Source organism: Pelecanus crispus, chromosome 5 (assembly GCF_030463565.1).
Source record: "Pelecanus crispus isolate bPelCri1 chromosome 5, bPelCri1.pri, whole genome shotgun sequence".
NCBI classification, from domain to species: Eukaryota; Metazoa; Chordata; class Aves; order Pelecaniformes; family Pelecanidae; genus Pelecanus; species Pelecanus crispus.
The window spans coordinates 36,232,524-36,304,612 of NC_134647.1; the positions used below are offsets into that span (position 1 = coordinate 36,232,524).

General features: G+C 39.3%; 1 protein-coding gene across 2 annotated transcripts; it reads right to left on the reverse strand.

Moving 5' to 3' along the window:
• Positions 1-32,898: 32,898 nt before the first annotated feature.
• Positions 32,899-51,048, reverse strand: WDR75 (WD repeat domain 75). Of its 2 annotated transcripts, XM_075710155.1 has the most exons (21): positions 50,963-51,048; positions 50,647-50,776; positions 49,674-49,739; positions 48,923-49,016; positions 48,062-48,186; positions 47,659-47,729; positions 46,977-47,093; positions 46,302-46,390; positions 45,315-45,473; positions 44,909-44,968; positions 44,704-44,819; positions 44,046-44,218; positions 43,049-43,212; positions 40,662-40,845; positions 38,672-38,766; positions 38,157-38,252; positions 37,393-37,562; positions 36,752-36,811; positions 35,470-35,613; positions 35,299-35,390; positions 32,899-33,320 (listed from the first exon to the last, which is right to left on the reverse strand). In XM_075710155.1, exons 1-21 carry the CDS (start codon positions 51,046-51,048, stop codon positions 33,113-33,115), a joined length of 2,499 nt encoding a protein of 832 aa, XP_075566270.1. In that variant the 3' UTR covers positions 32,899-33,112. The 2 variants fall into 2 exon arrangements, with proteins under 2 accessions (XP_075566270.1, XP_075566271.1); XM_075710156.1 differs by lacking the exons at positions 44,909-44,968; positions 50,963-51,048 and having other exon boundaries at positions 50,647-50,766.
• Between the last annotated feature and the right edge of the window lie 21,041 nt (positions 51,049-72,089).

Consider the following 72,089-nt stretch of genomic DNA (forward strand, 5'->3'; position numbering starts at 1 on the left):
ATAGCACAACAAGGGCGAAAGATAAGTAACATAAAAAATAAATGGAAACAGGTCTATAGCATGTAAGATTCATGAATTGAATCGTACAGGCTGCTGTTCTCTTTGGAATTGGGAAAAACTGAGTACTGCATCCCATTTTTCCTTCATGTCTGTCTTTGAACAGCAGTGCTAACTGGAGAGAAACCAGAAGAGCGCAACAGTTGTAATCAGAGCTCTAGGAAATGAGGCAAGAGTGAAAGAATTAGGGTCATTTAGAGACTGGGAGGTGATGTGTTAACTTACCTGACTGTGTAAAAGGGGATGGGAATAATGTGTAATCTTGCTTGAGAAGATAAGCATTAACAAAGTTGGATTACAGCATACTTGAAATCCTTAAAGTTGTGGAGGTTCTAATCCTGAATATCTTCAAAGGCAGGTACCATTTTTTCCAGCTCTGTTTTTCTCCAGTTGCATGTAATGTATTTCTGCAGTTCCTCCAGTTCAGTATTTCCTCTGGAACCACTGCTGAGCTAGTAGACTAGTTCACACTGACTTTTCACACCAGCTAACCACTAGTTAATTGCCCTCCAGAGATCTGTCCCATGGGTAGCTTGCCCATCAATAAATATCAATATCTTTATTGATATCAATATTGCCCATCAATATCTTTTCATGTGATGTCTTAACATTTGCTTTCAGTTCATAAGCAACTGAATTCACTATTACAAGCTGTTCAGCATGATTATTAAAGTGTTCAGCCATCTTCTATAAGAGTGAAAGCTTTTTTCCTGACTGCTGTCAAAACTCCACAATTACCACAGATTTCCTAGAGCGATGATACAGCAGATCTTCAAAGGGGCGCTGCTGAAGACAGAAAGCTGAAATATGTGGTTGAAAGAACAAAATGCTTAGTGTGAAAATCCTCTTTATGCTTAGAAAGTACAAGTAAAGCAGATTCAGCAACTTTTCATCTAAGGATCCTTTTTAAGCAGGACACCTAAAGCGAAGAAAATGTTCGTCACGTTAACATTTTCAATACTGTTCAAACCATTTCAGATATTTTATCTTGAACTAAAAGACTCAAACTGATGCCTCTTGATTAATGTTCATATCATTTCAGCAGAGAATCTTCTTTAACTAAACAAGGTCTTCTGAATTATTTAGCGTGACAGGAATATTAGATTTTCCCTCAAGTTATTTCGGTACAACAGTACAAATATTCCTGTTTTCCTTAAGCAGACTTGCCAAAACTGTTTTCCGAAATGCTCACATGTAATATTCCTGTGCAGAGCCTGCCTGCATTGTATGTATACATATCCTATATACTCTGCTTCTTTGAGCTCCTTTAGCTGTCTGCGGCCTGCTGATTTAACTAAGAGCTGCAGACCTTAACTTGGAGAATTTGGACTGTGTGTTTTCTGGGGCTGCTCCTAGAAAGGCACATTTGGTTCTAAGACTGCTGAAAAGGTAAATGGAATGTTTGAATCCTTCATTTCTGGGAGCTTCCTTCCCCTGGCTGACCACATTAGATGTGAAGAACTGACAGGGAGTTATAAAAATAATGTGGTCTGTCCAGCTGAGAAAGAGAGAGGGGGAGTTGTGCATGTTAGAAATATTTGTTCAGCTGCTACTGGAGTAAGGCCAAAGTTACTGTTTACAGTATGAAGTGTGCTGCAGTCCATTTACCTTCTAAAGATAACAAAACAAGATAAAGAATCCATTATTTGGGACAGTTTTGACAAAACTTTCAGAGGAATAAAAATTACTTACTTGAAACTTTAGGAGCTTTTTTTTATTTATTTATTTGCTTGGCTGCAATGTACTATTCCATGTCATCCTGTACTGACCTTGGCATTGTTCAGCTGTGCCCGAAGGGAGCAAACTGTGACACAGCCGGGAACCAAAGAAGCACTGAGCAGCCCACCTGAGCTGCAGAGCTTCCTTGGTGGATGTCTGAGCACAGGCAACTTCATCCATGCAACATTTTCTTTCAAGAGGTTTTGAATGAGCAGACAGAGCTGCAAATTTCAGTAGCGTAATCTCAAGGTATTAGTGGACTGAGTGGATGGCATCAGGAATAAACTCCCCTGCACACCGTGGGGCATTTGGAATACAACCAGTTCCTGGAAAGAAATACACAAAATAGCACTAGAAGTAGCATATGCCCATGGAAGGAATGTATAAAACAATTAAATGTTTCTCCCAGGAGAAGAGTTTTGCACAAGAAAGTCTTGTGAATGTCTTTTCAAAAGTTTCTTCCCCATCTGAAATACCAAGTGACTTTACATGTGTTGGGAAGCCTTTATTTACTGATTTTTAAGACAGAATGTTTCTCTTATATGTCTTAAAAATGGCTGTTGCTTTATAATGTCATGCACACTTCAAGGACATTTAACTTGACAGCCTTTTTACTGCCTTCACTGTCCCAGGATAGCCTTTCCAGGGATTTTCAGTTGTGAAAGAAGTAGAGTCATGCTTTGGATCTTTTGTTTTCTGCTATCTTGCTTGCTCTAATTAGTGCCTGAAGCTGGTAGATACCACTAGCCTCAGTGCAAAATCCATAATATCTACAGAATAATAAAATACATCTCATCACCTTTAATTCCTTCCCCTGAATCTGTGTCATTAGGCCATACTTAGCCAAAAAAGGGAAAAGAAACTGTTCTCCCACTGTTTATTTCCTCTATTTCTTCAATTTTGTGTGACTATGTGGACACAGAGAGGAATAGATTTTCTGAATAGAGGAATTCAGTGAACAGAGGAATTGGACCTGAATTTTTGGATTCACAGCAAAAGCAGCCTGATTAGACAATAACAGAGATTTTTTTTTTAATTGAGATGAACGCTTAGGTATGTCCTCCCTCCACAAATAATGAATTCTCTTCCAGTTCTGCTTTGCTAACTGAGACTAGATTTTCAGTAACAAAACGGTAACTTATTTACTTGGGTTATTAACATAGGTTACCAGTTCAAGTTCAGGGCTATAGAGGAACATACAGTTTTGTTTCATCCGCTTTGCTGTGGTAAAATCTAAATGTTGTCTTATCTAAATGGAACAGAGCAAACAGAAGAGACCAAGGCTGATAGCTGGATGTTCAGCAGAAAGCTGTAACTTCAGACCGATTTTGTGCTTCTTTCCCATGTTGCATCTGCTGTCTAGCTGGCATTCCCCACTCGGCCATAGAGGACAGAGCTTAGATGAGTATCAGAGCATGGAAACAGAAGTGCTAGAAGATCATATTAATAACCTCAGCGCTTTCTAGCAATTGTAAGTTCTCTTAAATGAGATAAAGGAATTGAAGTACAGATCAGCATTCTCCTCAACCCTAGCCACGTACCTCCACATCCACAGAGCTCTAAACCACGGAAGTTGCACTTGTGTGTTTGGGATAGGTGCTGATTTCTGGGTCTGTACATTTCCCATGCACCACCTATTTGCTGAAGATAAATTTGACACCAGAAAAGAGGGATCTAGAGGACCTAACCAGTCAGTGGCACTTCAGCAGGGTTATCAGTGGTTTTCATGGACTAAGCTTCAGGGTGCAAGCCTTTCTTGTAGCCTGGTGCCAAGCAAGATGACCAAGGCAGCAGCAACTTTCATTTTTGTAGTTTACTGAATGTGTGCAGCATTACTTGGGATCATACTTAAGCATTACTTGAGGTCATTTTGTGCGGACTCCGTGCACTGCTATTAGAAGTTCCAAGAACCTTCACCTTTGGAAAGGACAACAAGCAAATACTCTACTGAATTATTAAAGATACATATTCAGAGAATGATTTCCTGATGACCATGTTGGTCTTCTAATTCTCTTCATTAACAGACAGAATCATTAACAAAAAATTGCAGTTCTAATCCTCCTTGTTAACACTTCAAAATAAAAGGCTGTCAGTGTGTTATCCTGCTTCTTATTAGATAAATTAAAACCAATTTAATCATTCTGTATCGTTGCCTGTGAAAACTGTTACTGAGTAAAAGCTTAAGCAATAAAATAGGTAGGAATAGCTCACCTCAGTAGTATTGATTGCAATTCTTACAATGCATTTTTATTCCGCTAACTTTGCTTACATCCATGAATAACACTGTTTAAAAAAAAGGGAAAGACCAGTTTCGCAAGACCATCCTGAGGAAGTGATACAAGGCATTGTTAGATGTACTTGAAGATGAGTCAGCAATTCTTATCTTACTTCACGCTAAATAAATTGTACCAGAAGTTGGGCTATGATCACAAAACAATAGGACAGTGAAAGTAAACCAATTCTGGAAGCCTTAAGTACAAACGTTGGTTAGAAATGAAAAAAGACAGTTCTGACTGGGTTTCACAGAGCAGCAAAGTGTGTCTCATAGCAAGAGAGGCATGGGAGATAGCAGTTTCTTGTAAAGGAATATTTGTCCAGCACGTGTAGAAGAGCATATTGGAGAGCTTAGACTGGGATGATAGAAGTGTATAAAACGTGAAGGAAGCGGGAAGGATGGCAGCCCACCAGGAGTGTGTGACAGAGAGACACACAGATACTGCAGAATGAGATTCATTGCTTTCATGTCATTACCTCACTTCTAGACATTATTAAATCCCTGCACCCTTCAGATCTTTAATTTTTTCAGTGGACATTTCCATCTTGCCCTGCTCCCTTACCCTGAAACATCGCTTGTCACACTAAACTGCCTCTAGATCTTACTCCTGCCTCTGGAGTCGTCTGGGGTGAGACGGTTCTGTGCCATCCTAATGATACTGCCTGAAGGTTAATTAATACAGGTCATTTGTGTCTTGGGCTTGATGAATGCAAAGGACCACCGTTTCTGGGCTCTACTAGTCTCAGTCATTTGCTGTTGAAACCTAAGAAAGTAGGACTGAGAAGCAAAATGTGTTTGTGGATTTGAGGAAAAAGAGTAACCTATCAGGCAGAGACCAAGAGGAATTACCTAGTTACAGCTGCGCTGAAGAGTTCAGTAAATTACTCGTGAACTTGTGAGAAATACATAGCACAAAGGTAACAGTAATTATCATGAGTTGAGGGTCCATTCTGTATAGCAGAAATATATAGCATGAAGTACCTATAACCCCCTATGCAGTGTGGATACGGCAGATGGCCTGTGCCAGGCAGCTTTGCTAAAGCAGCAAATTAACTCAGCATGTCTCTTCAACAGACCTCATGTGTCCAACCTACCACAATTTAAAGTTCCGTAAAGGAAACTCTGGAAATATCATCCTCTGCTTTCTGAGTAAACTGCCCTTCACAGAGACTGGAGAGACAGCTGCCCACGCTTCCTGCCTAGAGATTATTTTGCTCTTCAAAGATGGATTTTATTTGCAAGGAAAATTACATGACTATATGTAAGTTACAGACAAAATGCAAGAGCTGCAACTTCCAGTGGCTGTGTCACCACAGACATTACCCCTCCTGTAATAAAAAGTGCATGAGAATGTTTCATTTGATACCCAAACTCTTGTATAATGGTTACAGGGTAGATGGTTAAAGGGTAATATCCCTTCTGTTCTTTTAAAAAACACCAACATGTTTTAAATATATTTTATAGATATTTGTATTATATAGAGAGATATTACATGGATGGCAGTCAGCCACTGCAGAGAGGTCAAGTCAACCAGAGGGGCGGGAAGTAACACTGCCAGATTGAACAGAGAAAACTGCAGTAGTATTTCTTCCCTTCTTACAGTTTCCCAGTGCCTGTCCCCTGGCAGCTCTGCTGAAGGGGCTGCTCTGCACGGCCTCTCCCTCCTGCAGGGCTAATGCTCCCAGGGGCAGGCCAGCGGCAGCCGTGCCGCACTCAGGCCAAAGCAAGAGGCCCTGCACACTGGCAAAGGGGGTGGAAAGAGGATGAAACTCGTGCTGCTGGAAGAGGGTGCCCAGCCACCTTAGACGGACTTTGCCAAGTCCGTACCAGCAGCCTGTGCTGCACCCTTCCTGCTGATAAAGCCAGGACTTCAGTCTAGGGCTCCATCACACCAGGGCAGAAGGAATAAGGGAAGAGGTAATGAGGCACCCAGAGAAACTCAGAGGGCAGCTCTTGTCTCTCCTTCTGCCTATGGGATGCCAAAGGCTGGGAAACACAGTCATTACAAAGCCTATTAGAGAACATAATTAACTCCAGCTGGAGCTTTTGAACTCAACTTTTTAAAACCTCTCCCTCCTTGTTAAGGGCATTAAGCAGTCACCTTTTCCAAGGCCTCAGAGAGAACCACTTTCCTCATATTAATTCAATCATTAAATGATCAAGAAAGGCTCTTTTCTTCCCTTAGGTCTAAGAAGTAACTTATAGACCATGTACTGAGAACGCGGCAGTCTCACCAGAGAGGACTGCAAGTGAGAGATGAGTGGTATCTACTACCCATCAATGCTATGTGTGTAAAAAGGCAAGTAATGTTTCTTCTAAGGTGTCTCAAACTGAGAAAGCTCATAGAATGCCTTGAAAATGTTTTGGGGCCTTTCTTGTTCTGTTAAAAGCTAATGTTCTGAAAGGGAGAACTACTGTTAGGAGAAAACATACTTGCTATTCTCTTAAGGAAGCAGAAAAGTTAGGAGAATGCTTCTTCATCCTTCGTGATCAGTAGCTATTCAGCAGGCTTTCAACAATAGGGAATGTAATAACTTGTATGTGCTTTGCCAAATGAAACACTATTTTCAGTATAAGCCTAAGGGCATGATTCAGCACTTTTCTAGCCAGCAAGTAGTTCAAACCTATCCCAGGGTATTTTAAGACTTGCTATCATGTGTTTCTTAGTAACAGTTTCCCTCTCTTACTTTATCTGTGATTATATTGTAAATCTATTAATGCATCACCCATTAATAAGTATGGGAGCAGATTAGGTTATACAATACACTGAGAGGACTCAATCAAATGGATATAGTGATCACTAAAGATATTTCCATTGAATACAATTATCTATGGCACTCTTTAAGATACTTTAATTCTTGTGAGAGAATTAAGTTTGAACTAAAGAGACCTGAAACCCATGAAATATAACCATGGCAGGGTCAACTTGTTTGTATTGTACCATACTATTGAGTCACTTTCCACACAGGTAGGAGGATTAGTAATCTTCTCAAGGCTACTAATACAGAGGAAGCAACTTATATGTATTTCGTGGATTCGGGTTCTGGTTGCAGTTACTGCCTTGACATTGACAACAACAAAATATACAATGATCAGAGGTCAGCTGTAAGGCTGGAAATTTGATCTAACAGTGTATGTGCGAACATAAGCATAATGAAAAACGTAGGTATCTTAAAGTATGGGATGTGTGTGTGAGATGATCTTGTTTAATCTGCAGTAAGGTGTACATTACTGTAACTGGCATATGTTGAGGGTTCGTTCTGTGTAGCAGAAATACAGCATCATGAGCAGCAAGCAATGTTCTTGCTGCCTTTGCCGTTGTCCTGGTTTCGGCTGGGATAGAGTGAATTTTCTTCCTAGTAGCAGGCATAGTGCTGTGTTTTGGATTTAGTAGGAGAATGTTGATAACATACTGATGTTTTCAGTTGTTGCTAAGTACTGCTTATGCCAGTCAAGGACTTTTCAGCTTCCCATGCTCTGCCAGGTACACAAGAAACTGGGAGGGAGCACAGCCAGAATAGTTGATTGAAACTGCCCAAAGGGCTATTCCATACCATATGATGTCATGCTCAGTGTATAAACTGGGGGGGGTTGGCTGGGGAGCAGCGATCGCTGCTCGGGAACTGTCTGGGTATCGGTCCGGCAGGTGGTGAGCAATTGCATTGTGCATCACTTGCTTTGTATATTGTTATTATTATTATCATTATTATCTTGTTATTATTATCATTACTATTTTACTTTATTTCAATTATTAAACTGTTCTTATCTCAACCCAGGAGTGTTTCTCACTCTTACTCCTCCGATTCTCTCCCCCATCCCATTGGGGTAGGGGGAGTGAACGAGCGGCTGCGTGGTGCTGAGTTGCTGGCTGGGGCTAAACCACAACAGCCATAAAAATCTTGATTAGAACTAAAAAGGAAACAAAGCTCACGTGATGGACATTTCAGCAGTTTATAAATCACCTTTCTTTATTCACACAGGAAAACACATCCCCTCTCCCGGCTGCCCTGCCATCTCGCTGGGTAGCTGCCTAATAGCATGTGCAGGAGCACCTCCTCCTTCAGCTTCCCTGGGAAGAATGCTAATATAGTGCTTTACTGTGGGAAAGCACCTTGGCCTCCTTGCTGCAGTAGCCCACTTGTCCCATAAACTCAGCTTTCACGGCTCCCCCTCAATTTTCAGGCAGAAAATAGGATACAACACATCTGATGCCCCTTGACACGTCCGCCCCCCTTTTTGCATGGAGAGGAAAAGCCTGTGTGTAAGATGTTGCCTCTGGGAGCCACTACAATCTACAGAGTTGTGAGGTGGCCTGGGTCTAACAAGTGTCCTCCCAGCTCCTCACAGAAGTGACCCAGCCAGGGACTGCCCAGCCCATTTGTCTTCTGTGGGGCATGAAGATTAGTGGGATTGTAAAGGGCAGCTTCTAGTATCTGTGAAATCAGACATGTTCCTCTGGAGAAAAATTTCATGGTATTTCCTTTGCAGGGAGGGGCAGGGAAGGAGAGGTGGAAAGAATCTGACCTGATAGCACAGTGCCCACTGAGGAAGTGAAGAATAATCAGCACAGTTCTTAATGGAATTTAGTGATTCCTGTTGTTCCTATGGGAGTTCGGCACCTAAACACCTTTGCAGATTCAGTCCATGATCTGGAACTAAAGTGAAGCTTCCACCTAGGCAATAAAACTAGATATTGGTTCACTGACTGAATTGAGGAAAAAGACCTTTCTTGAAGGGGAGGAAAAAAGAAAAACCACCAGCCCCACAACATGGGTCTTGCTCAACCTCAAACACTTGAATGTTCTTGGCAAAACCAACAAAAAATTAACAACAAAAGAACACACACTCCAAAATATATTTTGGGAAAGCCAAAATACTGAGCTTTATTCAAAGCATGACTTAAAAAGCAACATTCTCTAAACAAAAGTAACTCTGCAGTGTAGAACATTAAAATGTTTTTAAATGTCAAACCCCAGACAACTTATTTGTTTTTTTACGCAAGTGAAGAGGAAAATCTATTTATTTTGGTTGAAGTTGTTCTGTGATTTAAACCAAATTCACAACAAAACTTCCTTAATGCTATAGTCCTGGCCTGCTGATTTGTATTTTGGGGTGTACAAGATATATGAAAATGAAATGGTAAGAATGAACGCTGTGTCACCTCAAGACACCAGAATAGCAACAAACCAAAGAATTAAGAAAATAAAATCCCTCTAAGAATAAATCAGTTGTTCTTTGGCAAAGAAAATGGCCGTTGAACATTTTGGGGCTCCCATGTTCACTCAGCTGTTCATGGGCAAGATTAAACACTTTGGTAGTGAAATGCAAATGTGAGGCGTGTCACATGAGGTTTTTCTCTTGGCTGTTTTTGGCAAAGCAGGACCCTTTAGGTCAAGAGATGAATGAAGCCACCCTATCAGTCAATATAGGGGGGGAAAAAAGTGTTTATGAGAAGGTATGTTAAAAGAAATCCGCAGTAGCTGGATACCATAGCGAAAGCTGACCTGTAAATACTGGCTTAACACAGTATGATTAGCGAAATGAAAGCTTTTTTTTTTTTTTTTTCTTTTTTTTTTTTCTGGATTCCCACAGAGTTTACATTTTTGTAAGCAAGTAAAGCCAAATGAAAATATGAAAGCCTTACAGACCTCTGGGCTTGTCAGCCACTTATGTAAGGCAAAGTTCAGCGCTTTGCTCCCCGTCACTGAGATTCTTGGCAGGCGCAACAAAGCTTTCCTCCTACCACTGCTGGAGCCTTGCCACAGCTGTTTTGAATGTCTCCCTATTTTAGTCTCTGAGAAGCTGACGGAGGACATTTGATGTTATACCTGTATGTTTTTTTGTGGGGAAAAAACTAAAATTGACTCTTGAAACCGCTGTTTTCATTCCTTGAGAAATTCCTATAGTATTGAAATTTGATTGGAAGTTCCGAAAACTTCAAACAGATGCTTCTATTAAACAGAAATCAGTGGCAAACCACAGTGCTAGTAAAGATAACACTTTTACAGTATCTTGCACTTATTTTAGATTCTTTTAGCAAAGGTGCTTGTGAAATTCCTAGGTGGTGACGGCCTTTTCATTCTGTTTTTTTTTTCTTCCATGTAAGAAAGTCCCTTACCAACACACGTTGTGCTTCTGGATGGAGATATGATTTGCTTTTACCTACTTGAGCTTTATTCTTCTATGTAAAACATCATGCTACTCAAACTGTACATGCAGGTGGTTCTGTATGCCTGGAAAACCAAACACCCTTTGAAAATAGGCTCTGAAATCTCTTCACCTGGATAACACTGTTTAATGAAAACAAAGAGAAATCTGTACAAGACCTTCCATCATCTAAAAGCTAAAACAATATTGCCTTTACCACTCATATTTCATTTCAGATTCTGAAATTGTTTATTATTGGAATGAGATGGATATAAACATAAAGGTTGGATGCCATGAATCTGATAAGGCTATTGATTTGAAGCCTAAACCTTTATTTTTCAATTAAACTTTCATTTTAAACTATTGCAGCAAGCACTTGACACAAATAGATTCCCTGCATGGACTATTGCCTTTAGGAATGAGAAGGAACTAAAAGCATTGCTTGCCTTACTAGTAAAGTGTTAATCAGAATGACAATTACAGCTGATCACAGAATAACGGTCCCTTTTTCTGACTGCACACTTTGATTCTTTACTGACATGAGTAGATGTTCTACTCACAGGGTCAGGAAATGTGTGTTGTCTACTATAAGACAGGTTTATTACTACTCATATATATTTTGAGTTAATAAAATTAAATCACAAACCTGAATTCTGATTATCAAGTCCCAGAACAGCTGTTGCAGAACACAGTAATGTATCTCCTTAAGTAGGAAACAATTTGTTGCTTTGAGGTAAAATAGTCATAATCCAGCTGTTAGGATTTTTAATTTTTTTGCAAGTTCAAGTTTCTCTTTTAAGTTAGGCTTCACATATAAAGAATGATAGGGAGCAAGCACTAGAATGATTTAAGCTTTATGAACCTAATGGCGCTCCAACTCAACTATTTCCTTCCCTCTAATAGTGCTCATTATTGGTTCTGTTTCCTGAATTAAACAGAAGCCAGGAAAACTATGCAGTTTAAGTTGAGAGACTATAAGTGAAAAACAGGCATAGAAGAAGGTTTTCAACACAGCCTAGGTTCTGTTGACTGGCTGAGATGTAGGGAGGGGACACAAGAAAAAAATTATCTGTAATAACCAGCACTCTAAAAGAAGCTCTGATGTTTTGAGAACAGATTCTTGTTCATCACCCATTGCAGAAAAGCAACAAAAAAATTTTCAGATTCTGGAAAACTTCTGCTTAACAACTACCAACAAGGTGGAAATTTCAGCTGTCCTGCTAACAGAGTGAATACAAAGCTTCTCTATGAACTAGCAGTCAACCAACTTTAAAGGTTACTTTAACGTTCAGACCTGCTGATCATCTTTAGCTTGATATCCTAGCTTGAGCTTGCTCCTCCCTTGAGCTTCCACCTAAATGGTAGCACTTTAAAAGGATTCATTAAGAAATGGCTCGGAGCTCCTGTCCACACCTTCACCATTTTCCCCTCCATCCTCCCTGGAGCACTGCATCTCTAAACGCAGTGTGACACAGGGCTCAGTTCTTATGCCACAGTCCTGTCATGGTTTATCTACTACTGGAAAATTTTAAGCTACTTCTCATGGAAAATTAGTAGTCTTCATTATATTTTGTTAGGCTTCAAATACTAGTTTATTGACAAAATAGTGGACATACTTCCTTAAAGAGAGATGCAGGGTACAGTAAAACACTTCTATGCACACTAAAAAGATGTATGAAACACCATCTGTTGTGTACCAAGTCTATGCTTAATTCAATACAATGAACTTCACCTCAGCCAGGAAATAGATGTCTTCCACACAGCCACTGACATAGAAGAAACATTGTGCTGGGGAGCAGATTGATCTGCTTGTTCAGAGGCTGTGAATAGCAAGGATGGGTTAGCCATTGAAGAGCCTGCTCCAGTGCCTAATAAATGTCAGGAAGGCTTACTGTGACTTTTAATACGAGGATCTGTCAACTCCAAAACATCACGTGAACCAGAAAATTCACGTGGCATGCCTTACCTCAGGATCACTTGTGAGAATATTTGCTAGTATTTCTAGAAAGAAAAGTCATGTTTCTCAGCACAGATACAGCAAATGTAATCATGCTGATACTTGACATTGGGGAGTTTCATTTCCTTGAAGCTCTTCTCTTTGTCCTTGGAAAAACAGAAATGCAATTAGGAAGTCAAATCGCTGTCTATTGGTTATCTATGGAAAGTTGGCACATTCCTCATATGATCTTTATTTTTGCCTTTAAAAAAGCTAATGTGCTCTTTTGCCTTGCATACAGTTTGAAATGAACCTCTAGCTCCTGTTTACACGCTTTCAGAGAAGTTACTTTTTTTTTTCTAACGTGGGCTAGAAATTAAAAAAAACCCCAAGCTTAAAATTGAAGGTAAATATTTTATGAGTTATAAATATGTCTAATATTAGTTTCAAGTCATTTCAGATGCTAGGATAAGAAGGGATTTTCAAACAACATTTTAATTAGAAAGTGGTTTTGTAGAATTGGTATTATGGGCCAAATGTTACTTGTCGCATCATAGAGACACTTGCCAGAAATGCAGGGATGACAGGCAGCAGCTGTGAAATGGCTGTGTATTGCTAAGAGGCACTGAGCAGGAAGGTGTTGCAAAGTTACTTAGATACTTTGAGAGGTACTTGATGAAAACTTAACTAGAACAGGATAAAATCCAGTGAGGTATGTAAAAGCATATAGTCTGTATGCCTATAAAGCTGTAAGAATGCATTTTCTTACATGTCATCTGCTGAAGTTAATCAGTCATGTGTTGGTTCTACCTTTTGGTGAATGAAAGTTATTTTTCATTCAATTTATTTACTACAGCATCATAAATGCAATTTTTTATAAGTTCTGAAAATACTCGGGCCTCTACAAATGGGGAAAGTGGGTTTCTAAGCTAAGTTTTGGTGGTTCTCTCTGCTGAAGAACTAGATATTCAAGGGAAAACAGGTTATACTATATCAGCTTTTGCTATTTAGTACCAAAACTGTAATATGTGCACCATGCATAACAGCACATCCTCATGTAAGCAGACATGTACTATCAAACTCTGAATGTGCAAAAAAAAAAAGAGATTTCAGAAGGGGAAGTTTCTTCAAAAAGGAAACCTTAGCTGTAAATAGTCTATTTTAATAGATCAAAACCTGAGTTTGGTGCATTCTGATTCTAGCAATAAGCACGCTCTCTGATTTGCCCCTGGGAGCAATTGCATTCATTGTGCTCATGACATGTAAAAATATACAAGAAATAATACTTCTGAGGTTTCACATCCTTTCACAACGTAATCAGAAGACCCAGGAGTAGATGTCTGAGCAATGATAGGAGTACTGTAGAGTCATTTGTTTCCCATGGAAATCATTTGTGACTTCCCGCTCTTTACTGCCACGCATCTTCAAAGCACAAAACCAGCTTGTGTTTTGAGCAGAACAATTATTTGCTTTACATCAAAGTTTTATGTAGTTCTTGATTCAAACTAGGTTTCAAAGGAGTAAAATTAACACAGGTCTGTATAACACAAGTGGTGATGTGTTTTCCGCTCCTAGTACACTTTCTATTGATAGATCTCAGTATACTTCACAAACATTAATAGTTCAGCTGTTTGCCAGAAACAAAATAGGGTTTGCTGTTTCAGAATAAGGACCGCTGCTAATTATTGCTAATTTCTTCTACTTTTGCAAACAATTATAAAAGCAGTCATCTCCACACCTTACCTTTTTTGTGATTGTAGTATGATTGTAGTCTGATATATCTTCAGTATTTCAGTTTTAAGTAGCTGGGTGGTCTAGTTCTATATAGTATAATTTTGCCTCTCAGGATCATACCCTTGTTGCTGCTTGCATTGTTCCTATGGGTAAGAGTTTAAAAAACCCCAGGCCTGTTGCCTTATGCTTAATGGATTAAACTGCTGTCTGAGCAGGTTGTTTAATATCACACTTGTGATACTTGGGAAAAAAATGAATTAAACCCAGAAATGGGATTGCTCATATTATAAAAATGATTGCATATTGCATGATTTTATAATCATTATAAAATGATTATAGAAATGTTCTGCATATTGTCCTGTAAGAGTCTATCGATAGAGACAACCGTTAGACAACGTTCCATGATAATCCCAATTTTTTGATCCAAGTATTAGTCAATTTATTTCATCCTTAAAATAAGAGTTCAGTGTTAACTAGTAAAAAATGTGGACAGTAATATTACTACCTTCATGCTGACTGAATCAAAGAATAGCTCAAAGCCTTGTCTGTGATCACTTGTGTAGCTGCGTACAGCATTTGCCACCGTGGTGACGTGACCGCCCTGTACTGTGGGACTCTTAATTCTGTCGGTGAAAATTGCTGTTTCTGCAGATTATTTGCAGAAAACCAGTTGTGAACATTTTGCTTTTGAAATTCACACTCAGTCAGAAACTTTTGTGAACTGAATGTTGTTTCTGTTTCCTGAAAAGGTTAAAATTACTTCAATTTTGTAATGCATTCACACTAAACTGTCCATTCAAGCTGTTATGTTTGTAGTTCTTTCAAGAAGCTATATGACTCCGTAGAGAAAAGAGATGAGTGTAGTTGTTTTTCAGTATTATATTTACCTCTCTTATAACCCTTTATGAAAATGTTCTTTAGACTTGATGTTTTTTAAATGGGGTAGGTCCTGGTTAGGTTCAAGAACAAAACTAAGACAAAAATTGTTTCCTTTTGTGCTCTAGTTCTTTGTGGTCAGGAGCTGAGGTAGCAAAAGCATTTTGCTTTCCAGGCTGCTGTTACACTGGTAACAGCAACAGCAGAGACGTACGCTATTGCAGATAAATAACTTTGTCTTTCCGACTGTGTGACTTAGGCAGGCAAAGGCTCCTCTCAGAACAGGGAAACCTCACCCCTCTGAGCCAAACCTCCACCTCAGGCAGAATGCCAGTCGGGTGTAACAACTAAATATCTCTTCTTAGTGTCTACCTACTTGTTACATAGTGCTGTTAACATTTCTATTTTATATTTTTACTTAAAACCTCCATGTTTTCTTTTTCTACTTATGGACCCTCCATTCTTCAGCAAGATGCGTTTCTTTCCAGGCCAGCCCAAGAGAGGAGTCTTAGCAAGAGAAATAAAAATGAAGTGTTTAAGGAGTCCAATTTAGACATCGTGCTTTATTCATACCTCTTCAGTTGCCTTTAGACATCTCTGCCTGCTTTCAGACAGGCTTATGTGTTCCGACAGCTGGACTTGCTGGAGTCAAATCCAAGGGGAATAACATGAACTCCATTAACCCTGATGCATAGCCTGATTCTCCCACGTGTCAAACTCCTTAGTGGCTCTATCTGTCTGAGGGGCTGATTTGCATAGTAAGAGTCAGAAAAACTTGAGAAGTAAAATTGCTTCAGGCAACCAGAGCCTGATGGAAGTCATCACTCCCTCGTTCTTCTTCAGCAGTGGACAGGGTGAATTTGCATGTTCTGCTCCCCCCGCCCCCCCCCCCTTTTTTTTTTCCCTCTTCTACTATGTGTTTTCTGTCAGGACAGCTACTTGGTGTGGCCAAGGGCAGGAGAGCTATTTCTATGCCCAGCCATATGAAATGTATCTCATCTCATGAAGGAAGTCAGCTCTCAGGAACTGGAGGAAGGAAATACTTTTCCTGTTTCATATTAGCCCCAAAGACTCTAACACTACTTACGTGATTAATCTAACCAAGTTGCAGTTTGTCAGTATGAAGAGAGATGTGTATGTTGCTAATCTCTGAATCTCTTTCTTCTCTGGAATGCAAACATGGTATAAAGTCTTTGGTATAGGCATATTTTTTAGTAGGAAAAATGGTATATTTTTCCTTCAGTCATGTAGTTGGCCATAAATCACAAATGGAAAATAAAAGCACTCAATGAGAGGCATACTTCATGCTTTCTCCATCTCAGGTATTTTATAGTTCTTTTCTAAAAATAGATTTTATCTAGAACAAAAGTTGTACTTTAAGACAGTCTAAAAGATGCTTCAGCGGAGTGAGGCCACACAGTGTAAGATATACTTTGTGGGAAGTAAATGATTAAGGGTTGTTTTTGTTTCTTGTTTTGGTTCTTTCTGTGGCCCTGGAGGTCTTTGGGGGAATATATTGCAGTGAAACTACAAAACCAGTTCCCTTACTTTATCTGCTGCATGATTAATTCTTTGGCAGAATACTTAAAAAATAAACAGTGTATGAAAACTTAAAGGAAAAACTGAAAAACATGTTAAAAACTGGACACAAGAGCACTAAAATGAAGAGAGTGCATTACTCAATAGTTGTTTTGTTTTTTGTGGTTAGTCAAACTGTCCTTTGTCTGCACAACTGTGAAGATTGCTAAGCATGGGAGATCCCCTTTTGTAAACCACCCAAGCCTCAGCGTATTTGCTCTGTCAGCTTTCTCATGGATTTAGGTACTCGTATCAGGAGAGAAGTGCCATGACTTGTGACTGGTTCAATGACCAGAGGTTTCTGAAGTAACAGTTAAAGAATAAAAATGACCCTTGAATCATATGATTTTGATCTGGAGAATATATTCTTGGGGTTAATGCAACGTTTGGTGTGGTTTTTCAGCTTTGATTTACTAAAAGAAAAATTATTTCACATGGAAACATATAAATTTAAAAACCACGTGTGAGAAATTAAAAACTACAAAATATTAAAATAGACTCTAAACTGCTTTGGTGGACTGTCCACAGTAATAGTATTGTTCCCATGTGAGATCAGCATTCTCAGTAAATAGTCGGGGATCATGCTTTTAGCTTTAATCTGTGGGATCTATCAGGCCTCAAAACTGTCTGATTTCACATGATAATTTGATTCTGGCACTATTTTTATACTTTCTGAGCCTGTGATCATAAACTGGGATTGCTTTAGTTTCTCCGGAAGTGAAAGTGAAAAATGTATGTATTGAAACATCACCAGTGTACCTGGAGGCATTGCTGCTTTTTTGAATACCTTCAACTGGATATGCAGTAAGATGCCTTTGTCACCCAGTACAAGATGCCTCTTTCATTACACATATCCCTAGTCTTTTACATAAGTATGGAATATTTTTTTTCCCCATCTTTCTTAAAAGGCTGTAGGTTTAAAAGCTTTTCAACAGTATGATAACACCAAACAAGTTTCTTAGCCGGATCCTTAACTTTTCTAGCAGAGAAGCCTCAAATTGTGCAGTAGTGCTGATGGTTTCCCAAACGATCCCAAGAAACAAGCCCTGTAAGTCCCTGGCACAAACAGACTTTTCAGAGAAGGGTTGGTTTGTTTGTTTTTTAATCATTCGTAACTGTTCATGTTTCACAAATTCCTTGACTGCTGAAATATTGCCTAGTGACATTTTGTGCTAACTTCCCTAAGGAAGAAAGTTAATACCAAATTACACCTGGTTTCAGTGCCATGGAACAAGAGTCCTCATCCTTTTGGTGGCAACCTCACTTTTGGGTTTGTGGACGCATGATACAATTTCTGGGTATGAGCCCTCTCTTAGAATCAAATGGTTTGGGTTTCCCACTGTTTTTGCAGGTCTTAGCTCCTTGTTTAGGAACTACTGCAGTACGTAACAGCTCATGCTAAGTGAGTGTGTTAGATAACATGCGTGTTATTTGGAGACAGTGCCGCTCAGGGACATGAGGTAATCTGTATCTTTCATGACTCTGAGATACCACACCAGGACTCATTCCATATGCATAGAGAGAGAGAGAGGTATATTTATAATGGAAAATGTGAAGAAGCATCTATAGATATGCACTGTTATTTCAAAGCTGTAAATTCTTTTAAGCCACGCAACCTTAGGAAATACAAAGATACAAAGCACAAATACAATTACATGCCTGATTACCTCGCATTGTTGCTATACGCTACAACCATGAACCGAGAAAGATCATGTATATGTTCAGTCAAAACTTTTTCTTAGCAAAAGGGTACTATCTGCCCAACTTTTCCATCTGATTGATCTCATGGGCTTCAATGGGGTTTGTTTGTAATCTTAAATGTGGATGTATGCACAAGTAGCTGAATTCCTGTCCAAGTAAGCTTTTTTTTTTTTTTTTTAGATCTAGGAATTCAGGTCTTTGGGGAGATAAAGAATGTCATTAATTGACCCTGATTTCTCAAACTGAAAAATACCATGATCTTTTCTAATAAGGACGTAATTCTAGTTTAATTACCCAAACTGGGACAGACTTTTTTCCATGAAACTCATTCATCCTGGGTTTACCGGTTCAGACTAGATATAAGGAAGAAATTTTTTACAGTGAAGGTGGTGAAACAAGAAGTTGCCCAGAGAGGTGGTAGATGCCTGGTGGTTCCATCCCTGGAAACATTCAAGGTCAGGCTGGATGGGGCTCTGAGCAACTTGACCTAGTTGAAGATGTCCCTGCTTGTTGCAGGGGGGGTTGGACTAGATGACCTTTAAAGGTCCCTTCCAGCCCAAGCCTTTCTATGACATATAGAACATGAAGCCAGCAGTGTGCCCAGGTGGCCAAGAAGGCCAACAGCATCCTGGCTTGTGTCAGGAATAGTGCGGCCAGCAGGAGCAGGGAGGTGATTGTTCCCCTGTACTTAGCGCTGATGAGGCTGCACCTGGAATACTGTGTCCAGTTTTGGGCCCCTCAATACAAGAAAGACATTGAGGTGCTGGAGCGTGTCCAGAGAAGGGCAACAAAGCTGGTGAAGGGTCCGGAGCACAGGCCTTATGAGGAGCGGCTGAGAGAACTGGGGTTGTTTAGTCTGGAGAAGAGGAGGCTGAGGGGAGACCTTATCGCTCTCTACAACTACCTGAAAGGAGGTTGTAGTGAGGTGGGTGTTGGTCTCTTCTCCCAAGTAGTTAGCGATAGGACGAGAGGAAATGGGCTCAAGCTGTGCCAGGGGAGGTTTAGATTGGATATTAGGAAAAATTTCTTCTTGGAAAGGGTCGTCAAGCATTGGAACAGGCTGCCCAGAGAGGTGGTGGAGTCACCATCCCTGGAAGTGTTCAAAAAACGGGTAGATGTAGCACTTTGGGACATGGTTTAGTCTAGTCTACCCTTGATTGGTTTAGTGTGGACTTGGTAGTGTAGGTTAATGGTTGGACTGGATGATCTTAAAGGTCTTTTCCAACCTAAACGATTCTATGATTCTATGGTTCTATGATTAAACTTAATAGACTGGTAGCACATGCTTGATCTTTCGGAACCTCTTCAACTTCTGTGCTGTTGGAAAACATGAAATTTCTGCCTGCTCTCCTACCTCCATTTCCCACTCTGAAGGGCTCTAGAAGTCTTTAATTTTTGTGAACATGTAAGTAATTTCTAATACATCTGAATTGTCCCAATAAATTAAATTAGTCTAACTTTATGTGCTCTAACTCATGTGCAAGGACTGGGTCTTCTAGTTTGTAACTTTAATGATATTAAAGTTCTGAGCAGAGAAAGATTGAGAAAGATTTAGATCTTATTTGGATTGGTAAAAATCCATACATTAGAACTGCATCTAGTATTGTAGGAACAACTTTAAATGTCTGGCAAAGTGAATAGTTTCACTGACTAGATTTAGTTAATTAGCAGTGTCCTTTGGTCTACTGCTGTGCGTTCCCTGCACGTACAGCTTTATGTGTCTACAGTCAAAGCTTGATTTGGGGGGAATTATTTATTTAGTGCACTGAACTACCATCGTTGCAAGCTAAATTTGATTAGAATTGCTTCCTTTTTATCCTTTTAAATAATAGTATCTGCTCCAGAGTTTTAGAAAAATTAAACCAAACAAATCACAAATGTTCTGTGTATATCATCTGGTTCTGATTAACTACTTTATTTTCTAAATAGCAGTGGAACTTACTCAGCAAATAAATGTACAGTCCAGAAACATGGTATTGATTAATGAGATACATGTTTTGGACTTGCCTGCCATACAGCCCAGTGGTTTCTGGGCATATTGGTGCATTTCACTTGTTAGCACACAGTTGCGAGTTATATTGCTTAAACTACAGACAAGACAAAATACTGAAAGGAAATAGATTATTTTCTATGGAACAGTGCCCTGTATTGTATTTATGGAGTGCTTAAAGGGTCCTTTTACATTAATTACTATTTCCGTAGAAGAAAGTCAGAGATAAGTGGCTGAAGTATTATGGCAATATAAATTAATTATAGGCATGAAATATAAAGTAAATAAATAGAAGAGAGTTTCCTAGTAACTTCTTTTGGCTAAGATGTTCAGAAAAGTAGATTAATTAAAAAACAAATAGTCCTAAAAGTTGCATTTCCTCTTTCAAAATGACCAGCTGTTTTCAGAGTGCAACAAAGTACGCTATTGAAACAGTTTCATGGAACAAGTAGCTAGTAAAATCTGTCTAAGCAGTGATATCTCACATCCCAGGAGTGACACTTGATAAAGGATATGGTAAGAAATTCTTGTCTTGTTCTATGGAATATACCATTGACATGTCAAATTCCTTTAAAGGTGCACTATGCATGTCTAAAATGTGTTCTTCCTTTCTTTTCATCTTTTCAAGTTTCCCAGTTGAGCACAGCCATGGGATAGTATTATTTTAGTAATGGGTGCTGTGTTTCCTTTGAACCATTCTTGGGGCTCCAGATGGTGTCTGCATACCTTCTCTACGCTATTGGTTAGGACTTGTCATCTTTCTCTAAAGAGAATATGGTGTAAATACTAACATCTGCTCATATATCTATTGGATGTATCAGTAGATTTGCAGGAGGTGGAGTAATGGAGTAAGCCAGACACACAGCTGTCAGGTTACTTCTACAATATTTTTCCTCTCTTTTCTCTTGAAAGAGAAGTGTAACTGAACTGTGTCCTCTGGAAACTTGAGGCTGAAGGTAGATTTGCTGTCAAGAAAACTTTTCAAGGTATTTAACTCACGTGTCATCTTTTATTTCTGTCCATTATACTTAGATGTACAAATATGGTGTGCCTTCTCCTTCTTGTTTCCAGATACTGTTGTAATAAAAGATTACATACATAATTAAATCAGTTAAATTCTAATAGTCTACAAATATTTGAAGGATGCTATGAACTTTCTAAACTATTTTTGAGGTTACTCATTACTCCAATCAATTAATGTTTGTTTAAATGCAAACACAGCTGTTTCGTATGTTTGTTTGTTTTTTAGTCCTCTCATGAGGGACTCACGAAGTGAGCAAACGAAAGACATTGGGTTGACAAACCTTATTTCTTCAAAGCCCATAATCTCAAATGACAAATATTCTTGCTCTCCAAATTGGGCGGAGGTGGGGAGGCAGATGGGAAATTGGCTTGGATTTTGTTTGGGTTTTATTCTGATGTAGCTGTTGTTTGTAACTTACCCTTGAAGCCGTAAAATGTCTAAAACTGAGCTTCCAGTAACTGCTTTTAAGATGGATCTTGTCTCCGTCAGTGTGACAGCAAAATGCACAGATGGAAACGTTCGCAGGGTCCCCTCTGTGCCATCTCTGGAATATGCATTTGGCCTTACAGGCGCTGAGTATAAAAACCTCATCCCTGCTTGTGTCAGCAACCATGCACAAACCCTTTGCCCTGGGTGACGTTTGGACTGTATTTAAGCAGCAGCCACCCCCCGTAGCACGAGGCAGGCTTCACCTTGTCAGAAGCAGCAATGGTAACCTTTTTTCCTTGAAAAACTTGGAACAACTTAATATTTGCCTGTGCCTTTCAATCCCTCTGATCTGAAATATGCACAGTGTAGCCCTATTTCACTATTGCTTTACAGAAAATAGCACTAGAAATACCCCCTTCTTTTGAATCTCTCGCAATAACACCTTCCTACAGGGCACTTCAGCATTTCCCAATTGTTCAAGTTTTTCCAAAGATTTCTAATATTCTAGTTTTTCTTTCTTTATATATGTATTTCCTTCATTTTATGCTAATTTTTCTTTATAAACACGAAACGCCTAACCTTTTTTGATGGTTTGAGCAAGTAGTAAATACAGGATTAGCAAACTTGCACAATGGGTTGGTTCACATTTCTTTCTTTGCAGTGTGATCTCATTAATGAATAGTCAAATTGAATTTGGAAAATGAACACAGGATAAAAAAAAGCTGCTTTGTACCTCTCAGATTGTCCTTAAGAAATAATTAATGTTGACTGGATCTAATAACAAGCTAGACTTTTCAATTTATCATTTTAAATTGAATGTTTACTATGAAATTCCTTATTCTTCCAATTTCTTGAGAAATAACAACACCTAAAGATTCTGAGATAATTTCTGTGGAACCCTACTGTTTTCATTCTTACTAAATTCTACAGATCTGAGCCTACAGCTATTATGAAACTTAAAAGAAAATGACAATTAAAGTGATTACTTCAGTAAAATGTTAAGAAAATTAACCTAATCCCTATTGTTAAGTGGACAGATTCTTTTTTCCTATGGAGAAAAAAATTATAACAAATGTCTCTTAAAAAGATTCATTTTTCTGAGGTTTGTCCAGCTGTTCATATTTTAAACTTTATTTAGATCAGAGCCATGTTTGTGTTAGTGTAGATGTGGTTTCCTAGTAACTCTTGAATCTTTCTAAAAGCAGATGTCCAAAACAACTGTATGGTTTAGATTCCTTAATGAAACTAGCCTGCTTCTACGGCTCAATTCTGTTTTCTTGTTAATGAATGTTTAGTGTGTTAAACAGAGCACAATGGCTTGTTCCGTATTTCATGACGGGTATCCAGTACCAAGTAGCTGTGAGTGCTCCATGTCTATAGCATTTCGTTTGATCAGCAAGTACTTGTGCATGGGAAAAGTGTGCGTGCTTTGAACAACAGAAGTTCACTATTCCTGCCAGGGCTTTGCTTGTGCAAAAGCAAACTGTACGTCAATTACGAGTACCACAGACGTGATGGCCAGAGCTTGTTTATATGTGGAAATTAAAACAGAAACAAACAACACAGGTCCCAGATGCTATCTATGTCTTCCTTTGGAGACCCTTTACTTCTCTGTAAAGCTCTTCCTTTTTTTTTTTTTTTGAAGATCCTTGTTTGTTTTAACTTTTTATTCCTGTGATTATCAATTGGAGGATTATTGACCTGATAGTTATTTCCTGCAGATTTACTGAAGTCTCACAAATTTCTTCTGTAAGAGCGCTCTTTAGCATCTGCTGTCCAGTTACTTTCATCTGTTTTGATCTCTGTTGTTGTTTTAATTATCTTCTTAATAACTTGCTCCAAATTCAGAGAAACTAGAGCCTTATACCCGTAGAAATTTTCCCTTTAAAAAAAAAAAAAAGTAATTGTTGCCCACAGTCAAACCTAACCTGTTATATAATGTTGTTTTCTACTGCATGATCTGCTGTGTTGCACTTCTAAAGTTTTTGGGTTGTCTCTGGTTGAACATCTTTATACTAATCCGAATTACTGTAACAAAATTATTACACAATTTTAGTAACTTTTCAAGTCCATTTGATACAGCTGCAGGAAGCCTCCTTTTGCTTTTCCTAATTATTCTTACTTAGAAACTATGATCTAGATTGAATTTGTTAGAGTTCTTTTTGTTGAATATATTTTAAAGTCCATAGGTCAGCGGGGTCTTGCTGTGGGATTCTGGTCCCTGTGCAGTAGTGCATGATCATCCAGATCACTTTCCATCACCCAGTACCGCAGGTGGCCAAGTCTGTGAGTACAGGGGAGAGCACAGCAGCCGCCTCTCCAACTTGGCATGATTGACTAGTAGAGAGTTACACAAAAGGAGAGAATTGATTTCTAGGTTGGTTCCATTAGAAAAATGAAACGTCCTGCAATTTCTCTGTGTGTGTCTCCCTCACCTCCCCTCCCCTTCCAAATAACTTTTGAACCCTTTGGTCAGTTTTAACGCTGTTGGATGAGACATTACACTACAGAAAGGTAACTGAGATGAGCGGTTGGTAAGAGAAGAGAGTCACCATGAGTGTCCCACTGAAGAGGGATCTATGGCTTGGCACCAGGGAATTCATACGGAAAAGAGACACGAATGCTCCAGGTAGATGAAAAGTAGCCACTGGAGATGAAGCAAAGCCCAAAGCCACAAAATAATGGGAAAAGTAGCAACACTGCTGTGTGTGCATAGCAACTTTTTTTTTTTTCTTTTTCCTAAAGCTTTTAGGCACGTTTCTCTTTTTGTCAGTTCCCCTTTGCTGTTCCTTTTCTTGCTGACACTACTCTTGCAATCTCAGCAAGTATCTGTGCCTCTCTGCAGATTCATTCTTGCTTGACTAACAAAGAGTTAAGCGTATAAACTGCTTAAAATATATTTCTCTGAATGTAGGATTTCTGTATTCTATATCATGCAGTTGTATGTGGTATGAAAAAATGCTTGAGAACTTCTGAATGTTTTTTTCTTGTAAATAGGCAACTCTCTCTTTTGAAATGTCCATATTTGAACTGGTAGCCATCTTCAAGTTGAGATCTCAAGCATGGTTCTATTATATATATAGATACACATAGTATATATCTTTGCAGCATTGCTGCGGGGTCTATTGGATTTATTTGCCTCAATTATGTAAATGGCTTGATTTATTACTGAGCTGAGAAGGGCAGAAGGAAACCTCCGCTATTTGTATATCCCAGCCCATCTTTAATTATTTCTTAAGTAGTTCTGCTTACAATGCATTATTCAAAGTTGAAATGTTTTTGGAACATTCTTTGCTGGTTAACTGGAAAGCTATTATTTATTGCTTCCAGGTGATTTGCGCTGATGTGCATTCAGGGTGGTTTTCTGGCTTCATCTAAGCCAGTTGATTTAGAAGCGGTTTTTTATTTTGCAAGTGATGTGAGTTTTTCTTTCTATTTAATCCTTGAGATCAGCTAGTGGATTTCACATAGAAAAGGAAAGAAAAACTGTCACTGTACCCCGAGTCTACTCCCAGAGTATGCGGTCCAGAAATAACATACCGTACTGACTGGTGGAGCAAGCACTATGAAAATTTTCCTTTCCTAGCATGTGTGATAGTTCTCAGAAATCCAGCTTTCGTTTGCACTACGCCAAGTGAAAAAGGGCTTTTTTCAAGATGGGGTATTTCAGGGTTTAAATAGTCTCTTTGTACTAAGAGTATATGCATTCCTTCTTACTTTTGTTTATACTTTCAATACTTGACCTTCTTTGACTTTTAAGTGACATCAGAAATAGAGCAATCTGCAGCCTTTGTCGGTTCGTGTAAAAAATAAGGCAACTAAAGCAATGCACTTTGGGACTTGCACTTCATTGTCTTTGCAGTCATGATTGCGACAGAGCGCGTGCTCCTGATCGGTCGCAATACATATAGCAGAAGGCAACAAACCCACTCTGATTCTTCTTCCAAGTCAGGTCTTTGATCTTTTAGTTGTCTTTCATACTGGGAAGTCATATTTAACATAATTATAACGGATTCCCTGAACTTCTTGCTACATCAACATTAGTTTTCAAAGTGGGAAAGTAAGAGGACTGTGAAAGACCTCTCTGCTTTCCCCTCTATTTCTTCCTTAGGAGAACTGGAACTGAATGCAAGAGATTAGCAGGGCCCCAGTGAAGCTCAAAGCACAGAGGAAACTTAACCTGAACAAAAGCTTTCATACTAGAAGCGTTCGACTTTGTCGGTGAAAATTGCATATTGCCTCTGAGTAACAAACTTTACAAGAGTGCCAAGTTACTTTTTCTTTATTATTTGTAAAGTAGGTGGCTAAAAATGAAAGAGATGACATCTCAGATAATGTTGGGGAGTTTGTTTGTTGGCTTGTTTTACCAGTTTGAAGAAGTGAAAACTCCTTTGGTCACTAAAGGAAATGGAAGAGCCAAGATATCTGAAGCTTTGATCACAGTCTCAAATCTAAAAATTTAATAAGCTAAGTAGCACTGCAAACAAACATAAGTTGAGGCATCAGTAACAGAAACTGATAACCAGCTTTATGGATGAGATAATTTAAATTCTGTGCTATGTTAAAATAAAGGAGTTAGCAGTATAAGAAAGCCATTTTGAAAAATCGGCAAAAAAAATCTTGCTTTTCTGGGTAGTACCTTCTATCTCAAAACCTATTCTTTTGTTCCTGCTGTCATGAAGAAATTAGATGAGTTTATGGCTGAAGTGTCTGTTCTTGAAAGATAAGCCTAATTCTTAGCAACACAGCTGTATCTGTGAAGGTGAACAGAGGACGAAGGTCATGGCTCCAATAATGATACTTCATTACATGTTAAAAAACTCATAATTGTTTAACTGATTTCATTTTAGAAGCTAAGAAAACATTCCCCCTCAACAGTTTAATGTCATGCTAGTATCAAGCCAGCAGTATTTTCTTTGAACTTCAGGCCACTGCTTTATAGAATCATTTAGGTTGGAAAAGACCTTTAAGATCATCCAGTCCAACAAATTTTTCTAAAAAAATACTTCAACTTTTACTTCCTCTTAGATAGTCAAGTTCGACCGTCTTCTCGACGCTCCGGCAGGCCGGGGCCGACCCCGCCGGGGCCGATCTGAGGACCTCACTTGAAGTTACTTAGCCCATTAGTTTTGGAGAGGAGGAAGAGGGTGTAAGGGGAAACCAGGAGCTGCTGCATTGGAGCTGGGGTGTCTTGTGTGTCACATCAAATGAACGCCTCTCAGGAATGCTGTAGGTGTGGGTGCAGCTCTCCTAGCACAAGGGACGGGCTCTGTGAGAAAGGAGGGGGATTTTGGGTGTATAACATTAAAACCTCTTGAAGAAAAGTCCTTCTCTGTTCTCGGTGGAACTTGGCTGTAGTTCTGTGAACATCCTAAGCTATTTATTTGTGTGTTATCTGGTTTCATTGTAAGCCAGATTTTTTTTTTCCCCCGGCCTAGTTCCCCACAAAGGCAACGACAGCTTGTGTTGGCACAGGCGATGCAGAAGCGAGCAGCAGATGTTAGCTGGAAGGTGGGAACGCTTCTTTCCATGGTGGCTGCAAATGTTCAAAGCATTTGAGAAACCTGCAACCTCCGAGACTGCTGATACGCACATTCCCAGAGCTGTGTGGTAACTCTTCCTTACAGCCACGCTGTGTTATTTACCTAAAGGACTTCATTTGGTGGATTATGAACAATATTAAGAAGTTCTTTATAAGTAGCTTGGACTACATTCACTTTCAAACCAAACATACCACTAAGAACACTGCTTATAGCAGCATTTTAAGATTTAGTACTTTATCTTGTTGTTTGTTATATGTCTTTGTGACCCTGGACTATAAAGTCAAAGAGTGCTTTGTCAATGATTTTTGGAGAGTCAGGATTTCGTGCGGAGTTACTTTATAGTAACACAAATTTCACTCATGATTTCTGCCATCCGATAATGATTTCTTCTTGTGAAGGTACTTTGTTGTGACAAGTTCTCTCCTTTACGTGCTAAGTTAGTAAAGTAGTTAAAATCGTGAGCTGTTCAGGGTATTATTTAAATCTCTTTTGCAACCTTAGAGGCAAGTGACCCTGCTGCCCTGGCTAAATTCCAGTTTACATAATTATAATCTACTACTTAACTCCCCGAAGAAATGCTGTGCAGAGGCCAAAACTAATGCCCACACAGTTTGATCCGAACTGGGGTATCCACAGAGAATGCTGCCCTGCAGAGGTTCTGCATCTGAAGCGGTGTTTGCTGTGTAATGCTGCAGTGTTAGCTGAGGTATAAATTGCCACCTTTGCTTCTGCCATCACCAAAAAAGACTGCGGCAGATACTAGAGGTAACCAATAAGGAATACAGGCTGGAACAGTGAAAGAACAGGCTTTAGGATGATCCGGAAACATTTATCAGTAATAAATGACCCTGCCAAAATTTGCCCTTGAAATTATAATAAATTAGTCAGAACAATATTTGATGTGGAAGCAATTAGCCCAAGGAAGGTCTGGAGGATAACTCTAATGCTTCTAAGGGCCTACAGAAAAGCAAAAATGAAAGGTTAAAGGAGACGATATTTTTGTTTAAAGGAAACAGAGTAGCATGCGTTCATTTTTTTCTAAAGGTTATTATTAAAGAAGTTTACAACATGGAAGAATAGAATAGAAATTTTGCAGGAAGGAAAGATTCCTTTTATTAGGAAAAACTGTGACGGTCAGAACAGGTAAGCATTGAACAGGTTACATAGATCATAGCATGACTTTTATCAGAGGTTTACAAAATTAGACAAATCTGTCAGGAGTAAGTATACCTCAGTTACTCTGCTTCAGAGCAGGAGGATGGACTAGAGGTCTGGCAAAGTCTCCCGAGTTATATTTCAAGTTGTTTTTTTTCCTCTGTCCTATTCTCTGCTGATTCTAATTCTGGCGGTTACCGCGTGCTTTAGAAGGCTCGTTGCGTACTGGGATTTGGCAGATTGAGATATCTGAAAGAGGCTCCCCCAAGGTCAGACAGCCAAATGATTGTTAGGCAGAAATACATGTGAAATACAAAGAGCCAGGTGATGCTAAAACACGCTGCGCAATTTGCAGTTCTTATTTTTTCCGTATTCTTGAACAACTGAAAAAATATAGCCACCACTGTTTAGTAATACCGACTTTTAATGTAGCTTTCCTGCCAAGTCTGCCCACCGAGGACCAGGGTGTGTTTTGGAGCTGCTGGGGCCACGAAATACCAGTGCACAGCCATGATTTTCAGTCTCTGTGGAACTAAGCTTGACTGGAACGAGTGGGATAAAATTACTGGCCACCTCTCCTGTGCATTTAGAGCAACATCTGAGTGGTGCCACAGGGAAGCAGCATCTCAGTCCAGTCCTGCTGCTGTGATGTATTTCATAAGGCCTTGCCTATCTATTTATTTTTTATAATGTTTTCCATAGCTGCTGAAGTTTCAGGTCCTCGTGTTTGTCTGATTGCTTGTCTGAGTGGAAAATTTTGGAAGTAAGCAATTTCTGCCTTGTGTGGTCTGCCCCTCAGCCCAAATAAAGCTGTGACTGCTTCCATGAGAATCACTGTCCTGTGATCATGCATGAGGCAACCCAGAGTTACTTAACACTGACCTCTACATGTTGCAGAGGTATCTTATTAGCTCTTGTATTTATCATCTAACTGAAATCACGACATTAAGTTCAATCGCTTTCTCTATGTTCTTTTATGTCAAATCTTTCAGATGATAAAGAATAATAAAATCCTTATATAGAAGCATTTAGAAGGAAGAAGCAGAAGCCAAAAAATAAAATTAAGATATGACTTAGGGCATTGCAGTAAATATGGAGAACTTTCATGGCCACTGAGATATACACAAAGTTAAAAGAAAAAAATATTGAGGAACAGCAGAAAGCAACTGTTTTAAAAATAAAGCATTCCAAAGCAGGCACAGACAGCTGAGTTGCGGACCTCCCTCTGAATTCTTCATTGTTGTAATTGCAATATCTTTCAGAAGACATTTTCAAAAAGGTTGGTCAGAATGTGCCTATTAAATGTAGTAAAACTCTTAACAAGAACTGTATTTCCTGCTTGAGTAGAAAAAACATACACACAAAACTACAAAGTGAGGACTCTGTTATCTTAGTACATTCAATCTAGTGTGTATAGCAAAACAAATTTAGTGAAGACCAAGGTTAGAAAACATAACTCTGAGAACTATTATCTTTTCTTGATAAAGAGTCCTAACACGCTACTCTACTGCCTGAACACAAAACTAAATTGCATCTTTAGATGCTGAATTACATCTTAATTTTCGTGTTCATACCTGGTTATCTTCCAGTAAAGCACTTAACTTTCACACAAAGTGTGAAGTTTAAAAAAACCCATACTAACAAATACTGAGATTTCTTTCTTAACCTTTAAAGCTGCACTTCAGTGTTGCTGACACAATAACAGAATACCAGGCTTTGATCCAGCTAGCATTTTTGAAACAACGTGCATATAGATCTACTCAACTTGCACTTGTTTTTCCACAGAGCTGAAGTCTGATGTTATTTAAGAAAAAACACACAAACTTTTCAGTGTATCTTTCCTACTATAGTGCATGGTTTTGGGGGGGGGGGGGGGGAGAAATCTGTTTAATTTTTTTTTTTCTGTACTTTCTATTTTTTAAAACCTCTGAGTTCTCAAAACCTGTCATTTGTCAGTTAGAGTCTTAACACATTTTCCCTATTTGTTCTGTTGAAACTTTTCATTTAGGGAAAAAATCCATCAGGTCCAAGGTTCTGAAAAGGCTGTATCCATTCTAGATCTGTAGATAAGAGGGATGGAAATAAAAATTGCATAATATTTGGGGAGCTGTGATTTTTCTTTTCAGCTACGTATCCAGAAGGTTATCTAAACAGCTGTTATAAAAAGGGAGAAAAATACAAAAGCAGAAAGCTGGGCGTAGTTATGATAGTGTTATTGTGTTTTCCTCCTCCTCTCCTGTAGGTTTGAGAGATAGAAATAAAAAATAGATGAACTTTCAGGCAAACAAAGTTTGAAAAACCTTTACAGGTTTTAAAATATATTATTGTTCTGTCATACCAGGGCCTATAAACAACAAATATTGAAAAACTTCCCTTAAAATTCGTACTAATATTAGTCCTATGTAAATAATCTATGCTAGAAGAAAATGTTGTCCCTCAAGTGTCTGGGAGTAATAAATAAGTAATAAATAATAAAATAAATAAGTAATAAATAGTCTGAAGAGCTACGGTATGTAACTTTATTGCATGAGGAGCTGCAGAAGCCCTTTGCTGCCAAGTAACTAAGTTAACCCTAACCACTTTAGTCTGAACCTGCAACAATAAAGTATGTATTTTTCACATTTATGTCTGATTAGAAGGACATACATAAAGCATGTAATACACTATCACTGGACAGTTCAGTCTAAGCTGCACGAAACAAATTCTAAGTAAGGCTCTTTATGCAAAACAATGTCAACTGATGTGCATTTATATTCCCCATGTTCATGTTTTGACATCTGTATGATTGTAAATTTACAGAACAAAAAAAGTGCACTAGTTTTTCTCTTTTCTATAATAATGAGTTTCAAACTAATTTTTTGACTCAGACCTTTCGGTAGACTTATTTTTAATAGCTCTTTCAGTGTAGTGGCTGTTTACAAAGGACTGCCGTATTCTAGAGTATATGGCCTTTGCCTCAGTCTGCTTTGCAATGAACACCCTGTCCCTATTCAAGTGTGTATTTTTGTTTGGTAGGTGTTATTTCATTTACTGCCCATAGATATGCATAGAAGGGGTTTTTATTTCTGCAAGCTTCTTGTCTGTGACAATTATACACAAAGATCACATGGTCTTGCTAATAGCACCATCCTCTGCTGCCACAAGAACAAGCCTGGTAGATCAAAATCAGCAAGCAAGGCTTGCCATGGTTCAGGAACAGCCGTATCTCCATACCGTAGGCGACCGTGAGGGGTTACGTCATTGTTCCTGACCCGGCAGCGCAGGAGCTGGGTGGACCATGAGGCACCAGCTTTCTTTTGACCCTTACTGAACCGGCGTCCTTTCAGGGGCAGGAGCCTGGCTAAAAGGCAGCTCTTCCATTTCTCAGGGGCTAAGACCTCTGGCTGGGGGGACTCCGACTGACTTCGCCTGGGGTCAGTCTGCCTGTGAGCAGGACGGGTGGCTGCAGCTGCAGCTCAACCCTCCCATCCTCTGCGAGGGGCTGCACAGGGCAAGAAATGCATTATAGCAATACTTGGTTACTGGCATGTTAAGAAGTTTATTTGTCCTCTTAATAAAACTGAGTTCAGAGCAGAGTACTCACCCCATACCCTCATCATACGAAGTACCTCATTGCTAAGTTTACAGGTGAAGTCACTGCAGTGTCACATAACATTCATCTCCAGCTTTCAGTCTGCGAACTGCTTAATACAGAGGTGAATGACGGTTGACTTGCCAGTATGTCAAGGATCAGTGCTGCTTACTACAAACATTTGCATTCATGTTAAAATGTGAGAAGTAAACCTCCCAGCAAAATCATTCCGAGTTGTTTTCCTTGATGCTTAAGGATGAATTTCAATGTTTTCTATACATGGATGGAAGCGATAGATTTTGCCTGTTGTAGGATACCCCCCCCCCAAAGTAAAACAAACAAAAAACCCCACCAACAAACAAAAAAAACCCAAGCAAACCAAACAAAAACCACCCAACCCCCCAAGTCTCACCACTAACTGCCTTCCAATATATGGTGTTAGAAAAGGAGAGGGAGGAAAGGGTCCTCCACTTTTTCAAGGCAGTAGCAAAGCATGGTTTTCACTGACAAAAGTATCATTCCTGTTTCCTCAGAGCTCTTAGCAACCTGTGCAATTTCTATCAGCTTGCCTTCATATTGCAACACCACAGGAGACTGTATTCACTTTTAGGCCTTCAGGTCTACTAGTTCAAGCTAACTATGCCCTCTGGTATTGTATAATTAAGTGATATATAGAAACTATAGCTGATACACGAGAGGCCTGTTAAGATGGCTGTCAGGAAAACATCAGATCTCCTTCTACAGGGTGCAGTTTTCTTGATATTTGGAAAGGTTTCATTATGCTCTGATACATGCAAGTACCCTGTGCCTAAGAATCTCCATACTCTGTGAACACCAGCAAACATGTAGGTATCTATATTCTAGAATCAGGCTATTAAACCATGTCACCTGTCTCAACAGCTAGAGAGGAACTTCTGAGGAAGGACTTGTTACTTATCCATATACAGCACTACTAAGAACTATCCTGATTTTCCCTACCAGATCTTGAATGAAGCAGTCTTATTAACAGCAGCTGTTTGCTGCCGTTGCTTTGGCATCAGTAGCCCAGCCTCAGTGGGGGAGATTTTTAGCAGCTTAGCTGTCCCTTTGCTAACTGATCACAAGTCAGATAGCAAAATTGAGTTCATTATTAGCCTTTTAAATACATTTGCAAGGGGAAAAAAGCCACAGGTTAAACATTTTCTAAGGTCACAAAGAATCAGTAATAAACTAGGAAGAGAACAAGCTTTTCAAAACTTTATTCCCTCCCCCCAGTTCTCCTTTCTTGTAGAAACAGAGGCTGCTAAAATTCACGGCCAAAGGACTTGAGAGATTTTTCTGAAGAATGTTTAATCCACAAAGCTTCAGCTTGCTGTATAAAAACCACAAGATGTCTGTTTAGAAAGCTGATATCCAACTGTAGTCCATTTTTCTTATTTTTCGTAACTCTTTTTCCTGGGATTTAGACAGTTTACATGTCATCTCTTGTAGTAATTCTGTAGGACTTGTATCTTCTTGTTCCATTTCACTAACATCTCCATCCTCATCTGAATCATCGTCCGTTTTTTCACTTTCCATTTCTGCTTCATCAGCAACTTCTTCAGCACTGGAAGAAGGTGATTGAAAACAACCCAATTAATGAAATTAATGGTATTTTCACATACTATAGCATCACGTACTATAAGAGAGAGGTAAGTTATCATGCAAATAACTAAGTAAACATTAGATTTTATTTATTTTTTTTAATCTCAGGCTACTTACAAACTACTGTACCTCTCCTGCCATCTCAATTACTAGCCATTTTTCAAATAGCTGTCCTCTGTTTCAAGTAAACTTAAACAAAATATTTTTCTTTCTCCAAATGTAATACATAATGTCAGAACAGGCAGATCAGCATTATGTAAAAAGTTATAATCTCACACTCCTACAGGATTAGAAATATTGGATAAACTGGTAGATGAGACAATATTCAAGGTGGCCATTCTTCTCTTTCAAATCTGAAAAAGGTCACCTAGTCTTAAAAATTGCTACAATACCTAGAGTGTTACTAGAAAAGAAAAAAAAGGTTGGTTGGTTTTTAAACATGGGGAGGTGCTTAAAGTGGCTGCTCCCTTCTGACTTCAAGAGTTAAACTTGTGCTGAAGTAGAAAGCATACTTCCAAAGAATTATATAGAACAGTTACCATTTACAATGTGGTAATTAATAGTATTAATTCAAATGTCTGTTGTATAAATATTTTGGGTCTCATTAGGAATGACCTGCATGGCAGAACAGTACTGGTCTCCTAAAAATCATCTGTTTGAATACAAACTATTTATGACGCACAAAATGTAAGTGGTGAAATGTGTAATACATTAACATTATACTGCCAAGGAAAATAAAAAAATTAATCTATACATCGATATATTCTTGTCAATCTTCAAGAGCCCAATCCTACAGCCCTTATATGTAACTTTAAATGCGCAGTCATACTAATTACCAGTGTCAAAGTACAAGCTCTACATGTGCAAATATTTACACAGGCCTCTGAACTCCCAAATTCTTCAGTACTGAAACTACACCCAAGTTTCTCTATATTTCTTGTATTAGATTTTTGCCAGTGTTTTGCTGATGTGGCAAAAAGACTTTTACTTGTGTCATCCAGTAAGAAAGCTAGCAATACTGGCCAACACAACATAGCAAAACTGCTGTTACAGCAGAATACAATGCACATGTAAAAACTACTCAAACTGTTTGGTTTTTTTTTCTGGGTAAACCCTGGCAGTGTAAACCATCCTCTCGCTGGTCTTTGCAAATTCAGAATGGCAGCTGATACCAATGACACATTTTCATCTCTGACTTGGCAGAGTTTCATATAACACTTTAAAGAATAGATTGCACAAAAAATGCAAGCATTTAATTGGCTTCAGTGTAAGTGACAAGATATTAATCCCAATACAAGACTACAGTCATAACCCCTGTGCTTGCATTCATTTTCTAGAAGCAAACCTTGGTATCAGAGGAGCAAGCTACAATCATTTTAAGTACCTGTCAAACTACTCCATTAAATGCATTGTAAGACAAGCTTAGCTAACTGTGTTCACAGTATACATTCATATTTTATAGCTTAATGAGGAATGAAATTTGAGTTCTAAACAAACTGTTAAGATTAAACCTAAGGACTAACTTCTTGGTGTTTCTAGAAACCTAAACCAGGAATTATGCAGGAAGTCGTCACAGTATCAAATAAAGTTGAGAATCTGACAATTATCCAAAAATAGCACTAAAAACATTAAATCACTGGAATGAAGTTAAATTAATAAAGAACATTTGAGTACCAAAAGCAACATTTTGCATATGAGCACACTATGCCAAACAGCAGCAAAAATAACAGCAACAAAAGAGCCAATAGACTAAACAGCCAGTCCGTACAGCTCCCAAAAACTGAGTTATTTTAAAAAATCTTGCCACAATAAAGTATTCGACTAACTTATGTCAATAGAAGAATGAAGAGTGTTGGAAGACTGCTTTTACACTTTAAACGAAGATGTACATAATTTAAAATAACTTCAATAACTAAGGAGAGTTCTTCAATTTTTCTTACCTTTTGTTCTCTTTGGAGATGAGCAATGAATTAATAAATATAGGACAGAGGAAGGAAGCAGATGGCAAAACATGTGCTGGAGTGTGCAAAAGCTGAAAAGATAAAACAGAAGCTTTATGAAAGCTTTTTTTGTCATGATTTTGTTCGTACACTTACTGTAATTACTCCTACCTCTCTTACAGCAGGCGAGTCTTGCTCATGCTTTTTACGAACAAATAATTTTCCAAGGTCTGTATCCTCTTGTGATTGCTGACGTCTGTGTTTTCCCAAGAGCAAGCTAAATGGGGTCACAGGAAGACTTTCTTCTACTGCCAGCTTGAAAAAGGTGAAAGTTTTAAGTACAATTTTAGTGTCACAAATCTAAGTTCTATCTCATTTTGAGTTACCAAAATTCAGAATCAACCTATGTGACAAAATTCTACACTCAAATTTAACTCAACTGAGCCATATGGCTCTTTGTACTCATTCTCTATCAGGCATCCTGAGAGAGTCCTACACAGAGGTAATAAAACTCTCCAGGACCTGGATCAGGATTCAAGGACACCAGATTTTAGTTGGTTGATGTACCAATTAACTTCCAAATACGGAAGTTGGTGCATGTGCCAGAAAAACTAAGTATGGCTTTCAGATTCCACTTATGACTAAAAGATCATTGATACCCCAGCATCATCTGCCAAGTGACTGAATTATGTAACTGGAAGCAAAACATAGCAACTTCCCTTCTGGCATTTCCCTAGATCAATATACCTTAATCTGAGTACCGAATTACTACCCCACCCACCAAAGAAACTGATTGCTTATAACCACATTCCCATTGGATTTTGTATTAGAAAGATATTAACTTCTACTTTGATCTATTTTATCTAACCAACCAAATCAATCAAGTGCTACTGTTTTATTCTGAAACGCTTCCTCAACATGAATTTAAGAGATCAAATTTCCCAGACTACTTCTCCACAGAAGCACATACTGGAATGCAATTTTGAAATCTGTTCTCACTGGTAAGCCACAATTGACTGACCACTGTTCATCCTCACCAGAAAGCGCAGTTCAGGCCACACTCAAGGTTCCAAGCGTTAAAGAACCCAAGATAAGGAAAAAAGCTTATTCAAACATCAAATCGTTTTGCTTCATTTGTGCAACCTGAATCCTTTTAGAAAAGTATCATTTTTTTTATTTAGGGGAAATGAGAAAAGGAGGGATTAGCTTACTAGTACTTCTTTTTTTTTTTTTTTTTAAAGGTTTTTACAAACAGCAATTCTGTCCAAAAAACCCCACCAAAACCAAACAAACCATATACAGATTACTGCCCCTTCAGCTAAGTGCCTATGACTCCGTCTAAGGATCTGGTGTGCATTTTCATGACAGAAGGGAATTTGAATCTGACAAACTGAACACCAACAGAATTTTGAACTGCTCTGTACATCTCTGCCAGAACTTCTATAAGAGGTACCTGTTTGCTCGACGGTGTAAGCCTTTCTTCTAGAGACTTTGTGCTAAGCGTCATTAGCTCCTAAAATACAGAATGATGGAGCAAAGTTATAGTATGTGAAACTTGCTTTCCATATTTCCATACCTTGTGTACAGAAGCTTCCAACTGGCCCAAAAGCTTTTGTCAGTCAAGTGAAAGAGGCAAACACATCTCTTCCTCCTTATTTTATAAAGAGACTGAAAGGAAGCGGGAATGGACCTACAGGCTCTAAATTGACTTTTTGGGAAAAGAAACAAAAAAGCCACCCACCCACATATTACAGGGAGAACTGAATATCACATGAAATTTTGGATAATCAGTAATAATACAGCTTCTAGGTGGTTAAGTTAAGCAGCATAGGCAATGTTCCCAAATTATTTAGTTTCTTGTATGAATGAGGCAGCAGAAACTATGAGCAGTAGAAAACCATAAAATAATCAATTTTGAACTTAAGCTGTTCTGGCAGTTGAAAGGTTTTAATAAAGAACAAAGCATGGCTTACACTGCCTTGAAACCACAAAAAGAAACTCTTACACTCAACAGCAGAACTCTGAATTTATATCAATCCACATTCAGGAAAATACTTTTTCCTCAGGAACCACCTGCCAATCACTATTTCTTACTTGCGTATCCGTAAGAAAAAATAGTTGTGATCTTCTTAGCCAAAGGTATTTTTCTGACCCAATCATTTCAGGTTCGTCTCTTGGAACAAAGGCAGCAAGCTGGATCTTTTCTTTACAAAGGTTTCTCTGGATATAGATTGGCCGTGGCTCATTTGGTTTGAACACAAACACTGCAAAACCAAGAATGTCTTTTCTTTAAATCATGAAAGTCTTACCTTCCTGGATAGCTGTGAAAGCAGCCCTGTGTATCATAGCCAGTAAGGGCTGGACAGGATTGCCTTTAAGCAGTAGTTTGCAGAAATTATAGTTGGATAACCTTACTGCATAATAGAAGGTACCTTCACAGTATTCCCATCCAGAGAACACACTTGGAAATTAACTTTTCTGTACAAGAGTAGCTCTAGGAAGAGCAATCATAATTTATGGTCAAAGCTCTAAAACACAGCTGTACAGTTCGAACCACAGTTTTGCATTTACAGAAGAGGGTCAAGAAGACTCAAGACCCTCACCCAGAGAACATGGTTAATCCTGTGCTATATCCTGTACCACAAACTAACTGTTGGAAGAAAAGATGGGTAACCAGCATGCTTTTCTGGACTGCTGCTGTCAGACATTGCTCAGCTTTCCACGGGTGCTAACGCAGACTCAGGTCTGTCTTATGGCTTTCATGGGGCCGAATTCTAAGAAAAACTTTTCTGTAAATTATGCTTTCGCAGTTTTAAATTCCACTGACTATTACTTGTCAAAGAAGCCTTTGTACTTACAGCTGGACTCTTTTGAGAGCCATGAGACAGCAGCAATATGTTCTGAAAGGGGATCAGGTTGCAGAACTAAGACGTTGAGGTGGGCACTCCATTCCACTGAAAAGCAAACATAGCAACAGCCAGACATGAAAAGGCAGCATTCAGTTCTGTCCCACTGCTTTGCCAAACAAAAGGTCAAATGGGAAAGTCACACAGGGCCTTAACCTCTGGATAAGGCATGCAACTTCACTTATTCCCAGATGAATAAAAATACACAAATATTATCAACTTCTGCAAATGCAGGAAATACTAGCTGTTACTCTGTTATCAATCGTCTAACTTAGAATTTACTATGCAAATAAAGCACACGCATGCTGGACAGGATACTATCTTGACTTAAATATGAAAATCATTACGTTTCCACAGGACGTTTTGTAGTGGATCAATCTAGAATCAAACTAGAATTATTTTAATGTTTCATAGTAAATTCAAGTGTTAAATGCTACCACTCTAGCATACATTTAAGCTGATCTTACATGCACAACTGAGCAGGTTCCAGCAACACAGAAAGCCATAATCAGTGGTGCCAATAAGGTACTTGGAACATGTTAGTCTCCCAAAGCAGATGTTCCTACAGAAGTAAAAAGTAAAAACAAGTTAATGACCTTCAGATTTCATCTTTGTTTCTCTATGTAGTAATGATTCACAAGTCACAAAAACATTCAGCTAAGGTTTAATTCTGATATTTAAATCATGACAAGTTTGCTTTTTGCTTTCACCTCTAGTAGCATGAAACTTTACATACACCAACCAGATAGGTCTGGGAGATTTAAAAATATGCATAAATCTATAATGATTACATGTTCCTACAACATTCTGGTTTCAAGGAGTGATTTTAAACTCTTATTTAAGTTACAAACCTGCAGAGTACTAGTAAGCGTTCACATTGGGACCGGAAAATAAATTCTATATTTAAAGTATTCCTACTATTGCTCTAAGCACTAGAAAGAGCAGAGTATTAAAAAAAAAAAATAAATTGTTCTTATAGGCTGCTCCAACTGAAGGAAGTGTGTGATTTGTTTTCACTTTAATGAAGTGTGTGATTTGTTTTCACTTTAATTTCTCATTCTCTTGTTTGAGAATAATAGAACAGCCTTTTGATTTCTAATGCTATAGGATGTTTTCAAAAAAGCTAATAAGGGATGGAATTTTTATATTAAAACATAGACCTTTGAAGTTATGCAATTAATACAGTCCTAGAGCAATTTATTTCCTTTTAATATAGCATACAGTAAGAGCTACAAAAGGAGCAGCTGCCTGGGAAAAGCTTGCCACTGGGCCAAACCGTCAAGAGAAGTCTCCTCCACAGATACAGTGAAGATGTGGCTGACATGCCTCCCACGATTCTCCTGCAGACCAGTTTTAGAATCATATTTCTCAATTTCTAAGCTTAGAGAACCAGTATAAATAAAATGGACTTGATCACACAAGAGAAAAGCTTACAAACATACACACAAAACCATGGAAGCGAGAAATCTCTGCGTCTATGATTCTTTATCTCAGAGTCTTTATAACATTATGACCATGCAATGTTTTGCTTTCCATTTTAGGTGTTTCCTGGAAGCGGGTATATGAAGTACATCTACCGTTACTGCAGTAATGACTTGAGAAGGGAGTTTGAGCAGCAGTTAGAAAAACCTTAGCACTGAAAGAAAATGCTACAGTAGGTTTGTAGCATCTTCCTGTTTCAGAATTTGTTTAGATACAGAGATCTGGCACAGAGATTAAGTAGATGAATCAGTGAGGTCATCTATTAACCTATTGTCCAAGATTATCATGAGAAAAACGATACTTTACCGGATCAGAAACTGGTGTATATTTGCACAGTCCAGGAAGCTCAATATTAAGGCTGTCCTACTCTTTGAGTCTCTATCTTTTATCTCTACTATCAACCTATGCCATTCCTCATTATCCTTACACAACAGAATGGTATCTAGACCATCTTCAGGATGTCTTCTATCATGACAGCACACAATGAAGCATGCTGGGATAGTCTGCCAGGCAAATATGGATTTTCCAACAGAGGTTAGCAAGGGATCAAGATATGTATTTTATAATGCAGATAATAAGGTCAACATGGCTTTACAGTTTATTGATATAATTTCTATTTGTATGCATGCATACATGCGTAAAGCACAAACTTCTTGCAGTTATACTTTTTCAGTACTTCGATTAATGGGGAAAAAGAGAAGGGCTGTTAGCACACCACTGTGTGCCCAGTGATACATATTTCAGTATGGAAAGTACAGGATTCATAAACAAGGAAGAAGACGAAACTGCAAATCTTGATCTTATTTTTAACAGTAAGTTACCAGCCACCTAAAAGCCATTTTAGAGCCTTTTCTATATGTGAACTTAAGACTGTATTCAATGTTTATATGAATATATACAAGGTCTTGCACTACTATGAATTGATTCTTTCTCTTCCAAGAGTACAAGACATAAAAAGCCAGATGAAAAACATACCTTATTTTTCCAGGTGGATGGCAAAACGTACACTTAAGATCCCAAGTAACTGAATCCCATACAGTGACAGTTTCTTCAAAACTAACAGCAAGCAAAGAGCCATCTTCTGAGAAACAGCAGTTAGTAGCTTGGTAGTTGTGGTAGCTGCCTACAAAGTCACAGCTCCAGCTCACACTTTGCTGTGCTGCATTGAATAAACAAGCTAGTTAATTCAAGTCTATACATGAAGAAAGAAAAATTCAAGTATTAGGGCTGCAAAACAGGCTCAAGAGCAAGAGAGTTTTGTTTCAGAAAGGCTACATTTTTAAGGGGTACAGAAAATCTGTCCTGTTCTAGTACAGCAGACATGTAGTAGGTTTTCCATTTGTCCTCAGTTTTGCATCTGAACAGTGAATCCTGAGACCGACATGGTACAACATTCATGTTTACTTTGCCAACTACATTAACTGTGCTCTCAAATAGGCAGTTAGATAAAAGAAAAAAAGATACTGAAGTAGATTCAACATTTAGTGTTCCGAAACATACTGTTCTTTTAAAACTGTAGCAAGAACGTGAGCATTACTAAAAATATGAACACAGGTTGCATCCGAGTCCGACAAAGCTCATGGTTCATTTACATAAAGTTTGAGGATCACAAAGTGACCCATCAGCATGCTTCCTTGTCTTGGTTAACCTGCCAGTGCATTCAGTTGGGATACCTTTCCCATTGTTGATAATTGCCTTAAAATAAATAGAAGCAAAGTCATGTACTTACCACATAACATACATTTCCCAGTATAAACAAATTCATACAGCATGCTTTTGAAACATATGAGTAAGATGAGGGAAGAAAGGAAAATAAGTACACCCTATGCTAAGATAACCCTTATATAATGGACACAAGTTGATGATTAAAAGAACTGCCTGTAAAAAAAGCACTACTTTAAACTATATGGCACCATCTAGAGGCACAGTGAGAGATCTGCTGCAAATAAAAACATGCCAGAGTGTATTCTACATATGAACTAATTAGTTTATTAATATTTGCTGCACAGAAGCCTGCAGCATGTTGAGTCTTTCTGCCTGAGTATTCCTAGCCTGCCGCCCCTGGGCAAATACACCACAGAAGTCAGCACTGATTTGTACTTTTACACATGCCATGAAACAGAACTCTGTATAGTCAGTTAAAAACCAAACACACACACAAGAAAAACCTGATGAGGCCAGTCAGCAGATACAAAACTATCTTGTTGAAGGAAACAGGCCCCATTAGGTTTCATCCCCAGCCCACACTGTAGAAGATCAAGGTATCTGCTCATTAAGTTAAGATATAATCTAGGCTTAGAAACATTTACAATCAAAAAAAAAGAAAAAGGAAAAAAAACCTCTTTCAGATACTATTGAGGGAGTTGCTATTAACTAAATATATGCATAAATCCTAGTACATACAAACTCTTGGTTTTCCTCTCATAAGCAGCCACTGTTGAGGAGCAAACAGCTTGGAAAGAGAACGTCAAAGTAAGTTTGCCAAACGGAAACCTCAGTAGTTGAGAAGTGCTTTTGAACATGTGCTCACCTGCCCATGAAAACGCAAACATGTTACTAAACTGCAAGCAGTTCAGCAAGACCATTACCGCGTCTATTTGGGAATGTGCAAAGATAGGACACCCAAATGGCAGGAAAGTCCCAGCTCACTTAAATGTTATTACGGTGCCAGGCACACTTAAGTAAAAGGAAATTAAGAAGCAGGAAATCTTTTGTATTTCACATCCAAAGGCATACAGGGTAATAAACATCCCTCAGACGTTCCGTTTGAAACAAGCGAACATCAGCATGCATTCTGACAGGTGAAATTTGGTTACTTAAGTATCTTGGAAATGCATCCTAAATATCCATTCTATGATGTTCAAATATCTAATGGGAAGGAAGAATGTTCAAAAAATGAACACTGAAATGGTGGAGCTGCAGAATGGCAAAGTGCTATTATTTTACACTAAGTCAATTAAAACAGAGTAACACATTTCTGCCTCCTGCTCCCCTAAGCAGAACTCTCAAATAAAAAGCGTACCCAGAGGAATGACAAAAATCCGTTTTCCCAGCATGGAAAAATCATTGCCACAAACAATCCTTTAAACAAATCAACACAGGCTGCCATTCCCTTCTGCAGCAGGCTCGGCAAGGTCTCTGCTATTTCAGGAACCTCCATATCAATCCATAATACTGCAAAACTGTGAGAAAACTCCACCACAGAGGATGCTCAGGAGAACACAATACCCCATGCAACAGCATAAACAGATAAATGCATGGGACTTGAGGCCTAGTTCTGAAGGGATGAAGTTAGGGTCATAATTTCTATAGCATGTTACAAGGTAGCAAGTAAGAGTAAGTTGCATTTTGACCATACTTACCTTCTGGATCGGTGTCTTCTACCATCACCCAGACTTTAAACACACAATCTCTGCCAGTTGTTACCAGTATCAGAGAGTCATCTTCCAATTCATCCATGTCACGAAAGCACATGTCTGTTATGTGGTCATCATGGGGCGTATTTATTCTAGTATTCAGCTTAAAGCTATAGGAAAAGAAAACAGAAGCTTGCCATTTAATTTCATTTTGAACTTGTGGAAGATTTCAGCCTAAGATGATTCTGGAAGGGGCAAGGAGAAGAGGAATCAAAGAAACTTCTGTCTAATTACATAGCTAAATGGTATTGCATTTACAGATTGGATTTCCCTAATCACTTCCATACAGCAAGATTGTAGCCCAGCACTGAGAAAGGATTATCACTAAGCAAGCATCACTCGCTAATACTCAGCCTGAACTCTTCCCAGTATTTAGGCAACCTGTCACATAGCTACTACACAGATCAGCTTTATTTCGCTTTGTTTCTTCTTTAAGAAAGTAAAAATTTACAGTCAAAATATCATTTTCTTTTTGTAAACAAGAAAATCAGGGAAAGTGTACGAGCCAGACACATGTGTTAGCTAAAGAAAAACAAAAATCAACAATGAAGTCATAATCTTCTGTACCCTAGAAGGACTAATCAATTAATGATGGGGTGACAGCGGTGGGAAAACTGAACAAGCTATAGAACCATTGCATCAAGTCCAAGTCCATGATTTTTAATACCAAGTAAATATGTGAATTTAAGTCCCATGGTTAAAGTAGCCTGTCTGATTAATATAAGTAAATTAGATTCAGAACAATTATTTCCAATGTGTATGTACTTCAACTCTGTGCGGTTTCAGATGAGTGTAGCTTGCATGGTAAACTCTCCCTAGGGTCCTCTCTACAATTTTATTAGTTGATCTGAAAAAACTCTGCCTTTGCAAGACAAAGCCTGTGTAGATATTTGTGTGATACTTTCGATTTTGACACCTAGAAGGCCAGCTCTATTATCATTACCTTTGTGTTTCTTCATCATAGAACCACAGCTTCAACTGTAACTCAGGGTCAGTTACTTCTTCTCTCTCCTCTACTGTTGCTAACCACTTGCCTTGTGCACTAAATGCCACTTTTACCAAGTCAGCTTGGTTTAGACCTGCTTGATGAATGTATTGTCTTTGCACAATATCCAACTGCAAAACAAGACCAAAATTAAATTTCAAAATTCAAATGCAGATTTAGAGGTATCATTCATAAAACCATGGAGAAAGGATGTTCTGAAAGCACTGATTAGAACTAACTGGGCTGTACCAAAAAAAAGAAATGTGGGGAATAATTAGGGCATGTACATTCCACAATAATGCTAAGTGTAGGAAAGAAAAGAAAAGAAAACAAAAACAAACCCCAAGATATTTTAGAGGGATTTTACCTAGAAATTTTTGACATTTAACAGGAACAGCACACTGTTTTGAAGTATTTATTCAACTGTCAACATTTAGCTGTGCTTAACAAATAGAAGAAGTTTGTGACAAAGCTGAAAACATCTCAGCTTAGAATCCAGTCTCGTGGTATAGCTGCTGGCTTTTTTCCTGTTTGCCCTATTAAGTCTTCAAATAAATTCTGATGCATAAATTACTTCGTTAAGTTAAAAGTTTTAGTACAAGCCCATCCAACTTACACTGAACAGCTGTTGGTCACTTTGAAGACAATAGAACTGCAAGTGGCCAGGCTCTCCATTCAGGACCAAAGCTTTGGTTCTAGGATCAACCACTAAACCAGTCTTGACATCTGTACCTGGAAACAAAAATAAGATGACAAATGACCTAAGATAGGAAGTGACACATACTGCCTTCTAAGTGGAAGATAAATTTTATTGCACTTACTTTTGATTAGCCCTTGAATACTTTTGCAAAATCTTAGGTTGCTGTTGATTATTGTAATTCCTGAAAGGAAAAAAGCAGATAAAGTCTTGCAAAAGGCTTCTGCAATGTAACCACATCTCGTGGTGAGGAAGGGACCTTAACCAACTGTACTTAATCCTATAAACGTATCTTTTCTCAATTTATGACACCCCTACATCAAGGTGGAAAGCCAAGTTACAGCAGTCATCAAGTAAATTTACAGAACTTATGAAAGAGCAAAAGATCACTTCAGGCATCTGTTCTTTCAGATCAATATTAAACTTTTATGTAGTACCTAGTCAATTCATCTGAAATTAACAAAATAAAGCTCATACAGATTTGCATTCCATTTTGCACTAAGCAATACTTAAAATATGTTTTGGCTTACTGTTGTCTGTATGCAAGGTGCAACAGAGTGTGCCATCAGATGACATGGAGATGTACTCAATAGCAGATCCCAAACGAGGAAGGAAATCCTTCCGACAGTCTGATTCATTGTGCCACAGAACTAGAACAGATTCAACTCCGCCACTCAGCAAGCTGGTTCCTTTTCCAGTAATAAATAAAAATGCAGTTATAGGTTTTGGTTAGGAAAAAAAAAAAAAAATTACCAGGATATGTGTTTACAATGACAGAAACATAGGTTTCTCAAAAACCTTTCTTAAAATTGTCACATACAAAGCAATTATTCCTCATATCTAGCCTGGGCAATACACATAGATATATTTCTCATTATCCCATGTTAAATCAATAGAGAAACTTGGATTAAGTAACAAGAATTTGTGCCTATAGTAAAATTTAAACAATGTTTCGAGAGTAGTAGATCCCATTACTTTCTGAATCAGCTGAGTAATTGTGTTAGAATATAGCTGAATTGTTCTCCTTCTATCAGAAGTACTTTGCAGTAAGAAATAGCCTAAGGAGAATAGTTCAGATCATACAGTTCAGATAAAAGTTAACCATATTTTTGCCACTAGGTTTGTGCTCAGACAAGACTGGCTTGTTTTATGTGGATGCAAATAAGACTCTGGCAAGAACTCATCACTATTACTGACGAAAAACTAAGGGGGAGAGTGGGGGTGGGGGAAAAGAGGTAAGATAAGGGGTTAGATTTTACATTCTACCACAGAAGGCAGATATTTGACATTATGAATGCCAATCAAAATATACCAAAAAATAACAAATGCTTTCATTTTTACTTCAGATCCTTCCCGTACATATTTAAAATTCTAGAAATTCATTTCTTAGTAAGTGGACAAACTTGCACTTCTACAGGGTTTTCCCTCCCCACTGCAACTCTTCAACTTTGAAAGGTGTTGGGGGTTTTTTTGGTTTGTTTTTTTTTTGTTTGGTTGTTTTTTTTTTTTTAACTCACCCTCCACAGAAAAAGCTAGATCCATGACAGCATCATGATGCCAGTGCAATGTGGAAAATGTGTACTCTTTCTTGTGGCAGAAATTCCTCCTATGTGGGGAGGAATAGAACAGTTCTTTAAGCACATCAACAACAGAGCAAACAAAAGGAAATATTGAATTGAATGAAGTATAACCATCCCCTCCTCTAACTTCTAGACTATAATTTCTTTTATGTTCAAGTGATGCGAAAGGAGGGAAGGAACCATGCTAGCTCTTTTTCAGTGCCTAGCTGGCGCACATCGTGCATCTTAGACACATACTGAGCAACTCAGCGCTGCAGAGCAACCTGGCAAGCACATTGTTCTTAACCATGCAATTCCACTAGTGTGCTCTCCCTAGGACTCTACTTGCCCATGAGGAGTTATTTCAGCTGCTCCTGCATTACCTTTTTCAAATACAGTTTAGATTCGTGGAGCATAGCTTAACAGGAATATTTTCTCATTTGACATTAAACTGAAGCTGTACCCTGATGTCAATGTCAGTACTGCAGGTTCACAGGGCTTGCCATTCTTTGCTTATTATGACTTCTGAAAATGGCAACGCTAAGGACAAATTAGACTGCTTTGCTCAGGTTTCACTTAATTCCTATGGTCACATCAGTTATGGGGTACACAGTTGAATCAAAATGTGCGCACCAGAGGCGAATCTTTCCATCAGCGTGGCCAGTTGCAATACAATCCTCCGTAGGATGGCATGCTATGCAAGTGAAGTGATTGTTTCCACTTTTTGTCTTCATTGCACTTACAGAAAACCTTCAAGAGTTAAGAAAGTAACTTTAATTATATGAATTGTGTTTTGTTTGTATGGTGTTTTTTTAAACAAAGCTTCAAAAGGATCAGCTAATGCCCATAAAAATAATTCTGCCTAGCAAAATTAAACATCTCCAAGTTGTTATAGTTACATGCACTTTCCAAAAAATAGTGACAGACTTACTTTTCTCTTTATTTCATTAGTTCTTTACCTTCAATCAAGCTGAAAGATTTTTCCTTCTTTCTCTCTCTCTCTTCTTCCACCCCCCTTTCCTCCCCCTCCCCGTTTTGGCCCTGACCAAACTATGTCACTTGTTTCAGTCCAGCATCAGCCTAAGCATTTACCTGAAAAAAAATAAATGCCTGAGCTAAAAAGTTAAGCTACCAATGCCCCTGCAGCACCTCACTGTCTGCCTCTACAGGAAGCTTCTTATGCCGTGACTACATCTCCTCTAGCGTAAAACCAAATGGTTGCTGACAAGTATAAAATAATGTGTGCACACATCACCAGTTAACAAACATTTACGATTTGTCGGACTGAACCAATCCCTGACATTTTCATTCTTACCTGTTCAGCTGTTTCCGTTTAAAAAAATAAACTTGGAGATTAACCTCCTTCACTGATGCCACATATTCACCCTGTTAGAATAAAACAACAACTTAGGACATACAGATTATGTTCTTAGACATGAAAGAAAAAAAAAAAAAATCATGTTTCATTACAAAGTACTTAAAATTGAAGATAACATATAAGCTGATGTTAAGTAAATACTTTCCTATTACAAGTGCTTTCTTTTTTTTTTTTTTTTTTAATAAAAGCAAGCATAGGTCTTACCCAGATTCATTTAACTTACGTTTCAGAGCTGCTCTGCTTATATAAAAGCATAAACAGCATATAGTTCATTTGAGAGGAAAAAATACCCAACCAACCAACACCCAACAGAAGAAAAAACCCCAAAAGGTGAACATACTTCTCTTCCAAATGCAATACGCTTTGGTGACGCATCCACACCATCCAAAACCACCGACAGTTCCTTGGCTTCCAAATCTTGGCCTGCTGCTTTTGTCAGCTTAACTGAGACCAGTTGGAATGTATCTGACCAAAGAAAAATCTGTTATTAAAAGGCTTTTATGAACAAGTTTATGTACGCCCCTTGCAAAGGAGATTTACACTCCTTCTACCTTAAAACTAACATCTTAGTACCTTCCAATATTTTTTTATAAGTTTGAAAATGTTTGTAATACCTTTCAAAAATGAATTATTTCAGAGATTTTGATTCAAACAGTAGTATTGAAGATTGAGGGCTAGGTACTGGATATCAGTGCAACTGTAAGCAGAAACCAAGCAAAGTTGCATAGTATTTGCTCTTGCACTGAAGTGACATTTGTAGCAATATAGTAAGATCAAGCTATATTTATATTTATTTCAGACAAAATTCTAGGAAAAAGTACCTAGGCACACTGTTTAACAGGATGTCTATGTTAATACTGCTTAAGGTGGAAGGGTAGTCTCAAGTACTGCAGCATACCCTATATCACGGTAAGCACTGCTTCAAGATTTATTCCATCTACAACATCGGATACATGCAGTACATGCTTCAAAAGTGACGACAGGCACTCTTCTAGACAAATATTAAAAAAATAGATGTCATAGAATGAACACAGAAAAAAGGTACAAAATGCAGGACTGCAGACATCTGTCACAGGATTTAAGAAATATTTTCAAAATTAATATATTAAAGCACATTCTTGTAGCATACCATTCACTGACATGACAGTAGCTTAGACAAAGAATGACTCAAATGACAAGGATGATGCTAATCATACTGTACCTCTTTCACCACTCTTTGGAATTATAACAAACACTGAGTCCTCAGAACTAGCAATTGCGTACAGTGCCAGAAGTTTAGATCCTACAGCGAAAGTCTGAAGAAAAAAAAGAGAAGGTCAACAATTATTACACTTGTGCGTACAGTTTTCAACAATGAATAATGCTAAGTTTTTACAATAAGGAAAACACATGTGCTTTAAAGAAATCTTGATGTATTAAAATTCTCAATTCTAAGACAAATAAAATGACCTTTATTCTATCAAGGACTAATACAAATGTTAAAACAGTATTAACAAAATATGAGACATCAGATTTACTGAAAAACCTGAAGGTACCTTACCCCTAATATAAAGCAGAAGGCCCACCTATAGGAAAGTGCCTCTATTTAGCAGAAAATGGGACCAACAGGACAGTTACCAGCCCACATTTTCAAGCTGTCCTATTAATTCCTAACTGCAGCACACTCCCCGAGAGCTACACCAGACTCTGAACTGCAGTTAAGTAGCAAATTTAATGTCAGTACATGTCCCATCTTTCTCCCACAATGATTCTGCATGACCATGAATTTCACATGAATTGCCACACTCTATGACTGCCATAAATCGATGGCTTTCAGGCTGTGTTAATGGCAGAACAACACATCTCAGACTGATTTGTGGCCATCTGTAGTAACAGCTGCAGAAATCCTTATTCTGCTATCAGTGGGTCATGAATAATTTTGACATGTGCTCAACAGGAATAATTCAACATACTTTAATGGGAATCCCATCCATGAAGTCCCACAGCTTAATGCTGCCATCAAGAGAGGAAGAATATAGCTGAAGGGGAAAAAAAAGAAAGTCTAAGTTAAAATAATGTATCAAAGCCAGCTTTTACATAAAATCACAGCTTAAAAGTTGAAGGACTGATCAAAGGAACTGTGATTCTGAGTGACTGAATCATCAAAAATACAGGACACAGACCAGCCCTGTGCTGCCTTCAAACAAAGTGCAATGGAAATACAACACTGTTACTCTGGTTTGAAATATACATTTTCACAAATCATAAAAGAAACAACAGGTATTTGTGGTTAATCACTTGAGCCTAGCAGAGTATGCACAGATATCCATTATGTGAATATCTACTAACACTTGCATCAGACTTTGCACAGATAATATGCAGATGCAGTTCACCTTGGCAAATAGTTCTTGTTTATATACAGACACCAGAAAAAAACCCAAGCAAACCGAGAACCAGAGCAGGAGCAGCAGTGAACAGGGAAGGCAGGCTGCTGGTAGACAAAGAGCCACTGGGCAACTGCAGGGATTTAGTCAAATCTGCATCTGTATCAGCAGATGCAGAGAGGCAAACACCAATCACAGTAAATGTTGCTGATTTTTTCACATGCTTCTTTTCCCCCTTTAATAATAATTAAAAAAAAAAAAAGGAAATTTTGCTGATATTTCCATTTTGCTGTCATTCCATTCAATGCGTGTAATGGTGTTTCACTTTTTTTTTTTTTTTTTTTTTTTTTAGAAAACAGATACAACATTGACCCTTCCAGGCAGGCATTGGAGAAACATTGGCTCAACGATGCTATAACGGCTCCCAGGTCGTTCTCAAATCCCAGCCAACCCCCAAACACCCGGGACAGGCCCCGCAGAAGCACATAAGCTCTGCCGAGGGGGAAGGGGCACCCCCAGCACCACCCCCCACCCCCAGCCAGACCTTCCTTCCCCCCCAAACCTGCATGTAGTTGTGGGGGTTGAGCTGGATGCCCGTCACCAGGTCGGCGTGGCCCCCCATCAACCGCAGCGTCTCCTCGGTGGCCACGCTGTACATCTTCACGAAGTCGCCGGAGGCACATAGCAGGTACCTGGAGGGAAAGGAAAGCCGTCACCCTGCCGCCGGCGGGAGAGGGGGGCCCGAGCACCCCCCGGGGAGCGGCAGGCCGCGGTGACGCCAGCCGACAGCCGCCCCCGCTGCAGAGCTCAGGAGCCCCCCAAGGGTGGAGGGCCCGGGCCCGGGCCCGGGCCCAGGCCCAGGCCCAGGCCCCGCTTACTTGGAATCGGCGGAGAAGACAGCCCTGGTGCCGTGGAGGGTGCCGCCGCCGCATCGCACCACGCGGAGCGCCGCCGGCGCCACCATCTTCCCTCAGCGGAACCCCCGACCTTTCACCCCCGCCCCGCCCTCCGCCACCACTCCACGGTGCCCGGGCTCTCGGTGAAGTTCCGCCCGCCACCGACATGGCGGCTGGGGCTGCCTGGCGCCGGCGCTGGTTGGCTCCTCGGCTGTGACGCGCTTGAGGGCGGGCTGCTCGTGCGCCCGCGCGGCGCCTGGGGGCGACCCGCCGTCCGTTAAGGGCCGTGCCGGGGCCTTCCTGCCAGAGGCGGGGACCCCTGGGCGGCCGGGCCGGGCCGGGCCGGGCCGGGCCGGGCCGGGCCGGTGCGGTGCTGCCACTGCCCCGGGGGGAGAGCCCGGCGTCTGCCGAGCCCAGCCCTCCCGCAGAAACCTCCCCTGGCTCCGGCCGCTCTCCTGCATTCCCACGCTGGAGGAACGGAGGGAGCCCGGGAGGAGCGGTACCGCCCCGCTCCGCTCCGCTCCGGCGGTATGGGCCGGCTGGCGGCACCTCTTGTTCGCTCCAAGTCACCCAGGCACGCAGGTCCGGTGCGGTCCCCAGGGGCTGGCTGCTGAACCGGTGCTGCAGGGGGTTGCACAGGCTGCCAGGCGACTGCGAGGGACGGGCCTCTGGTTGGGTCTGGAATGCGCGGGTATAATAATCCGAGGGAAAAAAATGTGTAAACTCCCTTGTTCAAGTGGGCAGAAAAGGCTGAGCAGAAGAAATAGATAGGTATGCTTTGTTAAAAGCCCAGTTATCCACTGATTCGGACGAACTGTGAGTTTGCTGAGTTACTGAGGTCATAATGTTCCCATGTCGGAGGGAAAGCTGTCAGAAGTGATCTGAATCTGATCTGATTCCATGTCTGGAATCGGGCATGATTTATCATGTCTGGGCCCTTTGCTTCTGCTTTAGAATAGTAGTTACAATTGTTGCACAGCTGTGTATTTTTGGCTGCTGTTTACGCTATTGAAACAATCTCTGGTATGCTTGTAATTGATTTTTAAACGGTCCCATTTAAAATAACAATCACAGTAACAGGTGCATTCCAGAGGGCTGGTTGTGATTATCCTACTGTAGGCCAAGCTATGTCCTTTTCATAATTGCTGACTTAATTCTAGTTTGGAGGTTAAGTGAGGATCATGTGGGGAGAGTAGTGCGTGCGCATTGGCGGATTGTGGTTATAGGGAACTGGGTATGGGTGTGAGAAAGCATAATGCATCCAGAAACTTGTCTCCTAATCTCAAATGTGTTAACAATTAAACAGTATGCACTTTCTGGAGCTGAGAGCAGAACTTACAAGTTCTGCCTAATTACAGTTTTTGGGCTTAGCAGCTGTGTCATTCTCTCATTCTGGTGAATATTTTAGAAAGCGAAGGCAGATGCACTCTAATGCTCTTCATGTGTGGGACAGTATGACATGACTGAGTTCTGAGCCACAGATACTGAGTAAAGCCAGAGTTCTATCATGGGGGGAAAAAGCAAGGTCTCTAGGAAAAGATGGTCCCTTTGATTTAATCCACATTAATTATGTGAATGGGAAAAGTCTTATTATCTCTTTAGTCCCAGTCTACACTAAATCTAGTCAAGCCTAGTTAAAATCTAGAAACTTGGCCTGTTGAACTTTCTCCTTGATGAAGGAGAAAGGCAAATACTTTGTGCATCTTCATGGATATGTTTTTATTATACTGTTGTAATGCACATTTAATTTTATCATTTTAAGTCAGTCATAAGCTTTGAATATAATAAACCATATAGAACTCAAGACTACCCCCAAACTAGTAGGGTAAATACCAGGTCTACTATAGTGACACGGTCCAATCCGCTGTAATGTTCCATGTTTAGAATAGCACTACTAATACCTTTGGGCAGCATTACTTAGAATAATTAGTGCATCTACAGATGAAAAAACCCTGTATATCATAACTACCAAATGGTCTTTTGCTACTGAAATCACATTACTTGTAGCTGCATTACTGGGTTCTAATGCTTAACTGTGGGAAGGAAAATACAAATTAACTTGTACTGCTGGAAGCAGAGAAACCCAGTGCTGAAAGCAGTGACTCTACTGTGGGGGAACAGTGTTCTGCACTGGTACTGGTGGTATATGGTTTATTTTACCTATCTTTGCTCCTGCCCTATGCTATATGTTCCTTTTCTACTCCTTTCTCTTTTTTTTTTTTATTTAAACTTTGTACTGACATATTTTTCATCCATTTGAGTGTCTTTCTACTATGATGTTATGAATAAAGAAATTTGATCCTGAAAACCTTATCTCATATTTAATGAAAGTAAGGTTATGTATACAACTTATGGTCAGCTCTCACTTCATGAAAGGACTGATAGTATTTTCCCGGAGTTACATTTAAAAAAAGTCTAAAAGATTTTTGTGTTCAAAGTTAAAATGGTTGCCATAAATTTGCTAGCAGTCCTGTGTGTTTAAAAAAAGAAAAGTTTCTTTCTTGTTTTTTTTAAATGCACTCAGCCTTTTCGTTCAGCATCATAACTTGTATTTTTAAGTGGGGGAAATGTGGCTTGGTGCACAGGTGTATAAAGAACCAAAACTTACCTGTAGCAGTTTTGGGGGGTTGAGGTGGTAGGAGATGCTGAAATTGTCTCGTTTGTGGTATTCAAGTGAGTAAGGAGCAAAACTTATCCAACCTATTGTTTTGTTTTTTTTTTTTTTAAATTTGGTTGAAGTGTGGGCTTTGTATGGTTTTCTAATTTATTTGTTTAAATGTACATTTCCAGTATATAAAATTCATATTTCTGTGCAAGTCCAAAGAAATTTGCCTTTGTCTCTCCCGAAGTAATGTTTTGATTCAGTAAGAACTGTAGTATGTTCAGCCTGATGGTTTTTTAGGAGGAATTAATTTGTGACTCTTTCAGAAGTGATTTGAAGTACTACAAGGTGTAACTTTCACAACTGTGTTGGTGTTTTTTTTTTCAGGTATTGCAATGAATTGAGCAAATAGTCCATGTATTGGCCAAAGATTTGTTTGCGTTTAGAATTCACTGTGTGACTGTGTGTCATGGTTTAACCCCAGCCAGCAACTAAGCACCACACAGCTGCTCACTCACTCCCTTCCGGTGGGATGGGGGAGAGAATTGGAAGGGTAAAAAGTAAGAAAACTCGTGGGTTGAGATAAAGACAGTTTAATAGGTAAAGCAAAAGCTGCACACGCAAGCAAAGCGAAACAAGGAATTCATTCACTACTTCCCATCGGCAGGCAGGTGTTCAGCAACCTCCAGGAAAGCAGGGCTCCATCACGTGTAACGGTTTCTTGGGAAGACAAACGCCATCACTCCGGATGTCCCCCTCTTCCTTCTTCTTCCCCCAGCTTTATATGCTGAGCGTGATGTCATATGGTGTGGGATATCCCTTTGGTCAGCTGGGGTCAGCTGTACCGGCTGTGTCCCCTCCCAACTTCTTGTGCACCCCCAGCCTGCTCGCTGGTGGAGTGGGGTGAGGAGCAGGAAAGGCCTTGGCTGTGTAAGCACTGCTCAGCAGTAATGAAAACATCCCTGTGTTATCAATGGTTTTTTCAGCACAAATCCAAAACATAGCCCTATACCATCTAGTATGAAGAAAATTAACTCTACCCGAGCTCAAACCAGCACATTCTCCACCAGCATTTACGTCATGCTCAGGTCTCACACTACCCAAGACAACCTCCTTAACCACCCCCGCCACCCTTCCCATCCTTTGATACAATACACAGATATCATTACTTTAGTCTATGGACCACCCCTGTGAAATGCCTCTAAAATGTCCATAAATGTCCACTGAGTTCATTTAGTCCATGACTTTGGGCTCCACCTGTTATGGTGGTCACTCAGGACAGGATAGGTGGTGTGTTGTGTGCAGTTACTGGTCACCACAGCCAGCTCAGGTCAGGTCACTGCTGCAGTTGCACTGCTTCTTGTAAGGCTTCTCCTCCATTGGTTCAGGTGGTTCCTGCTATAGTAATTCCTATAACATGCGACTCAAGTCATGAGCTACAACAATTTAAAGGTATTTCCATTACAATCTCCACCCCTGGTCCCTTTGGGCCAGGTTATAGGGTTTAACATTGCAATGAACTCCTCCCCTTGCTGCTAGCCTGGCTAGCAGCAAGGGGTTCCTGCTGTAGTAATTCCCCTAACGTGCAACTCAAATCCTGGGTTTAAAGGTATTTCCGTTACAATCTCCACCCTGGTCCCTTTGGACCAGACCATCGGGTTTAACATTGCAATGAACTCATCCCTTTGCCCCTGCTCCAGCTTGGGCTTATCCACAGACTGCAGTCCCTTTGGTGTGTACCTGCTCCAAGTGGAGCCTTATCGATGCGCCACAGTCTCTCCAGGGGTACACCTGCTGCGGCACGGACTTATCCACAGCCACAGTCACTTTGAGGTCCACCTGTTCCAGCGTGGCCTTCTCCATGGGCCGCAATGCCTTCAGAGATAGACCAGAGATAGCTCTAACATGGCCATACCCACAGCCGCAGTCCCTTTGGAAGTAAACCTGCTCCAACATGGCCTTACCCATGGCTGCAGTCCCTCCAGGGGCATACCTGCTCTGTTGTGGGCTTGTCCATGGCCGCATGCTTTGAGGTGCTCCAGCATGACCTCATGCACAGCCACTGATGCTTCAAGGTGTAGCTGCTGCAGCATGGACTTATCCACAGCCACAGATACTTTGAGGTGTACCTTCTCGAGTATGGAGTTCTCAGGCCACAATCCCTTCAGAGGTATACCTGCTGTGGCACAGACACTTCGAGATGTACCTGCTCTGATGTGGGCTTACCCACGGCCACAGACGCTTTGGGGTGTCCTGCTCCAGCGTGGACTCATCCACAGGTCACAGTCCCTTGCCTCGAGTTCACACTGGAGTTCCAGCCTGTCCGGTACAGCGGCACAGAATCAGCATAAAGCAGCCACTAACGAGCCCTAGACTCTAATACACAGTAAGGCAAGCAAACCCCATGGCAAGCACAGGAGCCTGTCCATGAATAGCTAAACAGCAATAACAGCTATAAAGTGGATCTAGCACATTCCAATCAAAGCTGCTGTTATCTGGAACGCTCTGAGCCCCACACTGGGTGCCAAAGAGGACTGTGGTGGTTCAACTCCAGCCGGCAACTAAGCACCACACAGCTACTCACTCATTCCCTCCCAGTGGGATGGGGGACAGAATCGGAAGGGTAAAAATGAGAAAACTCGTGGGTTGAGTTAAAGACAGTTTAATAGGACAGAAAAGGAAAATAATAATAATGATAAAAGAATTTGCAAGTGATGCGCAATGCAATTCTATCCAAAAGCAGCACACTGTGTAAATAATTCTGGGTAAACTAGTTGGAGAGAATGCTTTTGTAGTTCTGAAACATTTATTTTTAATATTGTAGATGAAAATAGAATTACTTTTGAATATGTTATCAGCTTAGAAGGAAATCCTTCCAGGCAAAGAGGCAAGTTCTTTCTAAACAACTGCTGCTAACTAGGTTTATGTACTGTGTCTAGATTGTAAATTCCTTAACTGTTCAAACATTTGTGAAACCTGTATAAATAATAGGGTGTAAGAGTGATTGGGAAAAAAACACAGCTCTGACTTCAAGGGAGCAGAATGACAGTCCCTTAAGGCAGGGTGTGATACACTACTGCACCATCGTACTTCATGAAGTCAGTCATACAATTTAGGACAGAAACTGTTTTGAAATGCTAATTATATTTTACCATTTCCTACTTTCTTGGACCTTATTTCATCTCAACCTTGCACCTTAATAGAATATCCAGCTATGTACCACAGTAAGACTGCTCCCAGAGAGCTACGATCAGCTCCGTTGCTGTCCCCTGCACACTGCTTTAACGTTGAGATCCCGGGTGGCTGAAATGTCAGCATGAGGGCAATGTTTCGGGTACGTTTCAAAATTTGATCTGTTTGTAAACTCCAGTGTTGGTCTTGCGTGTCTTTTTGTCATCATAAATCAAAATAAGAGAAAAAATTGTTGATAGTGCTAAGTCTTCCATTTTGTGGGTTTTTTTTCTTTCAGCTAGCTTGTGGATTGCAACGAGTAGGAGAGGGTTCTGCAATTTATGCCTTGCAGTCTTCTGTAATGAAATAAGAGCTAAGAAAGGTTGTTCATTTTTATAACTCCATCATTTAGGAGGTGATGTGGCTGACTCAAATAATTGATTACTGTTTTGCGTGTGTAAACTTGCTTAAAGCAAAGGCAGTGAATTCATATGTTAATTTCCAGTTCGGGGAATATAGTTATTTGAAGGGAAATTACATTGTTTTCCTCTCCATGGTACACGAAAATTAGCATCTCATTCATTTACTGAAAGAAAATTTAACATGACAGAGATTACAACTGAGTATGCAGCAGGGACACAAGCTCTTATGGGAAGCTCCTGCAGTGGAGCACATCAGTAGTTTTCCTTTTCAAGTTGGGAAAGCAGCTCTTCCTAGAGAGGAAGACTGGATTTTAATGAGATCATGTCCCCGTTACGATAACGATTCATAGCTGCTGTGAACACTGGAGGGTGCTAGAAGAATGACTGCAACATTAGGAACCCAGTATTTAAAGCCCAGTATAGCAGAGAAGTGGAGCATGCTTGAGCTGTGACGTCCCTTTGAGATCTCTGTTCCAACCCAGTCTTGCCATGAACAGCACGCTCGTGTTCTGCTGCTGCATCTGCTGCAGTCAAAGGGAAGGCGGTGACCTATCGTGACTCTGGTTGTTTCCTTAGCGGCCTTCAACAGATCATAGCATCTTGTATGAGACCGCGAAAACATCAACATCTCATCAAAAGGAAAAAGCATGGGAAGAATTAAACTGTAAATGCTCATCTTAATAACCGTTACCACACGCAGTCGTGATCCTGGCCGGAAGACAGTTGCACGTCGAGGAGTTAGTGATCCATGGTGCAATTAACTTGAGTTGCTCGGCCAGCTCCTTGTAAGAGGCGCCCGCAGGCGGTGCCCACTCGGTACCTGTGGGTACGCCACCTGCGTGGCCTTGCCTTTAGGAACGCAGCAAGAAGTTCTCATGTGAACGTCCTTTCTGTTTGACGGTGGAAATGACCAGCAGAGTGCTTTTCTTGCAAGAAAATCCTATGGTAGGATCTTCATGACTGGAAGGGGAGAATCTCTTCTGTGGAGAGGGTTTGCCCAGCGTGCTGCACGTGGAATGGGGGCCTGTTTGATGCTACACCCCCAGGGCTTTCCACTGTCTAGAGGGATTTAAAATTATCTATACTATTCTCTCATTGTGCTGTTAGCCCTTAAGAATAGCATTGTAAGTGATACCTCACAAAGTCTGCAAACCTTTCTTACTGAGACCATAATGGACCAGCACCTCCTGGGGCAAAACATCATAACAAGTATTTTAGCTAGGTTTTTTTTTTTATTTAAAACATATGTAAATAATTCGAACTAATCATTTTTTCAACGAAGTCTTGTTTTGAGACTTCTCTAAATTGAGGGACTAAGCATATGGCAAGAATGAGTAGAGGCAGGCTTTATAAACAGAAGTTTGAATTTTGATAGCAAGTCCGAAGTTGGCCTTTTAAATAGTTTCATCTCTTTGTATGCTTTGGTCTCTGGTAAATTGTGAGACAGAGTAATTAGTATACTTTCAGTTTAATTTTAAATAGTTAATTTTGCATGTACTGTTCTCTTTTGGAGGTTATAACAATATTTAATGCTACAGAGTTCTTGGTTATAACGTCATCCCATAATAGTTTGATTTTATAAGTTCTTTAAGTATCTTGGAAATATTGGCCAGCAAGTACTCAAATTTTTAAAGCATAGTTAATTTGTCAGTAGAGCTGGTTGGAATTTTTGTTACCAACGTTTTATGATAAGGAGATAGCAGTTACCTAGTAGGGAGGTAATGACACAGTGAGAAGCCTTGCAAGTAAACAAAATGGAGAATTCATGTTAAAGTCTGCCAACATGGATTTCACTGAAATGTCTTCCCATTTCATGAATTTCTGGATTTTTTTTTTTTTTAATGGGAAAAAAGGGAATAGGCTTTGCTTTCTGACCATTTCTGGTAGTTAATAATCTCTTCCTTTTACGGAAATAGAAAAAACTGTAACATAAAAGGCCAGCAGAAGCTCACCTCATGGTGGTGTGGATGTGCTTGATCCGAGACCTTTTCCTCATTCACTGGATCGTGCCTTTCCCTTTGGAAAGGACATTCTGTGGAGATGCTGTACCAACTGGACTCCATACAGTGGGTTTTTTGAAGAGTTGTATTGAGTTTCATAGCAGGGAAAACTGTTTTGTTGCCAAGTGGTTGTTACCATGATGTCTACTGAGAGAAGGATGTTGGAGGGGAGCGTGAGTCCAAATTTACTGTTTATTTCAGAGCTGTGTGCTGTCTTTTAATGCACAATATTTTTATTATTCTGAGTAAACACTGCTGCTTTAAGTAGCAGGAGAAAAACAAATAAACACCTCAAACTATGCTGTATTCTGAACTGGTGCTTTTTAACTATTAGAAACAAGAGTCAGTCATCATGGAATAGCTTTGTATTTTAAGGTCTATTGGACTGACAACCATAAGTTAACAGGAGAATATCTCCTAGTCTACACATGCAAGTAACAGGTTAGGTGAATGTGTGAAGTGTGGTTTAGGCATGACACCCTCCAAATTCTGTCCTGCCTAACCCAGACACAGTTGGTCACTTGTACTGCTGCATGCCTACTCTTTTCACAATCTTAATTCTTAGGCACTAATTCTAACTAAAGGATCTTATAAAATGGTACGCACGTATTAATCCATTACATACTTTACATACCCTTTCCCAAAGTTTACTAGAACTTGGCAGCTGGTGGAGCAAAGATTGTCTTTGGGTTTAGGTTCATGTTGCCTTTAGCAATTGTTGCTATCGTTCATGTTGCTAATGTTTTGTAGCTTTTATTGGCACATTTTTTGCTGGAGACCATGTGTTATATTGGCACACTGTGCTCCTGATCCACACAGTGTACTTGCAGGGCACTGACAAAGTAAAAAGTTCATTGTAATGAACTCCAGCTGATTTCATGACTTAGCAGGAAGGTATTGTTCCAATGAACTAATAAGGACAGTGCCATATTTTTGCAGGCAGAAGTAGCAACATCTTTGTTGTCTTCAAATGACGGCAGGTCTTATTGAAGGATGCCAGCATGAACTTCTGGACTTATTTCATGACATCCTTGAAATGTATTCCTGCAGAAAGAACCTGGGGTTGCTACAAACCATGCTTCTGGTCCATCTGGACCACAATGCTGTAAAAGAAACCTACTTTTACAGAACTGGTGGAGATTACCAGGTATTTGATACAATTTACAATTAGTTAAATGGGGGTGAGAGAAAACACACCGTGGAATGAAGGCATTTATTTGGGGTACCTTGGTGTTCATGAACACTAAGTCAGCCTCCTGAATCTAATTTTTCTCTCTTTCTGTTGGACTAAAATGGCTGGGTTTTAGGAATAAACACCTCAGGCTGTACTGTTTTAGGACGTCTGGGTCAGTTTATGCCAATTAAAATTCTTTGGACATTGTGGTAAAATTAATGTTAATCTGATTTACCTGTTTTTTGCATACATGTTACTCTTGGGAGAGAATCTTCCTGAGACACCTGTTCCTCTAAATGCTTTCCCTCCAAAATTTTTAATTGGAATTATTTGCTTATTTGTGCTGGTTCCATTTCTTTTTTTTTTTTCATTTCAATGCATTCTCCTGTCTTGACTATGTATTTAATTCATGGCTTGCTCTGCATAAATTAATACAACCTCAAGCTATTATGGTTACCATGGCAGACTTCAGTTTGACCTTACTGCTTCAACTTTTATTCCACCCTCTTTGAGGGTAATTCATATAAATTCTTGTGATATGTTCTGTATAGTTTTACTTCAAGAGCCATAGTAGGCTTTAAATTGTCTTCAGTGCTATTCTGCTTGTAAACTGCAATAAAACTGTGTTAAATGTTTTTGGGTTTTTTTTCTGAAGCATATTGTCTTTCCTGTGCTACTGCTACACCTTTCCTGCTTAGACTACTAAACTTTTTCATTTCCAACTTATTTTCTTCCAAATTTCAATTTTTTGAATAGTTTCTTGATCAATATCAGAAGAAACTTACACTCCCTAGCAATTTCCTCTGTCTCTGAAGAAAAATGCCTCCAACACGTTCCATAAACTCATGGATAGTATGTCCTGCTGTTTTGCTGCCTTAGTAGGTGTCTAGGTAGCCATAGTCCTTTAATTATAGTAAGATTCTGCCATGGGCCTACTTTTATCAGTTATATTGACATATTATGCAGGTATTTCCTGTTTCAAAGATGATTAAATAAGATTGTACTTGACATTTGTGGATAAATATTTTGCCTCCACTCTTCCCTAAGACTTGCAGCTGTCATCATTTAGGAGAGCTCATGGTTACTGGCTGTGAAAGGCCAGACAGAGCTCCTGCCAGAGCCATTAAAATCTTCTCTTTGGTCAGCCAGCAGACTAGCTGTTGAGCAATTTGAGGCCCTCCCTTCCCCCAGAGACTAGGTATATTGTTACTGCAGTGCTTCCAGTCAATTCAGCGTGGAGGAGAAAAAGGAATCGGAAATGTTTAGTCTCTTACATGATGGTATAAGAGGAACTAAAGGACTTGGCTGGCAAGGCAGAGAGTTTGAGAAGTACTCAGTTTCTGTGTAAAATGTGTTGTTTGTTAGCCACACGATGACTTCTGTGAAATCTGTGCTCTTAAGTATCAGGTCTGAGGAGCAGGACCGAAGATTAGTTTGCAGTGTTAAATAATCTTGTCCTAGAGGATGTGTAGCATGTGAAATATCCAAAATAATCTAGGTTGTCAAAGTAAAATAGCAAAGGTATCTGCAACTGACTTTTTTGGCTAAATTTTCTTCCTGTATTGAGAAATTATGTCTGTAGACAAAAAAAAAAAAAAAAAAAAAAAAAAATCCTGAGAGCTCCACAAAAGAGTGGCTCCCAAATACAACAAAAGTTTCCTGTACAAATCTAGAAAGCCAGGCTTCTGTCAGCTTATGGCAAATGCTGAAATTCGCTTACACCTGTATTTTGTTTGAATGGGTGTGCTTCAGCCCCATGGAAGTAACCAACTGTTAACTTTGTGGATTACAAGTTTTCAATTTAGATTAAAAAAAAAAAAGGCAAATGGTATAAGAGAATACCATATTAAAGGGTTTGAGTGAAATTTTTATACAGTTTACTATTACTTGGCTGCTGCTATTTATTACTAAGAGCCCACAAACAAAAGAACTGTAGCACTACTGTATTTCTAAGCGATTTCTATGGGCAATGCTGCAGGTTCTTCCTATTTTCTGTTACTTGAAGCTGATTGAATGTTAACAGATGAAAGGCAATTTCTGAGTGTCACTCTTTTATAATGTTGTAACAAGATGTATTTTTGTTTCAAAATAGTCTGGAAACACTGGCAGACCTTGCTAGTTGTGTCTGCTAGGCAGGTATCTGGCACAAACTGGTTAGTTGGGTAATTTTCCTTCTTGTTCTCTTTTTTGGGGTACATGTGTTGATGCCATAGGAAAGATTTCTCACCCTCTTGTCCCCTGCATTGTGGTGGTAAGTCTGTTATGGGTGAGTGCAGGAGGAGTAGTGTTTGACTTATAGGTGTGTGGAAGAAACTGAGACATAAGCCAAAATAAAATGGAAAAAATATGACAGTTCTGTAACAAACCCCTCTGTTTGATATGGACTGAAATCAACAAAAATATTTCTCTCTGTAATGTACTATCTACACTTCAATTGCAAGCTAGGCTGTTTGCTGCCTTGGAAGTCCAAAGGAAATAAATAGCTTACAATGACTTACTTTGTTACACTTTGGATTACACAGGCTTCCAGTACAGAGCCTGCTTTGATCCAGGATGTACAGATGTCAAAAACACACTCACCTGAAACTAAAATGGAATAATCTTGAAAAAAAAAAATCACTAAAGCTTTAATTTCCTTTTTTATTTGTGGATGCATATGTAATAACAATTTTGCTTCAAAACTTTAAGCTGAAAAATAGCTTTTGGTATCTATCAAGCATTTCCTTCAAATGTATTTAATATTTTATGCTAGATTCCTAAGAGGCATGTTAATGTTAGATACAGAAGGATTAAAAAGAACCTCCTCTTCTCCAGGACAAGAGGGAGAATTTTTGTTGAATAGATCAGTTTTTTGTCTCACTGTGATTTTGAAAGCTAGAGGACAGCTTGAGTTTTGCAGCAGCAAAAGAAGCAATGTATAAAAAATAGCGGGGGAGTCAAGACAGGGAAGCAAGATATTGTGAAGATAGAAATATCAACAGTCTTTTGACAAATACTGAAAAGGCAATAGGTGAACAGAGCATATAAGTGAGGGAACAAATCTCAGTGTGATGTTACAGCTTTCTGGCTCATGAAGCACACCAGGAATTCTTAGAAGATCCTGAACAGGGAGAAAAAGGTGAGGCTTTTGGAACAGAGGGAAAGACAAATGTTCAAAGCTGAATGTTGTAAACTATAATTACAGCCTGAAAAGGTAGGCCATAGGTTGAAACTTTTGAGAATGAACAATGAGGAATGTCTTGATCTGAGAAGACTAAGGTCAAGATACAGAAAAGATACTTATGGAATGTCATCAGCACACCAAGAAGCAGTTTGTACTGGGGTGGAGGATCAGCAAAAGTACAAAGGACTAGAAGGGCATGAAACTGAATTACTTTCATTTGACTTTTTTCTAGGGCTAGTAACTGGCCCAGAGTTTTGAGAATCTGTGGAGACAGTTAAAGAGATGCTATACTGCCAACTGCCTGTGCTGTATGGGTGAAATCAGAGTTTCTGGTTTTCACTATTGTCTCCCACTTCATTAGCCATAATGTTACATATAGTCTGAAAAAAGAGAACTTTTAAACAGTGGAAATTGCCAGCCTAATCTTTCACAGATAGCAAAATGAGTATGTTCCTGGCAGCAAAGAGGCCTCCTTCTATCAGGGTCTTCATATCCCTCCCAAAGGTTTTTCGTTAGCAGTCTTACTACAGCACGAAGTATGAACACCTAACTTTTCAGTTTGCATTGAATAATCACAGAATCACATGCAACCACGCTGCAATTCCATCAAAATGGACAAATTACTTACGATGTAGATACTGTTTACCCTGAATGGGAGAACAGAAGGAGGTTTACAGAGGTTTATTTCTATATTGCCTGTCGATGATGCAACTTGCATAGAGTAAAGTGAAATTACCTGAGGGAGAGCTTGGTGATAATCTTTTTTAAGGGAAGGACCTTGCTACTGGCAGTGTCATGCAGACTGGGAAGATACCAGCCCTTTTTTTCTGAGGATAATGTGGAAAGCATCTGCTTTCAGATGCTTTCATTAGGTCATTCCATTAGAAATGGAAGTGCTGGAAATGTTTTGACTGGGAATTATGTAGTGAAAAAGAATGCAGTTGTATTTTGTCTATAAAATGGCTTTGTAATTAAAACAGAGAAATTTACATAAAAAAGTGGGCTACTAAGCATGTGAAACAAGTTTTAAAGTGTGAAGATTGAACTACAAGTGAACTTGATAATTGCATCTTCAATTCTGATGTAAAAGTGGCACGTGAGGAGCATTTTTAATTGTTACTCAATTTAACTTTTTTCATGTGAAACTCATTCTTGTATTAAGTTACATTTTTATCTAGAATTGATTTGACCTATTTTTGCTTGGGACTAATGTTACTGTCCCATGGCACATCTATCTTAACAGATATGTTTTCCATGTCATTTTATATAGGATACTGAGGCCCTTCTGTTTTTTGAGACCAACTTTCATAAATGCTGAAGCACACTATGCTGACTGGATGAATGTGACTATACTTACATACCGCCCCAGAGCTGGGGAAGTTGTGATGACAGTGTCAGAACGGAAGCATTCTCTTGCAGCAGGTAGATCTGGAAAGAGGAGGCAGAGACAGGTTGTTTAATAATGCCTATAGTGCATCTTACCAAAATTTGCAAATAGCGGAGACTGGCATCATGATTAATGAGGAAAAGGACAGGTTACAGATGCAGAATATTTTGGATCTTTGCATCAAAAGGGTAAAGTCAAATAATGCATGTTTTTATCATGTATATGGAAACAATTATCATTGGTGCAGGCATATTGAGAACAGTCTGGGAAATGGTGATTGTCTGTAGGAGTGGCAAGTGATGGATCATCAGGTGACTGTGATGAAGAGTTGTGTATGGCTGTAGCTAAGAGAGCTCACTGGTCCTTGGATGTGTCTGGGGAGGGCATGGTAATACTTGCATTTTCTTCAGTAACATTTCCCTCTCAAGTTACTCAGTTTAAATGCATACATTTAATTTAAAATGTGTTAAACTGAAACTAAGAGCAGGCATGATGTTGGTAAGGCATATTCTCTCAGGTAACTAGGTTAATATTGACAGAGAAGACCTGTTTGCCTGAACCTTGGTAACAGTGTTTTCTTGTTTGCCAAGGCAAAAAAAAAAAAAAAAAAAAAAAAAAAAAATCAAAAGACAAAGTTTTTTATGGTCTAAATTTGTTAAAAGCCTAAATGAGGGAGACAGGAGGAGGGGAGGAAGGTGCTGGATGCTCTTTGGCTAGGACTAATATGAAATGCCTGAAAATGAATGAAGACAGAAAGGAGGTAGAAGAATAACTTCTGCGCAGCTTTCTGGGTTTTTTTTGTTTGTTTGTTTGTTTGGTTGGTTGGTTTTTTGTTTGTCTGGGTTGGCCTTAGAAATCCCGGTTTGTGTTCAAGCTGTTAAAGGTATGGTGTTGGTAAAGCAGGGAACCTCAGAGGGATGGATGCTAATTTAACTGCTCTGCAACTGTCAAGAGCGTGTGACCTTGTTTCTGCTCACCTACAGCTTTCTCCGAGACAGTCTCCTGTGATCCTTACAGGAGCTGTAGAATATGATCAACTTCTGTGACTGTGTACACTCCCACTTGGCAACTGCCCAGTGTTCCAGCAGCGGCCTGAGGGAGAAGCAGACAGAGGAAAGATTTTATCATTTTTTCCACTGAGCTAACTGTTGAGCACCTTATGTTACACGCTGGTGTTTAATAAATTAGCTCTCAGAACGTGAGTGTGAGGAGGTTAGAATTTCTGTACAGCAATAGGATATGTGTTTAAACATGCACTGCGTAGATACCGATAGCTGTTCAATAGTCACCATAGCAGGTGCTAGGGTGTTTGAGCTTTAGGAAGAGTACACCTGTGGTATATATTAGGGAACCTGCATCAGACCATACTGTTCCCCGTTGTTTATTAGTTCACCTTTGTCTTTTTACATGGTTTCAAAATCCATTCTACTTTCTTTGTGCCAGCTCCTGTTTTTGGATTTAGGAGATGGCCCTGGTTTAATGAGTTTACGTGAAGTCAGCTCCTAAGTCATCCTCCCCATGCTCTGGAAGATGCTTTGGCATAGAAAAGAGGAGTGGCTGGAGCAATATGAGTCATACCTAGTTGTTAAGTAAGATTTATGTTGATCAGTTAATTGAAAACAAAATAGTGGCATTTTTGTTTTGAATGAACTACTTAGTCTTCTACCTCCCTTTCATGAAAATAACGGTGCCCTTCAACTCCTTTCCAGCCATGCTCTTTAGTTCCAGGAGACCTTACCATAAGCAAGGAGAATGTTAGGAATAACTTGCCCTTTGCCTAAAGGCTTAACTTTTCTTTTAAGCCTGTCCCCTGGCAAACACAGGATCCGCCTTCCAGAATGTGGCATCATATTTTTTTAAAGGAAATAAAATACTAATTACTAACTGCTCAAGCAAGAGATCTTCAAGACAGTCTTCCCTAAAACCTGAATGAATTCCTTTTAGTCCCCTCCACACAATAGTGTTCTCAATTTTAGCAAATTTGAGGGGAATCTACAGACATTGTGTAGTCAAGAGTCTTGAGACAATGGATTTAATTTTAAGAAATGTAAAAATCCTCTAAAATCTGAAGCACCAGCCAAAACCTATGGAGAAACCTGAATTGTGCACCTTTCCACTCAGCCTTTAGGAGTACAACTGCAACTCGGAAAAATTACTTCTCCAAGACAAATCATTTTGCTTGGAGAAGTGTATCACTTCTTGTTCTCTACTGAGACATAAGTGCCAAAATATTTGAACTTTACAGTGTATGGTGTTTAGGTAGGAGAAGGGCAAAGCCTGTATCTCATCCTAAATAAACTCATCCTGCACTAAGCCCTTCTGAGGTAAAAGAGATACAGTAGCTGTTAAGAATGGCATTCAGTAGTTAGTAGTTCCCTAGCAGTGAATCTATTGTGTTCCTTTTGTTATTTTGTGAGTGATAATGAACAATTTGTGGATTGAAAAAAGAAACATCAGAGTGATACGTTTAACTTGCAGGTAAAATTTTGACATGAACATACATTGGGAGCCTGGATCTACACTGGTTAGTGTATATACTTCAACAACATGTATTCTGTAAAGGTATTTCTTACCTACATCAGTCATTACGTATCCCACCTTCTCTGAGTGGTGAAACTTGTAGTTTACCAGTATTCTACATATAGATTACTTGGGCATATAAGCTATGCTTTGCTATTTTAACTTTAGTTATTCTGAGCATCTTAAAACCTGATTCTGTTTCCAGTCTGTACTCAGAGTGATGTCTAGTAGAACTGACCCTCCCAGAGAGTAAAAGAAGTATCCAGCCTTCATTATTTTTAAGGTGTTGCCTAAACCCATTTCAAAGCCAATTCTTTAGAGGAAAGCAAAATCATAATTCATCTGCTGAATAGGAATAACTTTTTTTCTAGTTATAGCGGAAAAAGCATTCCATCATGTTGTTAGACCAGCCAAGTAAATCTGTGACACATTATTAATCAAAATAATATATGGGCTTTTAGTAGGAAAAAGAGAAGACTTGTATTCCTACTCAAGGGGGTGTCCTGATGTTTTAGCTGTATGACAAAATAGGTATTTGTATTAGTGACTGTAACAGTAGGGGGAGGGAATTTGATTGCTGTCTATTTTTTCCTGAGGTCTTATTTGAAAGTCAGTGTAAACACTAGAATATTTTCAGAAAACAAAGATTTCTGCTTATTTTGCATAATCCAGACACATGCAGAATACCTTCCTGTATTGAACAAGGCAAAGCCAGCATCTTCCAAGCATTTAACGTAATGCTGTATCAAGTGACAGTTTTCTTGCCAGTTCCGAGTTTGGTCACAACCGCCTGTCTTCACTGGGAAATACACATGATCCACCTATTCTGAGAACCAGGCTTTAAAATTTAAGATTACAAATAGAGATATAAATGTTCATTTTTGGCTCTTTTGTGTTCAATTTGGTGTAGGGGTTTGGTACTCTTCAATATTGTTGAACCCCCCCATGTAGCTCTTTTGACTTTGTTGCACTATACAGCAATTAGCACTGTAATTTGTGATGTACGACTGGGGTTGATACTGGAGATTCTATGATTGGTACCCTCCTGGATGCTGAAGCTGTGGAAGATGGCTTTCCAAGGAAACAGATCCACCAGGCCAAGTGCTCTGCTTCAGCACAAATACAATGAGAAAGTAAGTGGCTATCCTGAGGATATGAAGAAGGCAACAGAGCAATAAAGTAGAATGAACTGATACAAACTGGCTGAGACATATCTCTTTTTACCCTAAGAAAGAGAAAACTTGATATGGGTTGGGCTTGATGATCTCTAAAGGTCCCTTCCAACCCAAGACATTCTATGATTCTATGATGCCATAAAAGGTGGGGATGGGATTAACTGGAATCCTCTAAACTGGATTTGTATCCCGAGAATAACAGCAGTAATGCTAGAATAAGTGTATTCAGGAAGCAAGTTGAAAACAAAAGTAATTTGTACATTGCAAACTTCAGACATGTTCAGTTGGAAAGGCAGTTTTATGGGATATGCTTGCAAGCAAACACAAGAGAAAGGATAGAAATTTCAGGAGGAGCAGCACAATATACTGCACAGCCATCCTCACAATGTTGCTTTTTTTTCATGTTGCAGTGCTCCTCACTAAACTATTTAGATAATCTTTGCAGTTCACAGACTCCATGTATGAGCACCAAACTTCTTATTTTTTGTAGAGAGGTTTGGGATTTTCCAGCAAAATGCTCTTAACACAAATATTTTGCATTCCTGCTTCCATCTGGCTTTGGTCAATAGTGGGTTTATTTTCTCTTAATCCCGTATGCTTCTTTCTGAAAATGTGGCATTTTAAAAAGGACACGTAAGTATTCAATACCTAAAAGAATAGCTTTGTTTTGTATTCCTGAGACATTTATTAAAAATAAATGAAAACAGATGTGTCTTATTTGGCCTTTAAGAGTGATCATTTTAGCTGATATTTAAATTCTTGATTCAAAGCTCTCAAAATAAAATACAGAATACAAAATATAATTCTGCATGTCATGCATGCAGTATTTTCAGTCATGCTATACATAGGTTGGGTGGTTGAAAGTCACCTACAGAGACCAGTTCTATCTCAGATGACTAGATAGTGGGAATAGTATAGGTTTGACCTATACATGTGATTACCTCCTGACATCTGCTGTTGGCCATTGTTGGTGCCTGGATAATTGGTCCATCATTGTGTTTTTAAAAGTGAGATTAAAAATAATTTTTGTTTCCTCATTCTTGTTTGGTTTTAGTAAAATAAACACATATTCTCTTATTCTTTTTGAACAACATTTTCAGTGTTCATAAGGGGAGTAATATTTTTTATATTGAAAACCTTCCTTCTAACTACAAGTTATTTTTCTATCTTTAGAAGCTACCATGAGGTAGTTGGGAGGTGCTGGATGTGCTGATGGAATATATCTCCGTGACTCCACAGTGGATTCTTGTCAGTTTTCTGGTTTATTTGGTTGTCATTTCTTGCAAACTTAGCTAGTACTGCTCTAAAAAAAGGATACCAAAAACCAGTCATCTATCTGATGATTTGAGCTTAATCTCTAAAAAAATCTGTACTATCTTGGCTCTGGTCTATGTTTGTGCCTTTGGCTAATGGGACCAGAATGATTTATCTTTGTGTTCTGGGGTCTGTTTTTTAATAACAGCTGGTAAGTTAACAAAGATAACAAAGATACATGTGCTACATATCCAGTTAATGCATGGGTTCTCTCCAGTCTCTAGCCATCTTGTGGTATGTGACATACAATGGGCAACTTTGCAATCTGTAAGGTGTTTATCGTACTCGAACTCTCTCCAGTGTACCTGGTCACCACTTCCCCTCTGAATAGAAATAGCGGTCCAGCAGTAACTTCACTTTATTCTTTGCTGGCTGGAAGTGCTGGAAGGTCTACTACTGCTCTGGAGGAGAAGTGACAACAGCATTTGTCAAGAGCGGAAAGGCAGAATAAACATGACTGATGGTCAAATCTTCCCTCATTTTTGTTATTTGACACTCCTCTAGAAGTTTCTACCAGCACTCACTTTCTATTGCACAAAGGATTGGATGTTTCGTGGTTAATAGCATTAAGGATGGAATTTGTCATGTGAGACACATGATAATTTCAGCTCAATCTGTGCCTTAACTTCAAGGGTTACTCAGAATTCCTGCTTCAGAGGTGTTCTTTCACCCAGTTTTCTAAAATCACTGAAGCTACTCAGTTTGTGAATGAGGCAAATAACAAAGTCTTCCAGCAGCACCTGTACGGAGACAACTGGAAAAGTCAGGTGATGTTATCAGTCAGCGTCATGCTCTGTGAGTCACTGACATGTGTCAGCCAGGTAGTAAACCTCTTCATCAGGAAACTGAAGTTTCCTCTTGTTTGGTTTATTGATTCTTTACAGATACTTTTTCAGAATATGCAGAAATAAGATTAATTATTGAAGGCTACTCAATAAACTTTTTAAACTCCAGAACACCGTGGCATCTGAACTGTAGATTATTCATATATATTCATGCCAAAACAAAAAAGCTCACCCCAAAAGCAGAAGAAAAATCACAGTGATATTTTCACATTTATTAAGTTAGGAATTGCTGTGTGAAGGTTTCTTTTTTTTAAAAAAAAAAAAGTCATTAGTTTTAGGATGATGAAATAAACTACAGTGTAAATGTTGTCATCACAGTTTTAGGATATCCTTGCTTTGAAATGTGTTGCTTTAAAAGTATAATTAGATCACTTTGATGTCTGGGTATTCTGTCTGTGTCAGGTCACAGGCTTTGTACATTGGTGTAGTTTTTCTCCAGGAAGCAACCAAAGCAAGGAAAAGGAAATACTTCAACCCTAAGTATCCGAAAGCACGCTTTAGTGACCATCTCTTTTCTTCATGAAGGACGAGGACGGAGGAAAAGGAGATGGGAGGCTGAAGGAAAACGAAGTAGCATGTTATGTAGTTTGCATTGTGGCATTGGAATGTTCTCAGTTTAATGCACTTAACTGGCAATATTTCAGCAAAGTTAGCTCTGTAATTTAAACAGTTCTCTGGATCTCTCTGAAGCTTACCTCCTTCCCTTATGGATGTCAGTGCCATGTAACAGTGAGGACTTGTCAGCCATGTCTTTCCCCTGAGCTACACAAAAGGTATGCATATCAGCACTTGCAGTAGAGAATGATACTTTTCTTCAAGTGGGACTTGGTTGACACCTGGAGTCAACAAGGTTACTACCTTGGTTACCGTCTTCTTTTCTTAAACATTGTTCAGGTGTGTGATGTATATAGTTGGCATCACAAGTAGGTGAGCTCCTAAGAAGGGACATCTAAGAAAGTACTACACCATCTCTCCCCAAAGATAGATACAACCAGAGGCAGCAAATCATCTGTGCTTGCTAGTACCTTCACTTCTGCTGTCTAGGATATCTTCTGACTACTCTACTGCTGTTGTGTGCATCATTACAGTAGTTTATAGGGGATTGTTTCTGTAAGTGGCTGTAGCGAAAGAAAAATTTTCACTACTGTCTCGACTATTATTTTTGCCTAACATGTTTGAGACGGACAGGAGGAGAAAGTATATGGCAAGCTCCTACTCCTAGGTAAATTAGTATTGGTATGTTTTGAACCTCTTTTGAAAAACCTTTTGTGAGAAAGTTGACTTATGGATAGGTTGGTTTGTTTATACAATATGAGTCAGCCATAGATATTTAAAA

Bases quoted from the DNA above. Each gene is read 5' to 3' on its own strand.
- WDR75 (XM_075710155.1), bottom strand. From the start codon at position 51,048: ATGGTGGCGCCGGCGGCGCTCCGCGTGGTGCGATGCGGCGGCGGCACC. The intron at 49,740-50,646 runs GTTTGGGGGGGA...TTTCCCCTTCAG, and splicing joins ACCCCCACAACTACATGCAG to CTATATTCTTCCTCTCTTGA. The intron at 40,846-43,048 runs GTAAGTATGGTC...TATTCAATGCAG, and splicing joins AGAAGACACCGATCCAGAAG to CACAGCAAAGTGTGAGCTGG.